The following is a 72,089-nucleotide window of genomic DNA, read 5'->3' on the forward strand; positions in this document are numbered from 1 at the left end:
CCAAAGGAGGCAAGAAAGCAACTGGAAAAACCCTAACATCTTGAGCCCTGCAAGAGGCCACAAAGAGGAAATCCAGCAAAAGAAACCCGAATGATACCAAAACTCATGGGTAGGAGCTTCTCAACAAGCTCTACAAGGCTACATGGGCCACATGGCCAAAAGGCGACCCAAAGTAGGCCTAAGCTTCAGAAACGGCATCGGAAACGCAAAGCGTCACTTGGCTCTCACAGCCAAGTGAGACGTCCGTTTGCCACCAAACTTCACGAGCGGCTTACCAAGGCCTTCAACAACCAAGTCCTATGGTGGTAAACCACTATAAATCATTGGAGGCATTAAACGCAATCATGGGCTCTTCCAAAGCGACAAGTCGCCAAACGAAGCTCAAGTGAAGCCAAAACCAACAACAATCACATGGCAAGGTTCCCCAAGGGTTAATGAAGTTATAATGGTCATCATCACGGAATTTCATTGCGAAAAAGCGCTCCAAGAGTCAAAAATCACCTATGAGGCTCCGAAAGCCAAGAAGGGAGTTTCTAACTAACCATTTGATTCTTTAAATTGAAATAAAGCACAAAGGGACTTAGGGAGGTCATATGCACATGGTAGTAGGACTTGTTCCAAAAAAATGTACAGGAGACATCCTACGCGTAGGATGTCTCAAGGCCACTTTTGGGCACCCAACTCATCATTCAGCCTCAACATGTCAATTATATCTTATCCCTCAAGTTTCACTCCATTTGGACACAGTTTAACCTCTTATGCATCAAATAACACAAAGTCAGAGAATAGAGGCAAGAAATGATCATAGACCCATTAAAAATGATCCAAATCTAGTGAAACTTGAACCACACACTCTTCACATCATGTCAAATCTAATTGTGAGGTCATATCTTCAAACTCACCAAAAAAAGACATACTACGCGTAGCATGTCTCTAAGCTTGGAATGGCCTCCAGAGGGATTTTTTGATCTTCAAACATACTTATCACATGCAAATTAGCCCACCCACCAAGTTTCCAGCCAAACAAATCACTTTCTGGCCTCATAGCTCCATAGATGGACTTTTCATAGTCCCAAACACCATAGATGGTCTTCCTACACTTAAAACTTTTCTAAATTCAAATCTAAGACCATGGTGATGATCCACAGGCTGTGCCCTCTTATACTGACAAGTTTCATGCAATTCTGAACAAAAAGACATCATACGCGTAGTATGTCTCCAGAGTCATATTGACCTACTGAGCAAAGTTTGACATCATAAATGGGGCCAACATGCTACAAGAAGCCTACATATCAATTTTTAAGTCATTTGGACAACATTTTCTCATCATCAACAAGACATCCTACTCATTTGTGCACCAAAAGCCTAAAATAGTCCAAAATTTCACTTTTTGGTGTCTAATTCAAAATCCAAGCACATAGCTGTGATGCACAGGTCATGGGATATCATCATGACAAGTTTCAAGCCATTCTAAGGAAAAAAGACATCCTACACGTAGGATGTCTCCAGGCTTATTTTGAAGCACAATTCCTATTGTTTTCCTTTGCAGGGAATCCTTAGTCCCTCTTGAGCTCATGTTTCAATTTTCAAGTCAATTGGATGGTTAAAACTCAGTTTATCAGCTAATCTGTAAAGAACGCTAATTTTATTGAGGTGGCAAGCTTTGCAGAAATTATACAAGAAAGCAAAGTTCTAATTTGGACGCTCGAGCACAAGCAACACTCGGAGGATTGGTCTAGGACTACTTGTGCCTTGTTGTCAGCAGAGGGTATGCCTAGGATCGGGGAAAATCTTGGCTATCGGTAGTGAAAAGTTCAAGAACATGATAATGGACCTTATGTATCAAGGATAAGGGGGTGAGTTGGTTTGGATGGTTGTAATTATGGTCCTTGGATGATGTCACAGCTCAACACGAGCATGACAAGACATTGTAATTCTATGGGTTGATTAATATAATTCACTCATAATAGTGAGTTTTGAAAAAAACAAAAACGCTAATTTTGGACTACTGAGTGTAATAGGATCCATGGCAGTCGCTAAGTCGCCAGGAAAGAAAAAAAGGATGACCAAGAAAGATTACCTAGATGAAGTGAAGCCATTTGTAATACCAGCAAGAACCATAAAGCCCACTACCACTTGGTTACAAAGCAACTTACTGGAAGCAAACGACCTCAGGATATACCAAGGCTTGTTCAAGGACCCAGAAGGCAATGCCATAGAGCTGACAATGGTACCACAGGAACTCAATGAGTTCACGAGAAAACCAGAGATAGTGTCTCTCTTGGAAAAGATGGACTTACACAATTATTTGGAGGCTTTGCCAGCAGGAATTGACATTCAGAGAGTCTGGGAGTTCGTCACCACAATCAAGGAGAATGGCATAGCCAAGGTGACAGATCTGCAAGGAAAGAATAGAGTGATTGTAATCACGCCAGAGGTGGTTGCAAAGGCCTTGAACCTCTCTAATGCAGGACACAAAGTCAACAAGAGGCGAGAAGAGGTGAAGGCATACAAGGAAATCAAGAAGAACTACACCTTCGAGGATATTGCGAAACCAATGGTGGCAACCATGTGCCAACTTTACAACAATTATTTCCATGTATGCACCAAAAGGCCTCAAAAGTACACTATGCCGGGACTATGCCACCTGCAGCAATTGGAACAACATTCACATGGGCAATGAAGACAAGCAGACCAAGCGAGATAGATTACGCGGCGTACCTACAGTACAACATTGTGAGGATGGGAACCCTGAATCCAACATACATTGCAGCAGGGGATATGCTGATAAGCTCTACATGCTAGGGGCTAGTGGCCTCTTCCTCCATCACAAATTGACTGGTTGAAGCTGACAGAGGACAAGGAAGAAGAGCAACCTATAGCTCCCAGGGTAACCACTAGACTGAAGAGAAGGCTGAAGACAGTGGAAAAAGAGCCGACTCAACCAAAGAAAGAAAAGAAAGCTACTATTTAGATGCCAACAAAAGAGACCAAATCCCAAAAGGCTGCTCAGCTAGAAAGGTTGATGGAGAGTTTCAGAGCCCAACGAATTCTTAAAGGAGATCTAAATGAATTATGGAAGCCCTCACTTGAGGCAATGTCTGGATCTTCTCAAAGGACGAATAGGGATCGCTTCGAAGATTACATAAATAATTTTGAGATCCTAGATGCAGTAGCTGAGAACATTCCAATCATACCTTTTATTGATGAAGAGGTTGATGATGTGAGGCAGCAGCTGCTAGAAGAGCAGGAAGGGGAAGAAAGAGAGAGGAAAACAAAATCTGACTGAGACTTCAAAAAGAAGCCATCAACCCCACCATCAAGCCGCGAGTCCAGTCTTCCACCATCACCACCTCCTCCTAGTCCTCCTCAACCGCGACAAATTGAGGAGTTGAGAAAATGTGAGATGCAACAAGACTCCAAGAAAGAGGAGAACAAAGAGAAAGAGTAGAAGGCAGAAATTGAACCAAAGGCTGAGAAGCAAGATCTTGAGGAAAAAAATTATGGAATATTCTTGGATCTGCTAGCTGCTGGATACACTCGAGAGGGGGCAGCTCAGACAGCATTCCAATTATCAACACCCAAACTAGAAAAATCCACATTGAGCCCTCGTTTGGTCGAGCTAAAGGAGAATGCAACAGACACCATGGATTTGCAACCACAAGCGGAAGACTGGAAAGAAGTTATTTAGAGACTGCAAGGATTGAGAGCTAGATCAATGGCTAAAGAAATGGAGTACGAAGGGCTGCCGTTGAGTGAAGAAAAGGTGAAATTTGAAGTGGAAACACTTTAGAAGCAAAACCAGGAGCAGATGCATGGCCAAGCACATATGCAAGTTATTTAATGGGTCTGCTATTAGCGAGAATTTTTTAATGAAGCATCTATAGTATGCACACATACCTATAAAGCTTCGTAGCTCCTGTAGATTCCTTGGATTAGGCCATCCTTTTATTACCTCTAACTTTGTTGGATCCATATGGGTGCCATCTTTAGAGATAATGTGACATAAATATTGAATCTCTTGTAGGAAAAATTCACTTTTCTTTTGATTAATGAAAATCTTATTCTCTCTCACAACTTGAAAGATTACGTGGAGGTGTCGCTTGTACTCCTCAAGAGAATTTGAGTGGCCTGAAGATTTTTGTCCATCATGAGTTTGAATGCGGCTGGAGCATTTGTCAGGCAAAAACTTGTAACTTATTAAATAGTCATTCTACCCACGGCATGGGAAATCTTTTTTAATATAGTGATCCTATTTAGTACTCTATAGGCGACACACATGTGATATGTGCCGTCTTTCTTTTGCACTAAGAGTACTGGTGAACATAATGGAGAGGAGCTAGGCCTCACCATCCCTTTTTCTAGAAATTCATGCAATTGCCTCATGATCTCCTCTTGTTGGGCTTGTGAAACTTGATAAGGAGGTTTATTAGGCGGTGATCTTCCTAGTAGAAGCTCTATTGTATAGTCATGATTCCCTCATTTTGGAGGTAGCCCACTAGGGATGACATCAATGAAAACATCTTGGAATCCATTTAGGAAATTAGACCACTCTAGTTCCTCTTGATTTCCTTTATTGCTACTTGTGAAAAACTTAGAATCATTTATAGATTCTCCAACAACAATCATATACACAGAAATAGAGCTTTTCATTGACTTATCAAAAGCAAGCGTATTTACCAGGGATATGGTGTTCTTTGACTCATTAGCATCTATGTACATAGATTTTCCCTCTAATTGAAATAAATTCTCCTTTTAGGGAACTTCATAGTGGTAGCCATGCAAGTGAACCATGGTGCCCCTAAGATAACATCCTCATGCTTGAGAGGGGAGATGAAAAAGTCTTCTTTGTCGACATAATCATGGACATGAAGCCTCAATTTCCCAATCAAGGGAGTAACTGTGGCTTCTTGTCCCTTGAAAGTTCCATCGGCCTTAACGGTGTCTCTCATCTCATGAGCTTGTATGCCTAACTTAATGGCCAACTCCATTGATATGAAGTTGCGAGTAGAGCCATGGTCAAAAAGGATAAAGGCATCATACTCCCTCACCTTTTCCCAAGCATAGGAAATGAATGATCCTTTGCATTGAGCATCCTCTTTTGGAGCTTCAACCATGGAAGCTCTAGGAGTCTCATTGTGTGAATTTCTTTTGGGGCAAGAAAGATAGCCATGTCCTTGCTCCCCACACTTGAAACATTTATGATCTTTGTGAAAATTCTCTAACTCTTTAGGAGAGAGTTTATTTTATCTTTGGTCTTTTCTCCTTGGTCTTGTTGTTGTTGTTGCTAGAATTGCCTTGGAAAGAATTTTGAGCATTTTTATTCCCTCTAGGTTCATTTTGGTCTCTAGTTTCCATGGGCTTAAAATTCCTTTTAGCCCCTTGTTGGAAATTGATTCGTGAAGCAACCATAGTATGGTGAATCAATTCATTGATAGTCCTAGGCCTTTGAGAGTTGAAATACTCGGCTATATCTTCATGTAGTCCCACACAAAATTATTACTTATATTCAACAAAGTCTATCTTTTGGTAGACTGTAGCTTTGAGATATAAATCCCAAAACTTGTCCACATACTTGTGGATATACTGGAGGTAGCTTCAAACTTTTCCATTCATCGATAAAAACTTTGTCTTTGGCATCCCTTTGCAAGAAACTGCTTCATTATGGAAACTCGTAGAGTTTTCCATGTCTTTGGAGCTTTGCCATTACCTCGTAGACTAGCCCACGATTGTCTAGCATACTTTTAGAAATGCATAGCTACATGGCATACTTAGAGGACTCCGTGAAGCCCTCATCTCCAAAGGCCGCATCAAATTGTTGGATAAAGGCCAAGACTTTGTCCGTGACACCAAAGGTGCCATCATAGCTGAAAAAGAGATGTTCTTTCCTCCCTTCTTGAACTTCTTGAGCTTATTGTACCTTTTACAAGCAGCATAGGATTTTCAATGGGCTCTCCTCTTGGGTTGTTTGGGGAAGAAAGAAACCGCTACTTTCATCGGAAGAGGAGGAAGGCGATAAAGATGGAGAAGAGGGTGACCTATTTAACTCCTTTTCCTTCCTTTGATTCCACTCTTGCCTTTTGAGTTTATGATGAGGAGAATGTGGCAATCTTTTCCTCTTGGAAAGAGTTGGAGATCTTCGTTATCACCGTCTTTGTGGAGCCACATCTTCCGAAGTGTTTGGTGATTCACTTCTTTCTCTTTCCTTTGGTGGGACTCTACATTTGAAGCATGCCCTCTCCTTCTGAATGGAGGTGCATCCTCAAGTGGATGTTAATGCCCTTTGTATGTACCCTCCTCTTTTCTCACCGAAGAAAGCCTTTTTTTGGAAGTCCCTACAAGAGACCTCACATGTACTCTCTCTTCTTGGGGAGTTTGGGGAATCCCATGGGTGCGAAGTTGTTGGTAAACTTCACCTTGTAGGGCAGGGTTTCCCATACCTTGTTGTTGCCTAGCGACAAGAGAACTCACAAGCATAAGGACATCATTAGTAGCACCTTTATGTGCAAAATAAAAGTTATCAATATTCATTCTATTCTCTTTATTATTGTTAGCCATGCTAACTGAATTTATATATATGCTACTTTGTGCTTTGGCAACCTCAAAAATTTAGTTGCTACTCTTCTTAACTTTTGAAATTTAGCTCTCAAGCATCCACACCCATGGTTTAGAAACTGTTGATTGCAAAGACTAGTGGAGAGGGTCTAATAGTGCTCGGTTGATTATGGTTCATGTTGAGCTTGCTAGTAGCTCAATAATGGTGTCAAAGACAAGCCCTGAAAGAATCCATTATTAAGTCTATAGTTCCCAATGATGTACCTTGAACCTAGTTCATTCCAACCGGGATAATAAATCCATGTCCCACTTACCGTCTTGCAATGAATAACTCCAACCTTTCATGGAAAACTTAAGGACCTCTCTTCTTAAGCAAGAAAAAACAAACCAACAGCTCTGATACCAATGTAATGAAATATGGCTAATAACATTGATTCGAATGGAATTAAAGTAACAATAGTGAGAGTTTCCTTAAGAGGACTCTTAATGAACATAAGGAGAGTACTTGGTTGACGGTAGCAAAATAAACATTATATCTAGTTAGCTTGGCATGAACAATGCTTGCAAAAGAGAGAGAGAATTAACACCATTTTAGATGAAATGGGAAAAGCCCACAACTTTGGGACTAATTTCAACGCCTATGGATTCCTATTTCCCATTAAATTTGAAAAAATTTCATTTAATTTGGGAATGTGACAAAGAGATAGATTCTCAAGAAAATGGTGGTGTTGAGAAACACCTTTTAAAATTTTTATTTTTATGTGGGTGTTTCAAAACACTTCATAAAAGAGATAGATTCTCAAGAAAATGGTGGTGTTGAGAAACACCTTTTAAAATTTTTATTTTTATGTGGGTGTTTCAAAACACTTCATAAAAGAGATAGATTCCCAAGAAAATGGTGGTGTTGAGAAACACCTTTTAGAATTTTTATTTTTATGTGGGTGTTTAAAAATACTTCATAAAATCATACATAAGCTGGGGAAATAAAACAATGAGCAAGATATGAAATGCTATTCAATTTCTCCTATTAAGCTAGCCTGTGCATTCTCCATGACATTTGATGGGATCTTGATTGTTTCCGCAATTCTTCCACCCCTTGGAGTCCATGACAATACAATTGTATCAACACACTCCCAGCGCTTTGGGTCAGCAAGATTGCAGCACCACCTCTTTTTCCAACAATCCTCATTGTCATAATAATCAATATCTAATTCTCCTAAATGATTTTCTCATATTAAACTGATCATTTAATGTGGGGAAGTGCCAGGGGAGAAAAGGCTAGAATATTGGTTAAGCTAGCGGACCGGCCACAATAGGGATCCAAAGGAGGGAAAATAGGGATCCAAACGGGGGGGCCATCTGCAAAAGAGCCATGTGCAACAATGGGCTAAAAAGACCCTAAGGTTCAGCCCATTAAGACTTCCAAAATGCTAAGGTTCCAAAATTCAAAGGTTGTGTCCAAAGGGTTAAAGCTTAGGGGGAATTGGATGCTTTGTGTGCTCTCCAAAGTCAATGCATATCCCTACATGGGAGCGGGTGAGCCCTTCTTCTAGGGGATGAGAGAGAAAGTCACACACACACACACACACACACACACACACACACACACACACACACACACACACACACACACAGAGGCTCCCTTTACAAAAAGGGAATGAGGGACACATGTCAGCTCCCTAGGCCACATGCCCACAAGGTGTGCCCAGTTTCTATTGGATGACCCTTGAAGTGGACCAATGAGAATTAAGCTAGAGTAAATCTAGTTTAATTAATTTAAAAACATTTAATAAAAGAAACCAATGAGAATTAAGTCTCCTACAAGACTATTGGGCAGTCTCCCAAGGGGTCCAATGAGCATTCAGGAGCCCAATGGCTTGCCTGATTCCTATTGGCCAGGAGGCAAAGGGGTCCAGTGAGAGTTTAGTTTAATTATTTAATTACCTAAAGCTCTCACAAAAGGGGAAAGGGGGACACATGTCAAAAGGCTATCACTTATGCTGCTTAATTGTGATTGGCTTGACTTGGGGAGGGCCAATGAGGCTGGAGCAAGAGCAAATAGCAAGGGGGATCACCCAAGAGAGAGAGGGGGCTGATTTTTTCAAGGCATTATCACACACACACTCACACAAGCTCATGTGTGAAGAAAGAGAAGACTATCTCTTCCCAAGCTTTAATGGAGAACTCATCACCTACTCCAAGCATGTGAGATAGAAGCCTACATCAACACTCTCTTGGCATGTGGATGCAAATCCAACCAAGAGCCAAGCTTCAATGCATGCTCATCTCCTCTACCAAGCTAATTACTAAGCTAAGCTATGCTAATATGAGTGATTATGTGAGGAGATGTACATCTTTCTCGTAAGATACTCCTTCTTCCTCTCAATCTACTCTCATACCCTGCTAGCTCTCACCATCTTCGAAGGTGTGTGAGGTCTTGGGTCTGAGAACGGGGATAATTCAAGTTGTGTTTTCTAAGTGTTTGCTTAGTGCATGAAGCTTTCATCTTCATTGCACTAGCTAGTCTTGAAGGAACACAAAGAATTGTATTGTACAATGTCTCTCTTGATGGGAGAAACCATAATACAAAGCCTTTTGGAGGGGGGACCGGCTCCATGCAAATCCGGTCCTCAACTGTTGTCATTAGCTTAATTTCTCTCTCTTTTGAAAGTATTGTCGATGCTATCTAACTAGGTGTTATGCTTTTTGTTTCTCTCTCCACCCAAGCACGTTTGTAATTCTCATTAGGAATCTATTCTAATGAAATGCCCACTATGTTCATGCTCATTTCCGCTACACACAAGTTATTAGGCCATTAAATGTTACATTGGTATCAGAGCTGAAGGTTTCTGTTTTCTTGCTCAAGAAGGGAGGTCCTCAAGCTAGCTACAAATGGTTGGTATTATTAATTGCCTGTGAGTAAGTAGAATAGGGATTTTTCAGCCTTGCAGTGCGCCTGCCTTTGTGCAGTTAATGGGGCATCACCATCGAGAGCTATGGTCTTAATAGTGGAGTCCTACGGGGCTTGCCTACGGCTTAAGCACTATTGAGCTATTAGAAGCTTGACAAGAGCCAGTGATGTTTTGATGTTGAAAGACCCTCTCTTCTATTCCTTGCAATTAATGGTATTCGAGCCGCAAGTACAGTAGCTTGAGTGCTTTTTCTAAAGGGGTAAAGAGGAGTAGCAACTAAGGCTTGAAGTGCTAAAGTACACCTAAAAAGTTTACACCTAAAAGTTGTTAGAATGGCTGACAATAGTAAAGAGAGTGAAATTAATGTTGATAAATTTGATTTTTCTCATGAGCAAGCTACTAATGATGCTTCAATGCTTGTTAACTATCTTGTTTCTAGGCTTCAACAAGCCATGGGCAATCCATCTCTCCAAAGTGAAGTGCTCACCGAATGGCGAAGCTTAAAGCTCTCTCCCAATGAATCCATCCACAAATATGTAGACAAGTTTTGGGACCTACAACTCAAAGCCACTGTCTTCAAAAAGTTGGATTTTGGAGAGCAAAAGCAACAATTTTGTGCGGGCTTAACCGAAGAAATGGCGGAGTATGTCAACTCCCAAAGGCCACGTACCATATCGGTGGTAATACACCACACTATGGTGGCCTCTCGAATCAATTTCCAAATGGGGACTAAAAGACATAATAAGCCCCCGGAAAACAAGGGTTCCAATGAGCCTAAGGGGAAGGACAATGTCCAAAAGTCTCCTAGGGCAACTCCAACAAAGCTAAAGAGAAGGGAGTTTACAAAGGTAAGAATAAACTCTCTCCTGAAGAGCTTGAGCGTTATCGTAAGGATAACCGGTGTTTCAAGTGCGGTGAACAAGGGCATGCGTACCGCGCTTGTCCCCAAAAGAACAACCGCCAAGATCCTCCTAGAGCTTCCTTAGTTGAAATCCAAGAGGAGGAGACTCACCAAACTCACCACAAAGGATCTCCTCTATGCCATGCTTGGGGAAAGGTAAGAGAACATGATGCTTTTATTCTCGTTGACCTTGGTTCTACTCACAATTTTATATCTATGGAGTTAGCCACCAAGCTAGGCATACAATCCTACGAGATGGGAGATGTCCTATCCGCAGACAGTTCCTTCAAGGGGCAAGAAGCTTCAGCCACTCCCTTGATTGGGAAATTGAGGCTTCATATCCAAGGCTATGTGGACAAAGAGGACTTCTTTATCTCTCCTCTCAAGCATGAGGATGTAATCCTAGGGGCACCATGGTTTGACCGCCTGGCTGCCGATGTTAAATTTCCTGAAAGGAGAATCTCCTTTGAGTTCAGGGAAAAAGACATGTATATAGATGCTAAGGAAATGGGTAACACCATCCCCATTGTACATACACCAGCTTTCAACAAGTCAATAAAGAGCTCTATTTCCGTGTACATGATTTTTGTTAAAGATTCTCAAAATGAACCTAATACTTTAACAAAAGAAAATAAAAGCAACCAAAAGGAATTAGAGTTATCCAATTTTCTCAAGGGGTTTCAAGATGTTTTTATTGACGACATCCCTTGTGAGCTACCTCCTAAACGAGGTAATGATGACCATGCAATTGAAATTCTTCCAGGAAGTTCACCGCCTAACAAACCTCCTTATAGAGTTTCTCAAGCTCAACAAGAGGAGATTATGCGGCAAGTGCATGAGCTAGTTGAGAAGGGTATGGTTAGGCCAAGCTCATCTCCATTTTGCTCACCTGTGCTATTAGTGCAAAAGAAAGACGGCACATATCGTATGTGTGTCGACTATAGAGCACTAAATAGGATCACTATCAAGAATAGGTTTCCCGTTCCACAGGTAGAAGACCTATTTGATAAGCTACAAGGATCGACCTACTTCAGTAGGATTGACCTAAAAAGTGGCTATCATCAAATAAGGATAGTTGATAAAGACATTGTAAAGACCGCATTTCGCACCACATTTGGTCTTTACGAATACATTGTCATGCCTTTTGGATTGACCAATGCACCAGCCACATTCAACCGCTTGATGGGGAAGCTGTTCAGGCCTCATCGAACCTTCACTGGAGTCTTCTTTGATGATATTATCATCTACTCTAATTCATTGGAGGAACACAAGCAACACCTCCAGGTAATATTTCAAGTTTTAAGAGAGAATAAACTTTATGTTAATCGAAAGAAAAGTGAATTTTTCTTGCAAGAGATTCAGTATTTAGGTCATATTATCTCTCAAGATGGCATCCAAATGGATCCATCTAAGCCAGAGGTAATAAAAGGATGGCCTAAACCAAGGAATCTTCATGAACTAAGAAGCTTTATAGGTATGTGTGCATACTATAGACGCTTCATAGAAAAGTTCTCACAAATTGCGGGACCATTACATGACCTAACAAAGAAAATCTTTAGGTATACATGGTCTGCTAAGGAGAACAATGCTTTCGAAAAGCTTAAAGAAAAGATTATCTCTCAACTTGTGCTTACACTACCGGACCTCTCAAAACCATTTGAGGTCCAATGTGATGCTTGTGGTGATTGCCTTGGAGCTGTTTTTCTCCAAGAAGGGCATATGAGAGTCGAAGGCTCGACCCTGTGGAGCAAGCTCTAGGCATATATGAAAAGGAAATCCTTGCAGTTCTACATGCCTTAGACTCATGGAAGCACTATTTATTGGGGACTCCTTTCATTCTACGAACGGATCACCAAAGTCTTAAGTACTTCATGACGCAGACCAAGCTCTCCGACAAACAAATGAGGTGGGAAAATTTCCTTTCGCAATTTCATTTTCATATTGCTCACATTGCTGGCAAGCATAATCAAGTAGCTGATGCACTCTCAAGACGGTTGAGAGTGAATGCGGTTTCCATAGCAACTCACAATGATCTATCTTCAATGATAGATGAGTATGCTATTGATCCCGATTTTAGAGATGTGATTTCAGCCCTTGCATTGGGGAAGAAAGAAGAACCATTTACCTTACAAGATGGTTATCTTCTCTATGGCAATAGACTATCGTTACTAACTCACTACGTGATAAAGTAATGTATGAATCTCATGCTCCACCTTATGCGGGGCATAGAGGGATTCCATCTACCTTAAAGGGAATTGAAACATATTTCTATTGGCCTACCATGAAAGTGAACATACAAGAGTATATGGCAATAGACTATCGTTACTAACTCACTACGTGATAAAGTAATGTATGAATCTCATGCTCCACCTTATGCGGGGCATAGAGGGATTCCATCTACCTTAAAGGGAATTGAAACATATTTCTATTGGCCTACCATGAAAGTGAACATACAAGAGTATGTTTCTAAATGTGTGGTATTCCAAAAGACAAAATTTGATAGAGGGAAGCAACTTGGATTGCTTCAACCCTTGCCAATCCCTAATTCACCATGGGAGAGAATATCCATGGATTTTATCTTTGGATTGCCTAAGTCTATCCATGGAAATACGGGAATATGGACGATAGTAGATAGGTTCAGTAAACAAGCTCATTTTATACCTGTCAAAAAGACTATCAAAGCCCATCAAATGGCAACCCTCTTCATTTCACAAATTTTCAAGTACCATGGCTTGCCAATGTCCATAGTGTCGGATAGAGATCCTAGAATGACCAGTAATTTTTGGAAGGGTCTCTTTGAGAATTTAGGGATAAGGCTAAACTTCTCTTCGGCCTATCATCCACAAACGGATGGCCAAATTGAAATAGCTAACCTAACCATTCTCGATCTACTAAAAGCCTATGTAACGGAAGTAGATCAAAGATCCCAATGGGAGAAGTACTTACCCTTAGTGGAGTATTCTTACAATAACATTGTACATACTTCCACGGGAAAAGCACCTTTCGAGGTAATTGAGGGAAGATGAAAAATTCCCTTGCTACTTAAAGTACATGGGAAGATCTTCGTTGCAGATGAGTATAGCCGAGACCTACAAGAATCTTCCCAAAAGATTAAGGATGCTATCTCTATCTCACAACAAAGGCAAAAGGCTGCTGCTGACAAGCACGAAGAGCCCAAGCCTTTAAAGAAAATGATTGGGTCTTGTTAAAGTTTCCCAAGGCTCGATTAAGGCACACGACGGGAAAGAATCCTACGGGCCACCAAAAGTACTATGCTAAACTAGCAAAAAGGTACTATGGTCCCTTTCAGATTCTTAGGAAAATCAATGAGATGGCCTATCAACTCAAGTTGCCCAATCATTGGATCATACACAATGCTTTCCATGTGAGCCTATTAAAGCCTTACAAAGGAGAGCCACCTCAAGAACCAACTATTGAAGACCCACCGGAGATCGAGGGCCAAGAGGAGGTGCTGCAGCCCGAGTCCATTCTCCTACATGAAGACAAGGTACTAAGAGGCGGTAAGACTATCCGACGATATCTTATTCAGTTTAAGAATTATCCTTTTGAAGATGCTAGATGGATGCAAGGCATACAATTAAAGGATAACCTAAACCTTGTCAATGCTTACAATGCTTCCCAAGAGTAAGAAAATGTACAAAATGTTAAAAATGAACAAAGTTTTTGTCTTATAAGACTCTCTTTTTCTTTATTGTGCACAAAAATGAAGTAGTATGCATGCTTAGATCAAGTTTGCGGAGACCACGTCTCCCAAACACCAAGTAGAGCTTGTCACTCTACTATGGAAGACTGATAGGACTAATGTGCAGACATGCTTGCGGTAGCCTCAGGCTCTCAAGCGCCAAATGGACTAGTCATCCATTTTGGAATGATCTCGTAGGGTAACATAGGGATCCTCTACCCGCTAATAAAAGGACTCATGAATATGCTTTATCTTCTCTACACCATAGTCGAGGACGACTACGATTTCAAGAGAGAGGTAATGTCATAATAATCAATATCTAATTCTCCTAAATGATTTTCTCATATTAAATTGATCATTTAATGTGGGAGGTGCCAGGGGAGAAAAGGCTAGAATATTGGTTAAGCTAGCAGACCGGCCACAGTAGGGATCCAAAGGAGGGAAAATAGGGATCCAAAGGGGGGGCCATCTGCAAAAGCTCCATGTGCAACAATGGGCTAAAAAGACCCTAAGGTTCAGCCCATTAAGACTTCCAAAATGCTAAGGTTTCAAAATTCAAAGGTTGTGTCCAAAGGGTTAACGCTTAGGGAGAATTGGATGCTTTGTGTGCTCTCCAAAGTCAATGCATATCCCTACATGGGAGGGGGCGAGCCCCTCTTCTAGGGGATGAGAGATAAAGTCACACACACACACACACACAGGCTCCCTTTACACAACGGGAATGAGGGACACATGTCAGCTCCCTAGGCCACATGCCCACAAGGTGTGCCCAGTTTCTATTGGATGACCCTTGAAGTGGACCAATGAGAATTAAGCTAGAGTAAATCTAGTTTAATTAATTTAAAAACATTTAATAACAGAAACCAATGAGAATTAAGTCTCCTAGAAGACTATTGGGCAGTCTCCCAAGGGGTCCAATGAGCATTCAGGAGCCCAATGGCTTGCCTGATTCCTATTGGCCAGGAGGCAAAGGGGTCCAATGAGAGTTTAGTTTAATTATTTAATTACCTAAAGCTCTCACTAAAGAGGAAAGTGGGACACATGTCAAAAGGCTATCACTTATGCTGCTTAATTGTGATTGGCTTGACTTGGGAAGGGCCAATGAAACTAGAGCAAGAGCAAATAGCAAGGGGGCTCACCCAAGAGAGAGAGGGGGCTGATTTTTGCAAGGCATTATCACACACACACACTCACACAAGCTCATGTGTGAAGAAAGAGAAGACTATCTCTTCCCAAGCTTTAACGGAGAACTCATCACCTACTCCAAGCTTGTGAGATAGAAGCCTACATCAACACTCTCTTGGCATGTGGATGCAAATCCAACCAAGAGCCAAGCTTCAATGTATGCTCATCCCCTCTACCAAGCTAATTACTAAGCTAAGCTATGATAATATGAGTGATTATGTGAGGAGATGTACATATTTCTCGTAAGATACTCCTTCTTCCTCTCAATCTACTCTCATACCCTGCTAGCTCTCACCATCTTCGAAGGTGTGTGAGGTCTTGGGTCTGAGAACGGGGATAATTCAAGTTGTGTTTTCTAAGTGTTTGCTTAGTACATGAAGCTTTCATCTTCGTTGCACTAGCTAGTGTTGAAGTAACACAAAGAATTGTATTGTACAATGTCTCTCTTGATGGGAGAAACCATAATACAAAGCCTTTTGGAGGGGGGACCGGCTCCATGCAAATCCGGTCCTCAACTGTTGTCATTAGCTTAATTTCTCTCTCTTTTGAAAGTATTGTCGATGCTATCTAACTAGGTGTTATGATTTTTGTTGCTCTCTCCACCCAAGCACTCTTGTAATTCTCATTAGGAATCTATTCTAATGAAATGCCCACTATGTTCATGCTCATTTCCGCTACACACAAGTTATTAGGCCATTAAATGTTACACTCATACTGTCCTTGGATTGTGGGAGTTCGTTTTCGATATTTTGGTGCCCAATACTGAATCAAAACTTTCTTGTAGTTAGGAGATGATTTGTCTACATCAACGTTTGACTCTGCCACTCCTAGCCATATCGGATATTCAAGATCTACGGGTCTCACAAGAACAAGATCCCCTTTTCTTACATCAATTTGAGGCCTAAAGGCCTCTTTGTGGCCTTGCACTTTGAGGACCAACATAGTGATCATTCAATTCTTCATATCCTTGACACGCATCTCTGTCTTCCTCTATCTCTTGCATTCTATAACTCCCTATAGTCTTTGGCCAAAATGTTATATATTCACCAATGTGTTTATCGGTTGGTTGTTCAAGCTCATTGATTATGTTTTGCCAATAAGTGATAATTGGCTCCATGTATTTTGTGGAGTCATGGTCCTTTCCCTTTAATAGAGAACATCTTTTCCAAAATTCAAGATATGACTTAATCCCTTGAATAACAAGCGGACTATCTCTCACATAGTCTGCTATAGGTACCACATCTGGACAGCGTGTTGGTAATTTTGGTTTTCGCTGGTCATCTTTTTTCCACAACTCAATTCCCGACTCCTTTGGCATCCAATCGGGTGATTTGGGATGAATTTTGTACTGCATTACTGGGACTTCACCTTGCATATAGAAACGAAATTGAAGTGTCTTAGAGTGTCCAACTAGAGCATCTTGTCCGTCACACATGTACCCTTGCACAAAGGATTTAAAGTCGGGAACTTGTGTCATCAAAAATGGTGCTGGAGCTCAGCTTTCACATTATTGAAAATGTTCCATCATATGTGGAAAAGTGAATGTCATTCCTGTTCGCAATCTTTCTGAGAACCTACTAAACATTGAATCTATGTCCTCATGTGTATGACCCACCATTAAGAATCCCAAATGCACGGTTTTGAAAACTCCTTTTGCTACTAACAAGTATAAGTATACAAACAAATATCTATTTTTATTCTCTCCTGCACAATTATCTAGCTGTAGCAAAAGATTCTCAGGAAATTTTTGAAATACAGGAGTGGATATGGTATCCACAACACATTGAGAGGAAGTTGATTGTATGTGTACAATCTTTTCATTACATCCCTGGATGGCCAACGGTCGTGTCATTGTTGATGCATTCCTCTCACGCTCTTGCTTCATTTTGTTTTGGAGGTCTAGAGCTCTCCTTGAGTTCAATGCATTGAATAACGTTACATTGTTGCGTGGAATACCGTTATGGCATAAATCTCCTTGTCCATGGTTTTTTGTTCTTTCCAGATTCTGTAAGCATAATGCAAGGGAACCAATTGTAGCATTGGGATCTGAAGGCCATAGACCATTAAGTGAGAAGTGAGGTCCATACATTCCATGACCATGTCCATGTGTTATCATACCTGTTAATGATACTTGCAATTGATATGCATTTGCATAATCTTTTGAGTTCACACGCAACCTAGGTATTGCTATCTTTTTTTAATCCATTTTATCATGTATAATGCATAAATACTTATCCTTTTGCAACTGGGAGAACTTACGCCAGGTGTAGTACACATTCCTACAACTTTGTTGTTGCAACATGTGAATTCGACGTTCATCCTTCAAACGTGAAATCATCTCGTCATCCTTTGTTGACTCTAGTTGAGACTTTATCCGACTACACACAACACATTTGGAGAACTCACTTGTTTTTGACAATGTCACATTAGCAAACTCTATATTCCAAATCCTATTGAATGTCCTGCTAGACATTGGCTTGAGACTCATACTGTCAAGTGTTTTATTGACATCATGTAAAATGTCTACTTGCTTGTATGTGTTTGGTATTGCAAGCAAAGTTTCCCTAGTACCATCTTCCATGGTTCTACTCTTATGTGGCATTCTCTCCGAGTTTTCATCAACAAAAGAGCGCATCAATGCCCTTCCCATTTCTGTATGGTCTCTTCCTTTTCTCATGACACCATCATTACCATGCATTGAGCTTCTAACCCCATTCTCAAAATGTTCACGGTAATGATAAAATGAAGTTTTTGGAATGCCCTTCCCATTTCTGTATGGTCTCTTCCTTTTCTCATGACACCATCATTACCATGCATTGAGCTTCTAACCCCATTCTCAAAATGTTCACGGTAGTGATAAAATGAAGTTTTTGGAATTCCATGAATTTCGTACCAAGCTCTACTGCAAACCTCACTGCCATTAAAAGAAAACACATAGCATGTCTTTGTAGTTGTTTTGTTCTCACGCCATGCTGTGAACATTGTATCATACACATAGTTGTTCTATTTTGCAAACTCTGTCCCCAAAATTCATTGCGCATAGCCATGACCTTATCTCGATTGGCATATTGACAACACCTTTTGGAACAACAATCTATGGTTGAAACAAGCTGGACAGATGCTAGAGATGCTTGATTGGATCTCTTAGAAGCTTTCACTGACATTTTTGGCTTCCTATTTACAAAGCAATATTTTTGCTTTTTTGAAATAGGCTCTACCAAATAAGCTGATTCAATGCATGTGTCTTGTAACGTATGCATAGCATGTAGATCCTCATAGCATAACAATTCTTTTCCATCCATAGTTGTCACTCTCTTGATAGGCCAACAAACTAGATTAATGCTACATACACTAGCTTCTGCAGAAATAGTAGCCTCATCTGCATAGGATGTTTCGATACCAATACCAATGTTATCTTCACCTAGCTCACCAAAGTTTATAGAGTCAAACGGACACACGTACATGACAACCCCTTCGGCTACTACATGTGTTTTGCTTTCATCCCAAAGTTGAACCCTCTTATCCTTCCAAACCTCTCTGTAGCTCATTCCATTACATTGTGCATCCAATGCTCCTTTTGCTTTGTCAGCCTCATGCATAGAAGCCCCTTTGTACTGCATCTCATTTATATGTTGCAACAACCCACTATTTCATTTCACAATACTATGAAAAGCATCTCCCACTGTCAATGCATCCATTGTTGGAAAAGGGATGAGTGCTTTCTTTTCAAAACACAAATCAACTGACACCGATACATTGCCTTCCCTAATAAGCATGCTAGAACAATATGCACTTGGATTTATGTCAAATACAGTCCCAATGGCAACCTTTTGTGTCGCTAAAAACATGCACACTCTATCACCATGATTGAAATTATCCATACCTGCAACAAGAAGATTGCAAGAATAATTGTTAAACAAACCGCTTGCAGAGTATATTGATTTACGTAGCATAAAGCATAACAAGTATGTATGTGGGTGTTTCATGAGAAGCACCCTGTGGCCTGAAGGTCATAGGGTTCCCTCTATGCTACTAAGAATCTCTTTGTGCACTATGCTCTATCGTCTATGCTCTATGATCTATATTGACTTCCTATGGCCCCTAGACCACAAGGCGCCCTCATTGTTTCCAAAAAACCCTCATTGTTTTGCTATGGCCCCAGGGACATAGCTCTCTTGCCGGTATAAATCATATTTGCTCTATATTAGCTCCCTAAGGCCTGAAGGCCATAGGGTTGTCCTCAAGATCACCTCACAGATTTTCATGTCAAGTATATATACATCCTATGGCCTTAGGGCCATAGGGAGTTTCATGTCAAGTATATATACATCCTATCGCACCCTATGACCCTAGGGCCATAAGATCTCCAAATGAAACATACGACAATGTATGGCCCTTGAGCTTATACATTGCAACCCCATGACCCTAGGGACATAGGATCGGCATATGAAACATACGACAATGTATGGCCCTTGAGCTTATACATTGCAACCCCATGACCCTAGGGCTATAGGATTTCAAAATGGAACATAGGGCAACGTATGGCCCTTCAGCTTATACATTGACACCCTATGGACCTAGGGCCACAAGACTTAAAAACATACAAAAAGACAACCTATGGCCCTAAGCCCAAGGGTGTGAGCATTGACACCCTATGGCTCTAGGGCCACAAGACTTCAAAACATACAAAAAGACAACCTATGGCCCTAAGACCAAGGGTGTGAGAATTGACACCCTATGGCCCTAGGGCCACAAAACTTCAAAACATACAAAAAGACAACCTATGGCCACGATTTCAAAGGTGGCCAAGATATCAATGCAGCCCCATGGCCCTAGGGCCATGGAGCCATAGGGCCATAGGATCTCTATATGAAACATGTGACACCCTATAGCCCTTGAGCTTATACATTGCCACCCCATGACCCTAGGGCCATAGGATTTCCAAATGGAACATAGGCAATGTATGGCCCTTGAGCTTATACATTGCCACCCTATGTCCCTAGGGCCACAAGATCTCACAACATACAATAAGAGAGCCTAAGGCCCCTAAGCTCAAGGGTGCGGGTTCAAGGGTGGCCAAGATATCAATGTAGCCCCATGGCCCTAGGGCCATAGGATCTCTATATGGGACATGTGGCACCCCATGACCCTAGGGCCATAGGATTTCCAAATGGAACATAGGCAATGTATGTCCCTTGAGCTTATACATTGCCACCCCATTACCCTAGGGCTATATGATTTCCGAATTGAACATAGGCAATGTATGGCCATTGAGCTTATACATTACCACCCCATGGCCCTAGGGCCATAGAATCTCCATATGGGACATGTGGCACCCTATGGCCCTTGAGCTTACATGTTGCCACCCCATGACCCTAGGGCCATAGGATCTCCAACTACAAAGTAGGGCAATGTATGGCTCTTGAGCTTATACATTGTCGTGGACCTAGGGCCATAGGATCTCCAATTGGAACATAGGGCTATGTATTGGAGCTTATCTATTGTTGCCCCTAAACCCTCGGGCCATAGGATTTCCAAATGGAATATAGGGCAACTTATGGCTCTTAAGCTTATACATTGCCACCCTATGGCCCTAGGTCCACAAGCTTTCACATTGCCACCATAGGGCCACAAGGATCTCACAAGATAGAAGAAGAAAACCCTAGGACATAGGATTTTCAAATGGAACTGAGTGCACGCTTTGATCCTTGACCTCCAACATTGCTATCCTATGGTGTGAGCCCAGGGGTGGCTGAGGTGTCTTCATAATATATTCGGCCATTCAAGGGATATCCGCAAGTGGCATAAATTTAAAATAAAATTAAAAAGTAATTAAAAAATAATTTTTACGCTACGACAAACTTTGTCATGATGGGTTTTCAAATACACTTATTGATATCGGACAAAAAAATAGCGCACAATTTTTGGGATAATTTTTTAAAAATTTAGCTATTTTTAGTGTATTTTTTACTATGTAGATTTTGATTCTGAAGTCAAATTTTGCTTCATGGGTGTCGTTCCACTCGTACTACAAAGATATGGACATTGACAAAGCCTTGCACCAACTTTTTTTTTTCCCATACTCCTTTTTTTTTTTTTTTTTTTTTTAAGCTCTTTCAATTTCGGAGCCGACGAGCTATGTCTCATTTTTGCACAAAGCTTAGAACTCTAGTAATCTCGACTGCAAAGCCGTGAGAACAACCCCTACATTCAAAATTCGAATTTTGAATTTCTAACTTAACCTAACTAACCTTATCTCTCTCTTTCTCTCTCTACCACAATTTTTTTCGTGCTGTCGCTCTCTTTCTCTTTCTCGTTTCTTGCTCGAAACCTACACAAAAACCTGCACAGAGCTTGTCTTTCTTTGTCTCTCTCTCTCCCTCTCTCCCTACGCATACAGTTCTATGCCATCATTGCGACGCGCACACAGATCTACGCGAAGCCATCGCCACAACCTTCAACAGAAGGACTGCTGTCGTGACCTCCCAAACACAGATCTGTTACCATCATCGTCGTGGCCTCAACACACCTAAGTTATTGCTTGCTACTGCTACAGCCTGTTTTCATCAAACACAGATTTACTCAGAGGTAACCTGTAGAAACCCTAATCTTTTTGCTTAATTCGGTTTTAACTGTTCTTAATCTAATTACGTTTTAGCTAAGTTGTGAATCACCTCTCTCTAGAACAATAAACAAAAATCATTAATTACATCTCTAAAACTGTAAAATTGTAGACTGTAGAACTATAAAACAGAAAAATCTCTAATTAGAGATCTAAAACTGTAATACAGAATACTCTAATTAGAGACCTGAAAATATAAAACAGAAGACACTAATTAAGGACCTAAATTTGTAAAATGAAAAACTCTTATTAGGGACCTAAATCTGTAAAACAGAAAACTCCTCATAAGTGACCTAATACTGTAAAATTGTAAAACTTTAACTGCAAAAATCTCTAATTACAACAAAAAATTATAAACCTGTAAATGCAAAAGACAATAACTACAAAAAATACTGAAACTATGGATACCTGTAATTGGGTTGTGGGGAGTTGGGCACACATTGTAAGAGGACGAGTAGAGCACGCTGTTGTATGAGGATGGATTAGAGTTCAGTTTGCAGGAGGATGGGAAAAAAAAGAGGCAAGAAGGTGGGAAAGAAAGTGTACACTATATGTGCTTCTAAGATATGGTGTAATATAGTTTCTTTAAATTCATTTGTAGTCACTAAAATAAATCTAGACATTGAATCTTTAGAAGGGCAGATAGGGTATGGCTACATAGGGTTTCACCTCATACTAAAGAGTAACATATGGCCCTAAGGCACCCTATGACCATAAGGCCATAGGGTGGTCTCACATCGTACTATAGGGTGACCAATGTCTCATGTGGCCATAGGGTGCCAATGTACAATCTCAAGGGTCATAGGGTTCCCTATGTTCCTATTGAAGATCCTATGGCCATAGGGCCATAGGATCTCCAAAACATATATATGGCACTATGGCCATAGGATCACATGGTGCTCTATGTCCGATCTAGAGACCTTGTGGCCCAAGGGCCTTAGGGTGGCATTGTACAATCTCAAGGGCCATAGGGTTCCCTATGTTCATTTTGGAGATAGGGTGGCACTAGGGCCATAGAATCTCCAAAAGCAACATAAAGAACCTAGGGCCATAGGATCAAAGGGTGACCTATTGGAGACATTGTGGCCCAAGGGCCATAGTGTGGGAATGTACAATCTCAAGGGACATAGGGTTCCCTACGTTCCTTTTGGAGATCCTATGGTCCTCGAGCCATAGGATCTCCAAAATGAACATATGGCCCTACGGACATAGAATCACAGGGTTTCCTATGTTCCTTTTGGAGATCCTATGGTCCTCGGGCCATAGGATATCCAAAAGGAACATAGGGCCCTACGGACATAGGATCACAGGGTGCGGTATGTCCCATCAAGAGACACTGTGGCCCTTGAAGGGCCATAGGATGGCAATGTAAAATCTCAAGGTCCATATGGTTCCCTATGTTCCTTATGAAGATCCTATGGCCCTAGCACCATAAAATCTCCAAAAGGAACATAAGGAACCTATGGCCATAGGATCAAAAGGTGCCCTATGTTCCATCTTGAGACCTTGTGGCCCAAGGGCCATAGGGTGTATTTGTACAATCTCAAGGGCCATAGGGTTCCATATGCTTTTTTTGGAGATCCTATGGCCCTATATCCACAGGATCACAGGGTGCCCTACGTCCCATCTAGAGACCTTGTGGCCCAAGGGCCATAGGGTGACAACCTACAATCTGAAGGGCCATAGGATTCCCTATGTTCTCTAGGGTCACAAGGTGCCCTATGTTCCATCTGAAGACCCTATGGCCCAAGTGCCATAGGGTGGCAATGTACAATCGCAAGGGCCGTATGATTCCCTATGTTCCTTTTGGAGATCCTATGTCCCTAGAGCCCTAGGTGCATGGGGCTGCCATGATTCCCGTTAATATGCACCATGGTGTACTCTATGTACGTAGGCCACCCTCGGGTCCTTGGATGCCCTCTGTCCAATCTAAAGACCTTGTGGTCCAAGGGCCATAGGGTGACAATCTACAATCTCAAGGGCCATAAAATTCCCTATGTTCCCTAGGGTCACAAGGTGCCCTACTTTCCATCTGAAACAATGAGGGCACCTTGTGGCCTTCGGGCCATAGGATCTCTATGTAGAGCATAGAGCAAAAAGCATAGAGAGCTTCTTACTACCATAGAGGGAACCCTATGGCCTTCAGGCCACAGGGTGTCAATATAAAGATAACAGAGCTTCTTACTAGCATAGAGGGGACCCTATGGCCTTCAGCCGACAAGGTCTCCTCAATATAGAGAAAATAGTGTTTTTAACTGTCATAGAGAGCACCCTATGGACCTGGGTCCATAGGTTGCCTAAAAGCTGTCATGATCGGTTCTTACTAGCATAGAGAGACCAAATAGTGCTTGGGGCCATAGGATGTCAATTTAGAGCATAGAGCATAGAGCAAAGAGCATAGAGAGCTTCTTACTACCATAGAGGGAACCCTATGGCCTTCAGGCCATAGGGTGTCAATATAGAGATAACATAGATTCTTACTATCATAGAGGGGACCCTATGGATTTCAGCCCACAAGGTCTCCTCAATATAGAGAAAATAGTGTTTTTTACTGGCATAGAGAGCACCCTATGGACCTAGGTCCATAGGTTGCCAAAAAACTGTCATGAATGGTTTCTTTTAGATGTGTAGAGCATAGAGAGGTTCTTACAAGAATAAATGGGACTCTATGGCTTGAAGGCCATAGGCTCCCAATATGGAACATAGATCGGTTCTTACTAGCATAGAGAGACCAAATAGTGCTTTATACATGGGGCCTTAAGGTGTCAAAACAATGAGGGTTTTTTCAAAACAATGAGGGCACCTTGTGGCCTTGGGGCCATAGGGTGTCAATTTAGAGCATAGAGCATAGAGAGCTTCTTACTACCATAGAGGGAACCCTATGGCCTTCAAGCCACAGGGTCTCAATATAGAGAAAATAGAGGTTCTAGCATAGAGGGGACCCTATGGCCTTCAGCCCACAAGGTCTCATCAATATAGAGCAATAGTGTTTTTTACTGGTATATAGAGCACCCTATGGCCCTAGGTCCGTAGGTTGCCAAAAAAACCCTCATAAAGGGTCTCTTTAAAACATACAAGGCACCTTGTGCCCTTAGGGTCATAAGATGTGTAGAGCATAGAGAGGTTCTTACTAGCATACATAGAACCCTATGGCCTGAACACCATAGGGTCCCAATATAGAGCATAGATCGGTTCTTGCTAGCATAGAGAGACCCAATAGTTCCTTATACTTGGGAGCATAATGTGCCAAAACAATGAGGGTTTTTACAAAACTATGAGGGCACCTTGTGGCCTTGGGGCCATAGGATGTCAATAGAGCATAGAGCATAGAGAGCTTCTTACTATCATAGAGGGAACCCTATGGCCTTCAGGCCACAGGGTGTCAACGTAGAGAAAACAGAGGTTCTTACTAGCATAGAGGGGATGCTATGGCCTTCAGCCCACAAGGTCTCCTCAATGGCATAGAGAGAATCCTATGGCCCTGGGTCCATAGGTTGCCAAAAACCCCTCATGAAGGGTTTCTTCAAAACATATAGGATGTGTAGAACATAGAGAGTTACTTACTAGAATAGGGGGGACCCTATGGCCTTGAGGCCATAGGGTGCCAATATAGAGCATAGATCGGTTCTTACTAACATAGAGAGACCAAACAATGCTTTATACATGGGGCCATATGATGTCAATATTGAGCATAGAGCATAGAGCATAGAGAGCTTCTTACTAGCATACAAGGAACCCTATGGACTTCAGGCCACAGGGTGTCAACGTAGAGAAAACAGAGGTTCTCACTAACATAGAGGGGAACCTATGGCCTTCAGCCCACAAAGTCTCCGGGATATAGAGAAAATAGTGTTTCTACTAGCATAGAGAGCACCCTATGGCCCTGGGTCCATAGGTTGCCAAAAAACCATCATGAAGGGTTTCTTCAAAACATAGAGGGCACCTTGTGCCCTTGGGGTCATAGTATGTGTAGAGCATAGAGAGGTTCTTACTAACATACAGGGGACCCTATGGCCTCAATATAGAGAATAGGCCGGTTCTTACTAGCACAGATCGGACCCTATGGTCTTCAGGCCAAAGGGTGCCAATATAGAACAAAGATCAGTTCTTACTAGCATAGAGAGACCAACTAGTGCTTTATACGTGGGGCCATAGGGTACCAAAACAATGAGGGTTGTTCAATGGCATAGAGAGCACCCTATGGCTCTGGGTCCATAGGTTGCCAAAAAACCCTCCTGAAGGGTTTCTTCAGAACATAGAGGGAAACTTGTGGCCTTGGGGTCATCGGATGTGTAGAGCATGGAGAGGTTCTTACTAGCATACAGGGGACCCTATGGCCTTCAGGCCATAGGGTGCCAATATAGAGCATAGATCGGTTCTTACTAGCAAAGATCGGACCCTATGGCCTTCAGGCCAAAGGGTGCTAATATAGAGCATGGAGAGGCTCTTACTAGAATATAGGGGACCATATGGCTTTCAAGTCACATGGTACCAATATAGAGCAAATAGTGTTTTTACTAGCATATAGAACATCCTGACCTAGCGGATTGGTTGTCAAAAATCCATCATAGAAGGGTTCCTATGGCCTTCAGCCCACAAGGTCTTCTCAATATAGAGCGAATAGTATTTTTCATTGGCATACAGATCACCCTTGGGGCCCTTGAGGCCAACCCTATGGCCTTCAGGCCTTAGGGATCTAATATAGAGCATGGTGCTTTATATCGGCATAGAGAGCTATGGCCCTAGGGCCATAGCAAAACAATGAGGTGTTTTTGGAAAATATGAGGGAACCTTGTGGTCTTGGGGCCATTGGAAGTCAATATAGATCATAGAGCATAGACGATAGAGCTTAGAGCACAAAGAGATTCTTAGTAGCATAGAGGGAACTCTATGACCTTCAGGCCACAGGGTGCTGTTATAGAGTAAACAGAGGTTCTTACTAGCATAGAGGGGACCCTATGGACTTCATCCCACAAGGTCTCTTCAATATAGAGCAAATAGTGGTTTTTACTTGCATGGAGGCCCTGGGGTCATAGGTTACCAGAAAACCCTCATGAAGTGTTTCTTTAAAACATTGTGGCCACCTTGTGGCCTTGGGGCCATAGGATGCCAATGTAAAGCATAGAGAGGTTCTTACTAGCATGCAGGGGACCCTATGGCCTTCAGGCCACAGATTGCCATATGGTGTTGGTGTAGAGGGGTATTTAGGCCATTCAAGGAATACTTCTTTGAGGGTCCTCTAATGTCATAAGGGAACATGTGATCACACTACCATAGAGTGGCCTAGGTACACTTGTAGAACCATTTTGTTGGCACCCTTTGGACCTAGGAACACATGGTTTAACATAGAGGTGACTCTATGGCCCTAGGTCCATATGGATGTAATAATATCTATCTTGTCTAAATATATGTCATTCTTTTTACAGAAAATGTCTTAGAAGAGAAAGTCAAAGTCAGTTGATGCAACAGGCTCAACACCAAGTTCTTGGTATCTATATTTTCACTTACCAAATGGTGGAAGTGATGAGAAAGTCCACTTGTTCTTTCAAGATAAAGAGCAATTGCCCTTCAAGGGCGGTATTGTCAAGGAGATAAAGAAAGATTGTTTAGATCTTGAAATGTCTCCATGCCTTGGAGTAAAACTACTCAATGGTGACTCCTACTTGTTGGATCCTGTGGCCTTTGCTCAAAAATTGGTGAAGGTTGATTATGAAGGAGTGACAATGACAAAAGCAGGGTGGGTGGAGCTTCAAGATGACACTCCAAGTGAGAACTTTATAGACTTATATATTGAGGGCTTTAAGAAAGTCAATCAATATCTAGGTAAATTGAGCAACACAAAGAAGAATAAGAAGCAAAACAATGAAGACACAGGTATAGCAAATCAATCTAAGACGCTCAAGGAGAGTTAGACTCCCTCACTTGGAGAAAATAGTGGAAATGTGGCCGAAGAAAATCTTTCAGTTATACCCTTACAGACTCAAGAAGCAGGAGATTCTAGTGGACTTGCAACCCTAACTGTTGGAACCCCCTCAGTGGTAGTGGTTGTGGACTCAGCATCCTTAGCTTTGTTGGACTCTATTATACAGCCCAAAGAAAAAGATCTTGATAAAGAAGTTGCCAAAACTTCTAAGAGTGGGCTAGATGGATATGTCGGAATTGACCACTATTTTAAATTTGGTGTACAATTTACCCAATTGATCCCAGCTAAGCAATGCAACCTTGCACCAGAAGGATATAGATGCAGACCATTGTCAGATGTATATGTGAAATATCTCTTGAAGCAATTTGCAGGGCACTCTAGGCCAGTCTCCAGTGCAGCAGACTTGATGCCGTATAACCCAATTACAAAAATGCCTTTACAAACAGTTGAAGTGCATGGAGACAAGCTATCAACATACCACTACCGGATTCTAGCTGGTCAGCATTCCATCATAGCGGCTAGAGCTTTTTTGCGTAACAAGAGCACTAAGTATGCTTTGAGAAAAGAGTTCTACAAGTTTAGAACTGCAAGGATAGTGGTAGACGCTCCGAAAGAGGTTGATGTTCGAATTTCCAAAATGGAGAACATGGAGAGAATAACAACAATGAAACACAAGACTTATGTGGAGGTCTTGAAGCATGGCCGTAGTCAATGTCTTGCATATTCTAAACCAACAAAACCCAAGGCAGGTGTTCCTGTCAGTCATCCAAGTCGAGCAGGTTGGGATGTAAGTTCCACTTCCCTATGCTTGTTTTTGTTACAAATATGTCTTGAAACAAAGTTAATTTTCTTTTCTTTATTTTGAAGGCCTTTGTAAATGTGGCGAACATCGTGTTCAACCATAAATCATTTGCCAACAAAGAAGCACACATGGTCATGTACAATGATGAAATCTATGATCAGTGGATACACATCTTGGAGAAGCATCAGACATCAACTTCTCGTGGGCGACAACCAAGCATAACAACCTTTAGATGCCTAGGTGGTTTAGAAGACAATGATATCAAGATACTAAAACAAGAGCTGGAAGATGAGAAGATCTGCTTAGTGAAGCAACCACGTCAACAAGCGGGCATGCTCGACCTCACTACACGTGCAATGGTCTTAAAGAAGACCAGGGTTTTTGAGCCTCAAATGTTGATGGCATTTAAAGAGATAGATTCATCAACAATAGCAGATACTTCATGGGATAAATGTAAGTCTCATTATAACATTACAGATCAGATTTACAAATCTCTCTTCACGAGTTGTACGCAATGGCTAAATCTCCTACTACAAAAAGGAAAGGAGAAAGAGCCAATTCCTGAGATCACTAGGGGATATGTGCAGTGGATCATTGCACAAAAGAATGGCACTTCTAGTTTGCAATTCATTTTACCATGGACAATCAAGTGTGTTGGAAAGAATTTGGAAGGCATTGAGTTTCTCTACACTGAGAATAGCTCTAAAATTCGTGTTGGTGTTTGCATCATAGACACAACACACAAAAGTATTACATCTAGTGGTTGGAGTGCTGCCCAATTTGGTAAAGTAATTGATGGAGTATGTGGGGTAGCACATCAACCATCAGAATTTTTATTAGTCAAGTATCAGCATGCTGCTTCCCTAGAGAAGGCAATTTCTGAAAAAGCTAAATGGTATGAAATGCACATTCTACCTTTGAGCTCCTTAATGGGATCAGAGACGATCCAAACATGTGCTCTTCGCGAAGTAGTTTTTGGGGTTTGGGCATTTTTCAGTCAAGGAGAGCAGTACACTAGCTACTCTAGTGTTAAAGAGTCATTGTTCAAGCCAATGCATACTCTTTGCATCAATGACTAAGAGTATGATGCTGTGACCACGGCCAAATCCTTTTTTGTACGTTGTGCAATCAAATGCATCTGTCTCAAAGAAGATGATCAAGTGATAGACATCTTCTCATTAGGCTATGGGATTAAAGAGACACTACAACAACAGAGAAACGGTGATATCAGTTGCATGTAGTAGTGATCAAATGACGCAATTGGAATCTCTTTGCCATTCCATAGTGGAAGAAGACCTTGATCTTAGAAGGTGGGCAAGTGTGGATAACACAGAGAAAGTCAATGCCAAGGATTCAGAGGAAGAAGAAATTGAAGAACCATTGGATGCAAGTGCTGAGGCCATTCTAGAAAGTCTACAGGAAACAGGTTAAGCTAGCCACCCATGATATTACATTACTGATATTTAGATTATTATTTTTGTCATTTTATTTTATTTGTCCCATCTCAAATCTGCCCATGATGTTAAAAACATTGATGTTTGGCTCGTTATTGTTCTCAATTTATTTTCTTTGAAAAAATGTGAACTTGTGAGTTTGAGTTTTTTCACAATAAATGAATTAAACTTAAGTGTATGATATTATATGGACATGTTTTGGTAAATAGAATTCTACATTTATATATGGTCATAAGATATATATTATGTAATACTTTAAAGTTAATTGATCATATGAGGTTTGGGAAGAATACACGATGACTTGAGGATCATAGAGTTCTTTGTAGACTTGAGGATTATAGAGTTCTTTGTAGACATGACACCCTATGGCCCTAGGGCCATAGAATCCCCCAAAAGAAAATGGGATACCCAACAACCTTACAGATGTAGGGTGATTACACCGAGTCTCTAAAAGGGCACATAAGCATCTAGGTTACTCTATAGCCTTAGGCCCATAGGGTGTCAACATAGAATCCCTTAAAAGAATTTGGCTACCCTACAATCTTACGGATATAGGATGATTACATAGAGTCTTTAAAAGGGCACATAAGCATTTGGGCTAGTCTACAGCCTTAAGGCCATAGGGTGTCAACACAGCTATCCTACAATCTTATGTATACAGAGCGATTACATAATGTCTCTAAATAGGCACATGAGTATTTGGGCTATTCTAGAAGGAAACATAAGTTATCTAAGAGCATTTGGGATACCCTAAGGCCTTAGGGCCATAGGGTGGTGACATAGAATCTGCACAGGGGCACTTAAATCACCCCATGGATGCAAATCACCTATCTCTTATGGACACATCTTATAAAACATCACATGACACCCTATGGCTTTTAGACCATAGGTTGGTTATTCTAGGTCACCTAAAGACCCTTTAAGTGTTTCAAGAACATTTTTCGTTGGCCTTATATCTTGTGTCCATATACATTAGGGACATATATTTCTTATCTTGTGATTAAGGTTTAATATTCTATTGAGAATGAAATAAGCTAAAAAAAACTAAAAAGTATTTAGTCCTCAAAATTCCAAAAGGAGAGTTTGAACAATTGATGTATGATCATTTTTTGTTGGGTGTAAGTTCTTCTATTGTGAATTGATGGTGTAACCGTTTGAAATAATTATCTTTGTATTGCAACTAACTAGATTAAACATATTTGCTTTGAAATAATTATCTTTGTATTGCAACTAACTAGATTAAACATATATTCAAAATTTGTTGTAAATGCCAATTATTTGCTTAGATAGTAAACATTGAGTATAAATGGTTATTGAAGCATTTGTCCTTTGGATTATGTGAAGATCTAGTTCTTTGATTGTAACAAGATTTTATTCAAAGATATAAAGTGCGCGTATTTTGTTCCAAACTATGATTTTGTTTCTCTTCTAGATGATGCAGAGAATTGGAATTTATATCTTGAATTTTTTTCAATAGAGAGAAGCTAGGACTAGTAGAATTTTTTAGCTTGTCATGTAGCAATCGGAACATTGTATCAAGGTTTATAGCAAAGAAATGATTGTATAATGTATAACCATTGTTTAAGTTTGTAAATTGGAAGTAGAAGGCAATGCAAGTTCCAAAACATGTGCAGAATCCAGCACAATTACTTTTGCCCCTCAGGATTTGTAAATCAAAGTGCATGGTGAGCCGGACCTTCCATCCACCAACAGATCAATGCATTTGTGAATTAAAATACTTGAAATTTTGATTTAAATTTTTGAATGTTATGATGATATTTGAAGGTAAATACCCCTTCAACTGTGTGGTAAAGCAAAAAATGTATGATGTATGATAATGATTCGATTTTTTATATTGTGTTGCATATTTATCGCATTTATAGCTTACACATTTTTCTAGCATAGAGGACACCCTATGGCCCTAGGACCAAAGGATGCCATCATATCCCATGTACAATTTCTCTTTTACCATAGAGGACATCTTATGGATCTAGGGTCATAAGTCGCCAACACAGTGCATAAATGGCTTCTTATAAGTATACACGTAAAAATAGTGCATAGAGGAAATTTTACTAGCATAAAGACCGCCCTATGGCCTTGGGACCATAGGGTGCCAACATAGAGCATAGAGGGATTTTTGTTAGCACCTTGTTGCCCTTGGGACGCCATAGTGCCATAAAGTGGTTTTTGTATATATAGTAGAGAATTCTCACACACATGATACCTTGGTCACTATCTAGCCCTTGGACCATATGATAGTAGCATAGAGGACACCCTATAGCCCTAGGATTTCCTTCTATCCCAAGGGCCATACACTGCCAACATATAGTATACATGGTTTCTTCATAGACCAAATCTTTTAGTCCTACACTATAGAGTGGAAACCTAAACCATATAATGTATCCTACTGGCATAGAAGGCACCCTATGACCCTGAGGCCAAAGAGTACAATTTTAGGGCATAACGGGTCTCTTCCTAAGTTGAAGGGACCTTGTGGCCCTAGGAAGCACCCTATGTCCCCAGGGCCAGAGGGTGTCAACATAGTCAAATGGGGTGTAAAATTAGAGCATAGAGGGTTTCTTACTATCATGGAGGACACCCTGTGTCCTTGGTGCCATAGGGTGCAAACATATAGCATGGAGGTTTTCTTGCTAGCATAGAGAGCACCCTATGGACTTGGGGCCATATGATTCCAACAAAGAGCATAAACGGTTTTGTGATAGCATAGAGGATAGCTTATTTCCCTGGGGCCATATAATACAAAAATAAAAGAGTCTTAAGAAGGGAACCTAGGCCACTAAATCACCATGGGGCCATAAGGTGGTCTTTGTGGGGAATGCTCCTAAAGGGTTCCTTGGCTATCATATGGCCTTTGGGCCATAGGCTACCAACATAGAGTTTAGATGGTTTCTTACTAACATAGAGCTCACCTTGTGGCCTACGGTCTTTAGATTCTAATATAGAGTTTCAATGGTTTTATACTAGGCATAAGGAGCACCCTATGGCCTTGGGGCCATAGAGTGTCAATGTAGAGCGCAGAGGTTTCCTTTCTAGCATAGAGGGCACCATGTGGCCTAGGAGCCATTTGATGCACCCTATGACCCGAGGGCTATAGGTTGCCAATGCAGACAAGGTTTCTTGGTAGGATTATAAAGGGTACCTTGTGGCCCTCAAATCTCCATAAGGTTCCAACATAGAGCGTAGAGGGTTTTTCTTACTAGCATAGAGGATATCCTATGGCCGTGGGGCCATAGGGTTTCAATATTGAGCATAGAGGATTTCTTACTAGCATAGAGGCTACCTTGTGGCCCTAGGTCCATAGGGTGCAAACATAGAGAATAGAGGATTTCTTACTATCATATAGGGTACCTTGTGGCCCTAGGTCCATAGGGTGCAAACATAGAGCATAGAGGATTTGTTACTAGAACCGAGGGCACCCTATGGCCCAAAAGCCATAGAGTGACAACATGTAGCATAAAGGGTTTCTTAATAGCATAAGAGGCAGACCTTGTGGCCCTCGGGTCATAGGGTGCCAACATAAAGCATATATGGCTTCTTACTAGTGCTCATAGAGGGCATCTTGTGGCCCTATGACAACCCTTGGCCTTAGGGCCATAAGGTGACACATAAATAAAGTACCATATGGCTTTGAATTCATATATATTTATATGTTGAGACCTCCCAAAAATCCTAACCCTATGGCCTTCAGGCCATAAACAGACATATTTTGGATTATCTTAAAGTCATAGAGATATCTACAAAGAGAATTGTATGGCCTGACGGCCATAAGAAACTTAGTCAAGGAAATCATCCAATGCAAGAAGATCATGGCAATAGAAAATGAGACTTTTGCTCTAGAGCTTAAAGGCATAAATGTTTCTCCAAGTATACTTCTAGACGCCACCATCGTGGACAAAGAACTAATGTAGCTAGATAAAGATTAGGAATCTCTAGACAATAAGGAGCATAAAAATAAATTCATTGTAGATGTGTTGTCAGTTAGTAAATTTTCTATTTGCGATTAGTTTTATCTAAGAGTGTGAAAAAAAGAGTTATCAAAATGTAGATACTTTGGAATCTAAAATTAGGTGTTCTTTAAACTTGTAGTCCTTCAGCAAGATATTGCAGCTGACAAAGTTTTACTCGAGATTGTTGGTATAGAGGATGCTAATGCCATTGACCCTACTGAGAAAGATTCTATCAATCTCCATGTCAACCAAAGAGTTTCTGACGAAGATGACAAGAATCTACAAGTCTTTGAAGGTGAACTCCTACAACGACTGGAGATAAATTTAAAGAGTAATCCAATGGAAGAAGACAGTGAAAGTTCGAGAACATGTGCAAGGGAAGAAGAAGAATCTAATGAAAATATTCTAGTAGCCCAAGAGCTGGGAGTTGGATTGCATGACACCACAATGGAAGTAGAAGGTATTTTTTTCTTTTTTTTCTGAAAAGATCTTTCAATTTCGGAGTATTAACTTACACATTTTGCTAGCATAGAGGACACCCTATGGCCCTAGGACCATAGGATGCCATCATATCCCATGTACAATTTCTCTTTTACCATAGACGACATCTTATGGATCTAGGGTCATAAGATGTCAACATAGTGCATAAATGGCTTCTTATAAGTATACACATAAACATAGTGCATAGAGGGAATTTTACTAGCATAAAGATCACCCTATGGCCTTGGGGCCATAGGGTGCCAACATAAAGCATAGAGGGCTTTTTATTAGCACCATGTTACCCTTGGGACACACATGATACCTTGGTCACTATCTGGCCCTTGGACCATATGATAGTAGCATTGAGGACACCCTATAGCCCGAGGGTTTCCTTCTATCCCTAGGGCCATACTCTGCCAACATATAGTATACATGGTTTCTTCATAGAGCAAACCTTTTAGCCCAACGCAATAGAGTAGAAACCTAGACCATATAATGTATCCTACTAGCATAAAGGGCACCCTATGACCCTGAGGCCAAAGAGTACCAATTTAGGGCATAAAGGGTCTCTTCCTAGGTTGAAGGGCATCTTGTGGCCCTAGGGAGCACCCTACGGCCCTAGGGCCATAGGGTGTCAACAGAGTCAAATGGGGTGTAAACGTAGAGCATAGAGGGTTTCTTACTATCATGGAGGACACCCTGTGTCCTTGGTGCCATAGGGTGCAAACATATAGCATGGAGGGTTTCTTGCTAGCATAGAGAGCACCCTATGGGCTCCCTATGGACTTGGGGCCATATGATTCCAACAAAGAGCATAAACGGTTTTTTGATAGCATAGATGATAGTGTATTTCCCTGGGGCCATATGATACAAAAATAAAAGAGTCTTAAGAAGGGCACCTAGGCTACTAAATCACCATGGGGCCATAAGGTGGTCTTTGTGGGGAATGCTCCTAAAGGGTTCCTTAGCTATCCTATGGCCTTTGGCTACCAACATAGAGTTAGATGGTTTCTTACTAACATAGAGCTCACCTTGCGGCCTACGGTCTTTAGATGCTAATATAGAGTTTCAATGGTTTCATACTAGGCGTAAGGGGCACCCTATGGCCTTGGGGCCATAGAGTGTCAATGTAGAGCGCAGAGGTTTCCTTTCTAGTAAATGGTAGCCATCTTTTTGCAACATTTGTCAGCCTACTCAACGTCTTCTTCCTCATATGTGTATATATTTTTCTACGCTATTAAGTTATCTAGAGTAAATTCCCCCTCTTCGTTTAACCTTTGTGGCGACACATACATTATACTCTTCCCAAAAATGTCACCTTAGTCATATATTTATATTACCACTCTTTTCTTTTTTGCTTTGTAAATAGAATAAGCATACAATAACCAACTATACACCCCCAAACTTTCTTACCTCTTGTGAATTAGTAGTAGAAAAATAATATATCCATCTTCCACCCCATATAGATAAATTCCCATGGAAATCAACTCTCCACTTGTTTTTACCAAAGATTATGGTCCCTCTCTACAAGTCTTCTATGCCCCCTACATAGGTGGCCCAATATCTCTTAAGAATATACATATAGTTTATCTCCTTTCAAAAAGACTCCAATTGTATATTCTTTTCACAAGAAAATAATATTGGGCCCTCCTCTATTTGTTTAAGCATCATAGCCTTTTGAAAAAGCATGATTCCCCTTGGATGCATACAAGCAAAGGGCCCATACAAGAAGACTTGGAAACAAAAGGTTCCCTAGCCTAGTGTGGACCTTCCAAACCAAATTCCTTGGTGCATGGGCATGAAGAATATTCCAAATTCATATCAAACATGTTGAGAAGGTCAATTTTTCCTTTTGAAGCATGTCATTCCGAGCTACAGGTAAAAAGTTATGGTCAAAATAGTGTAAATCTGTCAGATTCGTAGCAAAAGGGAACTGTAAATCAAGTAAATCAAGAGGGTGAGATCTTATTTTTCCCCTACTCATCTTCTAGAAGAGCAATGAGTGTTCAAGGTCACTTGCATGTGATGGGACCAACCTAAAGATGCTTTCTAAATGCCAAGACAGACAAGTTGAGATACCTCGTAGGAGCCACCCGTAGGGCCTCATGGTGGGGCCCACCTACATTATACACCCCTATGGATCCTTCATGGTCTAAAATGATATTTTTGGTAAATAAATAGTCCCTTTTATGTCCAATATTCAATGAGTGGTCAAAGGACACTTAATTTGGTCTAATCACTTACTCTAATTAAGTGTAGCATAATCCCACTCCTACACAACTATAGATAGCCCCCCTTGGAGAGACTCAACAACACACACCTATATTTTCAACTTCATGTTGTTTCTTGATCAATAGTAGAGAAAACCCCAACTCTCCCTCTTTCACATCCTCCCTCCTAACCCTCCTCTATGGAGGAAGTGCAACTCTATTCTCCACTCTTTCCATTCTACAATCTCTTACTCCATCAACCCAATAAATCATTTGTAGCACCTCAATAACTTGTAAATACATCATTATCTCTCTCATGGTTATGTTAATGATCATGAAATCATCTTCAAAACTTTCAAGTGTCACAATTCGTGATGGTTAGCCAGCGTCTGTCCTCCCCTTAAAAGGTGTGCGAGAAATCAAGTAAGTGTTCTATTCTCAATTTACCATTGGTTTGTTTCTCCACACTTATTCAATTGGTCTAAAGAAATTTCTCACTCCAAATATCTTTTGCTTCATTACATATGCATGTGGCTACCTCTCATGGTGATTTTATTTGTGTCACAGCATTGCATAGATGGAGATGAGCTCTCTATGCAAAGTGTGTTAGTTTGATGTAAGTGATTCTCTTGTGTGTTTGAGAGGCAAGTCTTGTGCGCAAGATTTTTTGATGAGTGCTTGAGAGAGGAAGATTTTGGATGTATTATGGGTATTCTTATGGGGAGAAGGTGAATGCTATTCCACAAATTGCATATTTCATTTTTGATGCACGGCATTGGGTTGCATAATCGTTGATGGTGTTCAAGTGTCCAAAGTGTATATAGAGTAAGGGGGTTTTCAAAGTGTGTTGCTTGAGTGGGTGAGTGCAAGTGTTATTTTGATTGGTTTCCTTCTCCACTCCCAAAAGAAGGTGGTGCCCCAAGTAGTGTGCGTACCTCTTTACAAACATTTTGTGAGGGTAGGCCCATTGGTTTGGGTTTAGAGGCCCCATTTCAAAAAGCTCGCCCTCACTAGCATAGAGGGCACTATGTGGCCTAGGAGCCAATTGATGAACCCTATGGCCCAAGGGCTGTAGGTTGCCAATGTAGACCGTAGAGGTTTTCTTTCTAGCATAGAGGGAACCTTGTGGCCTAGGGGCTATTTGGTGCTCCCCTAGAGCATACAAGGTTTCCTAGTAGCATTATAAAGGGTACCTTGTGGCCCTCAAGTCTCCATAGGGTTCCAACATAGAGCGTAGAGGGTTTTTCTTACTAGCATAGAGGACATCCTATGGCCTTGGGGCCATAGGGTTTCAATATTGAGCATAGAGGATTTCTTACTAGCATAGAGGCTACCTTGTGGCCCTAGGTCCATAGGGTGCAAACATAGATAATAGAGGATTTCTTACTATCATAGAGGGTACCTTGTGGCCCTAGGTCCATAGGGTGTAAACATAGAGCATAGAGGATTTGTTACTAGCACATAGGGCACCCTATGGCCCAAAAGCCATAGAGTGACAACATGTAGCATAAAGGGTTTCTTACTAGCATAAGAGGCAGACCTTGTGGCCCTCGGGTCATAGGGTGCCAACATAAAGCATATATGGCTTCTTACTAGTGCTCATAGAGGGCATCTTGTGGCCCTATGACAACCCATGGCCTTAGGGCCATAGGGTGACACATAAATAAAGTACCATATGGCTTTGAATTCATATATCTATTTATATGTTGAGACCTCCCAAAAATCCTAACCCTATGGCCTTGAGGCCATAAACAGACATATTTTGGATTATCTTAAAGTCATAGAGATATCTACAAAGAGAATTGTATGGCCTGACGGCCATAAGAAACTTAGTCAAGGAAATCATCCAATGCAAGAAGATCATGGCAATAGAAAATGAGACTTTTGCTCTAGAGCTTAAAGGCATAAATGTTTCTCCAAGTATACTTCTAGGCGCCACCATCATGGACAAAGAACTAATGTAGCTAGATAAAGATTAGGAATCTCTAGACAATAAGGAGCATAAAAATAAATTCATTGTAGATGTGTTGTCAGTTAGTAAATTTTCTATTTGCGATTAGTTTTTTCTAAGAGTGTGACAAAAAAGAGTTATCAAAATGTAGATACTTTAAAATCTAAAATTAGGTGTTCTTTAAACTTGCAGTTGTTCAACAAGATATTGCGGCTGACAAAGTTTTACTCGAGATTGTTGGTATAGAGGATGCTAATGCCATTGACCCTACTGAGAAAGATTATATTAATCTCCATGCCAACCAAAGAGTTTATGAGGAAGATGACAAGAATCTACATGTCTTTGAAGGTCAACTGCTACAACGACTAGAGATAAATTTAAAGAGTAATCCAATGGAAGAAGACAGTGAAAGTTCCAGAACATGTGCAAGGGAAGAGTTGGGAATTGGATTGCATGACACCACAATGGAAGTAGAAGGCAATGGAAGTTCCAGAACATGTGCAACGCTAAAAGGAGAATCCAACACAAATATTTTAGCACCCCAGGATTTGGAAATCGAAGTGCATGGTGAGTCAGAGTTTCCATCCACCAACAAACCAATGCTGACTATGATAGTGATCTTGTGTGGATTGTTCCTGAGGAGATGCTGGCAAAAGTCCAAGAAAAGGAAGAGCTTAAAGTTTGAACATGAGCATATTGTTCTTCGTCCAGGATGCATTGAGTTTTTAAAGGATCTATTTAGCAATTTCAATGTAGGGATATGGTCAGCTGCTAATGACATACATGTTGTGGACATCATCAAGATTTTAGAAAAGGAAGATAAAGAAAAATTTCCATTCTTTATGATCTAGGGGCAAAGCCAATGTCAACCATGCGTAGAAGCAAGGATCACTCGCTTAGATAATCCAGGAGTAGAAGCACTTTTCAAACCGCTTGCTATTGCATAATCAAAATTTGGGCTTGATGCAAGAAGATTGCTTCTTGTAGATGATGAACCATTAAAGGGATGTGTGAATCCTGCATTGAATTGTATTTTTCCACCATCATTTAATGTTGATGATGAGGAGGATAATATCCTCCTTGGGGAGCTGCTACCATATATCAAAGCTCTCAATCATGTTAATGACATTCGCACAGTTACAGGGTCTCATTTATATGGACAAGCACCCATTGCTCAAGTTCATGAGCTTAATAACCGTATACACAAGGTTGTTGCAGAGTGGGAGGAGAGAAATCTAATTTTTCAAGGAAAAACCTACTCCACGGGAAGGCTACCAGAAGTTTCTCGTCCTCTTCACGATGAGAAAGTTACAACATCTAGCACTAGTGGAATGTCCACTCGAAGTCAAGACAAGAAACTTTCAGCACGTGATCGAGAAAAAGTAAGGGTCTTAAAGAATATCAAATCATTATCATCCTTGAAAGGTACAGAAGCAATCATGCTTGCCCAAAAATTGGGATACAAGGAGCCTGTGATCAAAGTACATGAAGCCAGGAATTATATAAAGCATCTAAAAATTTAGTATGATCTCAAATAGCCCTATATCAAGAAATGATGGAGCAATGTTTTGTAACATTTTGTCATTTACAAAGATCTTTATGTACTCAGAGACTTTGTTAGAGTGCTTAGGGTTTCAAGATATATAAAGATGTAAATGATTAATAGTTTTTTAAATTATGTTTCAATACTATAAGTAACTTCTGAGTTTCATGTGCCAAATGCTCTTTTTTTTAAAAGCTTTTATAGTTGTTTGCTTTGAAATTTGAGTTCACTGTGCCATCAAGGACAATCTACATGCTCATAAGGTCAAATCTCACCCTATATGTCCTTGGGGGAATTTCACTTTATGGTTTCAACACCCTATGAATCTAAGGCCATAGGGTCATAGTTTGGCATGTGTTCTTGCATAGGACTTACTAAGTGTAACCACAAATTAGCACCCTATGTCCCTAAGGTCTTCGACACACTTAAGATCTCTATATTAACTTTTTTTAAAAAATCATTTCAGGGCTTCTAAGAAAAAATGTTTTGCTATTAGATTATCACAAAATAGAGGAGCTCCCTTTCATATTACATCAAATATCACATTCAAACCAAGAGAAATGGTTTCATTATCTACCAATATCTTTCAAACAGGAAAAAAGAATGCTTATCTTGGATTTAGAGGGTGTGCTTCTTGCAACATTTGAGCTTCAATCAAGGACAACTTGGACCAAGTACATGTGCATTGTAGAAGATAACAATGAGGTGTATGCGGTGCGTCCAGATGCATAGTATTTCTTAAGATTTTGCTTTGAGTTCTTTGAGGTTTGGATTTGGAGCTTCCATCGTTTACAAAAACCTCAACACATAATCAAGACCTGTTTTCCTACACAAAGTCACAAATTCAAGATGATTATGGATAACCGGTGCTGCCAAAATTCAAATTTCATGATCGGTTACAAAAGAGCTTATCACAAAAATCTTTCGACCATATATTATGGAAGCTATTTGATTATTTAGATAGGGGAAACACTATAATATTTGATGATAGTCCATATCGAGTGATGTGGAATATGCAAGGAACTTATATGTTTTTCCAAAGTTTTGGAACCAACCTACTCAATTGCTTCAAAGTTTTTTAAAAGATGAAATTGTTCCATGGTTATGTGGATGGTTGTATGCTAAAGACAAGAGAGACTATACCATAAGAAATTTTGTAATGTTCCATCCTGATCATCCTGAGACTCACTATGTAATGCAATGTTATATGTCTCAAAGGACTCAAAATCTCAAGAGAAGGAGGCCATTTTAAGTGTACTAGTTAAGTATTCTAAATAGCATCTACCAAGTATTTGGCAATGTGTACTTTTCAAAATTTAAACTTGATGGAATGTTGTGGGATATCTTGAAACATCTTTAAGCTGTTTTTTTAATGAAGTGCATCCTATTGTCAGGAGACTTCTCTCATTCAAGTTCTTTGGTTTCATTGTTTGATGCTTCTATGGTATTGTTAACTTTTTCTTCTTATTAATTGTCTTTATTAAGTGATCCAAACAATCAAAATTTCTTGACATTTGGTAGTGTTACAAAACGGTGTTTTTTGAACACCCTCAATCTTGGAGATATCATACTCTTTCTAGTTAGTCTTTTATTGTACATGCGATGAAGACCATCATTTTTATGAAACTGTCAAGTTGGTGGTAATCTTTATGTTTATACTTTATACTATTTTGACATAATCAATGTATACAATCCGTATTATTCACATCAAATGGTGTTTTTAAACACCTCCTTTTTTTGAGACACCATCTCTAAAACCTTTGAGTGAAGTTTTAAAGCATGTACTTGATGTAAAAAATCTTCATCTTAACATTGATTCTTTGGCACAAACTTATATTAGGATTTTTTATATTGTAGTTTTATGTTAAGAAACAATTTCAAAGTTAGAATTATGATAGTTTATCTAAGTAAGTGCCTCATCTAACTTTGTATAGTTAAATAAAATACCAAATGGAATTATAGGTGCAATAGATGACATCTTATGGTCTTAGGGCCATAGGATACTCTATAGTATTGTTTAGATTTTTTAATTGTTTGTGAACATAGATCATAGAGGGTTTTTCTCACTACCATAGAGGATATCCTATGTCTTTGGGGCCACATGGTCTCAATATTGAGCATAGAGGATTTCTTACTAGCATAGAGGGTACCTTGTGGCCCTAGGTCCATAGGGTGCAAACACAGAGTATAGAGGATTTCTTACTAGCACAAAGGGAACCCTATGGTCTGAGGCCATATGGTGAAAATATATAGAATAAAGGGTTTCTAACTAGTATACGAGGCACACCTTGTGCGCCTGGGGACATAGTGTGCCAACATAGAGCATAGAAGGGTTTCTTATTGGCATAAACAACATCTTGTGGCCCTAAGACAACCTACAGCCTTAGGGACATAGGGTGGCACATAAATAAAGTCCCATATGGATTTGAAGGACTGGACCTCTTTATACGTTGGGACCAGCTAACAATCCTAACCCTATGTCCTTGATGTCATAAAGAGACATATTAAAGTCATAGACATGTCTACAAAGAGCAACATATGGCCTTAAGGCCATAGGTGCAATAGATGGCATCTCATGGTCTTATAGCCATAGGATACTATATAGTATTGTTTTGACTTTTTAAGTGTGAAATATTAGTTTGAATGTTGTTTAAATTATCGTGTATTTAAACTTGATAGCATGCTACAAAACCATGACCAAGTATTTTGTTATACATGGATTAAGGTCACCAAATTATGACAAGAGTGATTAATAGTATTTGCCTTTACATATTATCTTTTTTAATTGCTCTAATCAATCTATATGCTGCTTTAAAATCATATCAATTGGTTTTTTTGACACCTCATTTTTTGAGAAGCTACTTCTAGAAGCATTTGTTGAATTTTTAAAAGCATTGATGTCATACAAATCCTCTTTCCAAAAACTATGAGGTTTATTCTTAAATTTTATAGTAGAGAAATTAAAATAGACTCATACAATCATGATAATTTATCTAAATTAAAGGCAACTAGAGCTTAGAAATCAGTAAATAACACAATCCTAGCATACACATTTAGAATTTGGGAAACGGGATTTTCCCAAATTATGTAAAATGGTGTTAATTAGAGAAATTGACAACACTTGAGGACCCGATTTACTTGGAGTTGATCCCCCCTCCAAAATGCTTTTGTATTATAGGTTCTCCCTTGAAGAGAGACTTGGTACAATACATGCTATGTGTTCCTTGAGACCTTGTTTATGCCATGAATATGGTAAGCTTCATGCACCAATTATTCCTGTAAATAACTTGCAAAAACATTAACTTGTCCCCGACCTCAATCCCAAGACCTCAAACACCTTCAAAGGTGGAGAAAGCAGCTTGTGGCGCATTCGATCAAAGTCGGCGAGGTTTGTGTCGCCGTTGGTCACAGTCAACAAGGTGATGATGATGATTTGGCATCCATGCTTGGGCACGTTTACACGGCACCCGCAAAGGGCCAAAATCTTTTTGATTGAGGGGGCTGCTCACGCGTTTGATTGAGGGGGCTGCTCACGCGTTTGATGTCACAGCGCGTGACATCCCTTGAGGGGGTGTTCACGTGCCTTGGAGACAAAGATTTCCAGAAATAGCAAAGCGTGCTATCACACATGCAAAGGAGAGCTAAAAAAAGGAAGGGATTGATCAAAAATAGCAAGGGAGCTACCCATGCCCATATAGGGCCAATTTTTTGGCAGTTTTGAGGAAGTTCTCAGGTAGAGTTTCTGGGGAAGACGAAGCTTGGGCCAATGAGGGCACCAACAATAGGGTTTTTTCTTGTGATCTCAATGAGGAGAGCTCCACAAAGGTGCAGCCGAGGGCTACCAAAGTGTTCTTTTGCGCTCGTCATGGTCATGCCGACGGAACCGGATAATAGCAGGTTTTCATGGTTGTTGTAGATGGTGATTTTGTCATAATTGGAGCAAACCATAGCTAAATCTTGTGTCGTTTCTTCCCCCTTTCCCCCCCGTCTTGTCTTTGCTCTGATCCAAGTGCTTGGTGCCAGTGTGTGAGATGCGTGTGCCTCCCTAGGCCTCAATGTGTGTGAGAGAGAAAGAGAGTCTGGTGTGCTGTGATATTGTTGTAAACGGGAAAAATTGGTGTGGTGTGCTATGAGTTGATGATACAAAGTGTGCGTGTATTGGTATGCATGCAGACGTTGGTCTGTTTGCGGGGGTGTGCAGTTTTGTGAGTCTTTTTTAGTGGATGGGGGTGTTATGGAAACCCTGAGCTATAGAGAGGCAATTGTTTGTGTGCTGGGTGTGTTCCCCTTTCCCCTCTCCAACGCTCGCCAATGGAGTCATTTAGTAATTGATCTCTTGTAGTGGTTGAGAGAGTCTCTCAACCATTTTCTTGTACATACTAGTAGTTTCTCTAGTAGGACCCATTTATTGGCATATTTGTCTCTAAGTGGGAGATTGTTGGGGTAAGGACCTCTGTGCCTTGCCCATCCACCCAAGCTATGGGTGCCCACCCATTGACCATGCCCTTATTCTTGTACATATACCAAGAATAAGGAGCTTCTCACTTTGAGGCTAACTCCACCCATACAACATTGCTCTCACCTTCTCCTTCTCACCTTCTGCACCACACCACATGCATTCCGCACTACGCACTCATCATAATGTGTACGAAACCAGACTTGAAATTTATGACAATTGATTATGGAACTATGAGTGTGACCAATGATATCCTGATACACCAGGGCATGACATATACTTGCCTATGTGAATGATGATAGGCATAAGCAGATTTTGTTTAACTTTATGAAAAAAAAATTATACATAATATTTCGAACACATAATTCAAAACATTGTTTTTGACAAGTATGATTTGTAGATTTGTAATTTAGCTCAGTTGCTTTTCTAACCAAGTGGTATGTAATAGAAATGACAAAATATTTATTTATTGCTGACAGGAGGCAAAAGTATAAGTGAACTATGGACTATGCAAAATGATAGCATATTTATGGATATTTCATTATTTAAGTGCTCTTTATGAGCTACGAGCTCACGCAATCCGCCTCCGGCGGGTCTCGCTTGCTCTTACCAATGGGCCAGGTCTATTGGCTAAAGGCATATGAGGCTATTCAAGGTGATTGGGTGGGGTGGTCCAAACTATTGGTGGGACCCACTATTGGTGTTGGGCAACCAAAAATAACAATGATTGTCATTGCGAGCCTAGCTAGAGAACGCTCGCGAGTAGCAGTTGTAGAGACCAATGCTTTATGAGGTATGGAGAGCGTAGAGACATTGACCGCATAGTAGAGCAAGGTCCATTCTAGGGCGATGCTTCCCTAAATTGTTTGAAATTTGAAGGTGAGATAACTTACAAACTTTAAAAATTTTCATTCTAAATTCTTCTAAAAGCCTTAAAATGCAGATAATTAGTCTTGACAATTTTTTATTTGTAGGTTTTTGTTTATTCAAGCACCGATGTGGATGCTCTCTCTCTCTCTCTCTCTCTCTCTCTCTCTCTCTCTCTCTCTCTTCCATTATTTATTTTGAGCACAGATACATGCGCTTTTCTCTCTCAATCTGATGTTCCTATGACCATGGCTTGCAAAAGTCACTTTCCAGACCAAAGCCACACTTAAAACTTATCAGATGTTTAAGTGAAGAGTGGAAGCATTTGGCGCTAATTACACTAAAACTTATCAAATTAGGCTAATTTTCATGATACTTTTTGCATGTGCAATAGTTCAATGTCTCTCTTTTTCCCTCTTACTTGTCAGTGCAGGCGCACTCTCTCTCTCTCTCTCTCTCTCTCTCTCTCTCTCTCTCTCTCTCTCTCTCTCTCTCTCTCTCTCTCTCTCTCTCTCTCTCTCTCTCTCTCTCTCTCACACACACACACACACACACACACACACACACACACACACACACACACACACTAAAAAGCTATCGCTTCAACTCTTGGCTTCTAAGCCCTTGCATTCATGCCCACTCCGACAGGTTCCCTCCTCTTCTTGCTAGCACCTTTCAGCTTCAGTACCACCATGCAACTTCCCAGGCTTCCGCTCCTTCTTATGATTGCTTTGGATCCCACTTCTTGCCGACACCTTTTCTAGGAGATTTAGCACCATATGGGAGAGATGATGGGCTGCCACCTTGATGCAATTAACCGTACTAATTCTTCCATGGATACGCAAAAGGTCTTGGTCAGAGAGAGAGAGAGAGAGAGAGAGAGAGACGATTCTTTATTGTTCTAGCTCAAGACGCCTCCCGTTAATGTGTGGGTCCTCTCTTCTGTCTCATGTCACCTCGACTTCCCCAACTCAACATCCCGCTACCCGCTTTTCTCTTTGATTAGCCACATGCCTTGCATGAATATGGGTTGCCTAAATAGAGTAAAAAGTTAAACAGATTATTTTAAAAAAATTGTACAATCCTGACCGTTGGTTGAGTTGCAAAAGCATATAAGACTACATTGGAGCACTTGCTTTGCCTCCTCTAGGCAGAACCTCGATCTTCCTTGCTCGATTTGTATTGGATATCTTGCAATAAATGCGTTCCCAAAGACAACATCCTTATAATGAAGATCATCATGGTGCTTTTGTGAATGCACCATAGATCGACATGTCAACATAAGAATTTTTTAGGTGTTGCTAACCTGACCAATGTACTTTAGTACCTCTTAGTGCAAAAGAATTTGTAGCCACAAGCTGAGAGAGTTTAGGGTTGAGCCGGATGCAGCTCCTTTGCGTGATGGCAATGGGCTACTCCTCTCCGCTGCTTCAAGCTACACCCCTCCGACCCTCTTAGGTGGTCATGGCAAGCAACAACTTTCATTCACTCCCCCCTCCTCTCTCTCTCTCTGTAATGAGGACAATGTCTGTAGGTCTGATATATCTTAGCTCCTTTGATTGCAGTAGGTCTTCACTAAGCAAAGCAACAGGTGTTGAGCTTCTTGGCTATGGTGATTCCAGCTCCCATGAACTACTAATTGATAGAAAAGAGGAAATCTTCTTCAACTCTTTATGAGCTTTGCGGCAACCCCAAGCCAAATCAAAGATTCTTCAGAGAGACCAAGAAGCGGGGACTTTGGATGCAAGTTACTGTACTAATTCCTCATGGCTACAAAAAAGGTCTCGATTAGAAGGAGAGAGAGAGAGAGAGAGAGAGAGAGAGAGAGAGAGAGAGAGAGAGAGAGAGAGAGAGAGAGAGAGAGAGAGAGAGAGAGAGAGAGAGAGATGATTCTCAACTGTTCTGGCTCAAGACGGCGGTTCCCGATTGTCAGTGGCCCTTGGCCACTTGTGCACCTGCCCCTTCGCCTCCTGTCGATGTGCGGGTCCGGCCTCCTGTCTGACGTCCCACCTCGACTTCCCCAAATCAACATCCCACTTCCCGCTTTTCTCTATGATTAGCCACGTGGCCTTACATGAATATGGGTTGCCTTGATAGAGTAAAAAGTTAAAAAGATAATTTTAAAAAAATCGTACAATCTTGACCATTGGTTGAGTTGCAAAAGCATATGAAGATAACGTTGGAGCATTTGTTGCCTCCTCTAGGAAAAACCTCGAGCTTCCTTGTGCTCGGCTTGTATTGGACATATCTTGCAATAAATGCGAGACAACATCCTAATAATGAAGATTATCATGGTGCTTTTGTGAATGCACCATAGATCGACATGCCAACATAAGCATTTTTGAGGTATTGCTAAGCAAATTTTTTCCTTGCAATGAGCATGCTCTCCAATACCAATGGGATAGGTGGGCAACATGGCCAACTGGAGGCAACAGAGCCGTGAAGGACACTTGTGATGGGGGATGGGAAGCATAGGGTATGATGCTACCAAGGATATACGACATCAGTAATAGTGTTGCAGGCTATGATCAAGAGTAAAAAAGGACGTATGGCATGAACAGCCAAGCTAGGGCCACATAAATTTTGTTGGACAACATAGAACAACAATGCCTAATCCATGGAAATGGCAGGGTTGAATGTGCAGAGGAGTGTAATCTGTTGGCAAATATGGGAATGCAAGGGGCAAGCAAAGCGAGCCTTGTGTATTGCAACAACATGACCCAGACCAACCCTAACCGCATAGAGAGAGAGAGAGAGAGAGAGAGAGAGAGAGAGAGAGAGAGACCTTGGTGCAAGCTATCGGCTCCTACTCTTCGCCTCAACTTTGTGCCTCCTCAATAGAGCCCATAGAGGCATGCTTTTTTAGGAAGGACACACACACACACACACATAAATATCTATATCTTATATACATACACACACACTCACACAAATATATATATAGAGAGAAGAGAGAGAGAGAGAGAGAGAGAGAGAGAGAGAGAGAGTTTGGTGTTTGGCTCCCCCCTCGATCGTGGTGTGCCACTGTGTGTGTGTGTGTGTGTGTGTGTGTGAGAGAGAGAGAGAGAGTCGTTCATCGATTTTTCTTCACCCTAGGCCCGGGAAATTCAAATCTTAGCTACCTAGTCAATTCCCAGTTCTCGCTTTTTGTCAGTTCATTTTTTGGCCTTCACTTCACCGTTCCAGCTCTCGCTTGTAGTAGGTAATGCCACGTAGGCAACTTGAATCTCATCCCCCTCTATAAGATACATAGATATAGATAAATTGAGCACCTTCATTTTTTAAGCTTCAAAATTCCAACTCTCTTCTAGTAAACTAAGTCTCTCATTAGTATTTGTAATTTTGTCTTCTAGTAAAATACGTCTCTCATTTGTATTTAAAAAAGTGTCGTTTGGGAACATATAAACATGGAACAACGTTGGGTGATGCAAAAAGGTGGCAAATGATTTGTTGGTAAAAGCTTCAACGCTCATGCCTCAAAGCGATGTGTGTGTATGTGTGTAGCACTGGTATGGAGGCCCGAGGGAGAGCGGCCTGTCTCAAACGTTTATAGAGAACGATTATTAAAGAATAGCCTTGTTTTTTTTCCACTAGAGGTTTTTTTCATCATTTGAAGATGGTTCGCGTGTCGAACCTCAATAAAGTCAAGCAGAATGACTACCATCTCAACTCCCACCTCATGGTGGCTATTGGCTTTCTCTATTTGCATCCACGTGGCATTAACTAATAGAAGCTTTCCATATTATATATATATATATATATATATATATATAGAGAGAGAGAGAGAGAGAGAGAGAGATATGCGTGTGACACATGGCAGAGTGGGTATGCAAAGATGAGAGAGAGAGAGAGAGAGAGAGAGAGAGAGAGTTTATAATGAACCTTAAGCTTGCCTCTTTGGGTCCCCCTTAGGATCTTTTGTCCTAGAAACTTGTAGAAGTTGTTGATGATAGGCACACATGCATACACATGTAGGGAGAGGGATGAGGGAGGTTGGGGGGGTCCTAGATCTCATTAATTGTTGCATGCCTTGAGCCTGCATGCATCTAGAGAATCATTGTCACCCTACACCACATGCAATTCAAGAACCCTTGTTCAGTGCTATTTTGAGCTCTATGGGCGATCACATGCGTAGTGAACCACATACATATATGTAATATGCCTTGCTACATTGTAACATGTACTTAGACCTTCAATGATGCTAGGCAAGAGCAGAAGAAAGATGTGTTTTCTACACCTAAATGTCACTTGACTCGTCGTTCAGTAAGACTCCAAAACAATATGAGCAGAACCACAAAAAGAGTGTAAACCTCTAAGATTTAAATTTCTCTTTGAAAGACCATAGTCATGCCAACGACGTTTAAAGACAGTATTTGCTTATTGGCCCATTTCTGCAGTACACTTGGAGGAATGCAAAAAGCTCATTGGCTAGGGCCCAAGGGTAGTCTAAAAGATTCAACATCAAAATTTTAGTGTAAAAATATTCTTGACATGATTTATGTATCAAATGTCTCTAAAAATGTAATCAATGTAACCGAGCAGCCGAAAGTTTCTTTGTGGCATAGCCGGTTAGGACATATGTCCAAGAAGGGAATGGAAATCTTTTCTCATTCTGGTTATTTGCCTGGCTTTTCATTTAATGATTTTGAATTCTGTGAACATTGTCTGTATGGTAAGCAAACACAGCAGCCACATAAGCATAGAAGCAGTAGAAGAGATACACAGTTGGCACTTGTTCATAGTGATTTGTGTGGACCTATGCCTAACCTATCTCTAGGGGGAGATTCTTACTTTATGACATTTATAGATGATTACTCGAGGAAAGTATGGGTTTACTTTCTCAAGCAAAAGGATGAAGCGTTTAGTGTTTTCAAAACGTTTGTGACACTTGTGGAGAATTAGAGTGGCAAGAAGCTTAAATGCTTACGCACTGACAATGGTGGAGAGTATGTTTCAAAGGCCTTTCAGGACTTTTGTGAGTCAAAAGGTATAAAACGTGAACTTACTTCTCCTTACAATCCTCCTCAAAATGGTGTTGCTGAGAGGATGAATAGGACCATACAAGAGAAGGTCAGAAGTATGTTGTCTAATGCACAACTGCCAAATGGGTTTTGGGATGAAGCTGTATCAACAGCTGTTCATCTTGTAAATAGATCTCCTAGCAAGGTTTTGCAGAAGGATTCAGTGCCAGAGATGGTATGGTCAGGCAAAATGCCCTCATACAAGAATCTCAGAGTCTTTGGCTATGAGGCATATACTCATATTCCAAAGGAATTTAGGAACAAACTTGAGCCAAAGAGTAGAAAGTGCATCTTTCTAGGCTATGGTAATTCTGGCGAGATGGGGTACAGACTTTGGGATCCCGAATCCAGAAAGGTTGTCCGCAGCAATGATGTTCACTTTAATGAATCCAAATATCATTCTAAACCAGAGAGGGTTGAGGAGATTAGAAGAGTTGTCTTCCAAGAAGATGGACCTGCACGTGCAAGACAAAATGTCAGGGCTCAAGAGGAGCAAGGACAGGATAGAGTGGAACCACAGGTTGTGGTTGAGCCTGAGCCACCTATTGTGCATAGATCTGGACGTGTCACGTGACCTCCTGATAGGTTTGTTCCATCTATGAATTATGTCATGTTGACTGATTGCAATGAGCCTTCATGTTACAAGGAAGCAGTGCAAATGAAGGACTCCGGGAATTGGCAATTGGCCATGCAGTCAGAGATGACAGCTCTGCATAAAAACCAGACATGGAAGCTAGTTAAATTACCACGGGGCAAAAAGGCTCTACCTTGTAAATGGGTTTACATGTATAAGATCACCGCTCATGATAGTCAGCCAAAGTACAAAGCAAGGCTTGTTGCCAAGGGCTTTAAGCAAGAACAAGGCATTGAATTTGATGAAGTCTTCTCTCCGGTGGTCAAGATGACTACATTGAGATGCTTTCTTGCATTGGTTGCCATATTAGATTTGGTGTTGCACCAAATGGATGTCAAGACATCGTTCTTGCATGGTGATTTAGATGTGGAAATTTACATGCAGCAGCTAGAAGGGTTTGTTGAGAAAGGCAAGGAAGATTGGGTATGCCAGTTGTTAAAGAGTCTTTATGGCTTAAAACAATCACCGAGGGCATGGTACCATAAATTCCACAAGTTTATGCTTTCTCAAGGCTACAAACGTAGTGAGTTCGATCACTGTCTATATACAAAGAAGGCTAAGGATGGAAGTTGGTTGATCCTTATTTTGTATGTGGATGACATGATGATTGCTCGCAAGCACTTGGAAGAAATTTCAGCTTTGAAGTCAAAGATGGAAAAATCGTTTGACATGAAAGACATGGGTGAGGCAAGTCATATACTTGGTATGCGCATTGAGAGAGACAGATCAAAGAAGTTGATTTGTTTATCTCAAACATAGTATATTGACAAGGTTTTGCAACGTTTCAATATGGAGAAGGGAAAGGCATTGAGTGTTCCATTGCCACCATATGTGAAACTTAGCAAACAAGATTGTTCTGTGTCTGAGGAAGAACAGGCTGAAATGGATAAGATTCCATATGAGTCTGCAGTGGGTAGTTTGATGTATTCAATGATTGCTACTCGCCCAGACATTGCATTTGCAGTGGGAGTAGTAAGTCGATACATGTCAAACCCAGGCAAGAAACATTGGGAGGCAGTGAAAGGAATATTGAGATACCTGAAAGCTACAAAGAGTATGCGTATATTCTATGGGAGTCAGGAGCTAAGTGTAAAGAGTTTTACAGACTCAGATTATGCAGGTGACTTAGACAACCGAAGGTCTACGTCAGGGTATGTCTTTACATTGGCTAGTGGAGCACTATCATGGCGTTCTAGATTACAAGATTGTGTTACTCAGTCTACTACAGAGGTTGAATACGTTGCAGCATCAGAGGCATGCGAAGAATAAATTTGGCTTAATCGACTAGTAACCGATTTGGGAATCAAAGAAGAGATGCCTGTGTTATATTGTGATAGTCAAAGTGCTATACAATTGGCTCGCAATCCAGTTTATCACTCAAAGACAAAGCATGTGGATGTGAAGTATCATTTCATCATGGAAATGCTCGGGGATAAGCAACTTCAGCTTGTCAAAGTTCACACCACAGAAAATCTTGCTGATCTACTTACAAAAGGACTTCCCTCAGAGAGCTTTGCGCATTTTCGCAAGCAGTTAGGTGTAGGGTAGTACATCACTTCTCTACATCTCTTGTATATTAGCTTGTATAGTAGCTTCTCTCACACTTAAAGTACCACATTGGACTTTAAGTGGGAGGTTGTTGGGGTATAAAGCCCAATGTGGTCGCCCAGGTAAGTGGGCGGGCCTCCAGGTATGTACACATATTCTTTTGTAAAAACCTAATAAGAACTCACTATGCTCTACACATTACAGTAGAGCGAGTTCACCATATCGTCGTGCTCTTCTTCTCGCACTCTCTCTCGTGTCGCACTTCCGCTCGTACTCCTTCATAGGTTTTTTTTTCTGAGAAGTTTATCCATTTTTACATGGTGAAAATGCCAACTACCCTTCCAAAAGAACACTTAAATACTTCAAATATCATAAAATCATGTAGTTTTTTCAAAAATCAAACCTCGTATTGTCTACTGTTGATGGGTTCTTGGAATCCAATGAATGTGTGTGTGTGTGCGCGCGCGCAGAGAGGGAGAGAGAGAGAGAGAGAGAGAGAGAGAGAGAGAGAGAGAGAGAGAGAGAGAGAGAGAGAGAGAGAGAGAGAGAGAGAGAGAGAGAGAGAGAGAGAGAGAGAGAGAGAGAGACAGAGAGAGAGAGAGAGAGACGTTGTTAGCAGACGTGGGTTTTGTCATGCATGAGCTCATTCCACTCTTTCTCAACGTGATTGTGTCTATCCTCGGGCTACTGCAATACGAGCCGCATGAATAGACTACTGCAATCATGGGCTCCTATAATTTATTGGGCCGCTGGTTATGGGGTGCTGTAACGCAAGCATCAACATTGTGTTTCTTCTTAATGCAGCCCCATCACAACGTTAACAACAACTTCACAAAGCTAACAAAAACTTAATTTCGATGCTGAGAGAGAGATCCACTTCATGTGTACGCCATAGAATGATGGCGAGAGCAAGTTGCACCGTAGCTAGCCTGTATAGGTTTGAGTCCCTCTCAGACTCTCAGCCTCTTGGGTGTAACATCAATGAGGATGTTTTAAGAAAGATTCTAAAACGTCTTAAGGCTTCAAGGTTTTATAGTATCATGATAGATGAGTCCACAGATATTAGTTGAGAGCACTACATGATTGTGTATGCATCATTTATTTAGAACTCAGAACCTGTGACTGTCTTTTTGGGATTGTTACAGGTCGAGGAGGGCACTTCTCACCACTTGCATGAGCGTGCAACTTTCTTTTTGGCACAGATGCAATTAGAAAGGTCAAATATGATTTGCATTGGCACAGATGGTGCCTCGGCGATGGTTGGCCGATTGAATGGGGTCACTACTCGTTTTAAACGAGAGAATCCATTCATGACCTCTATCCATTGCATTGCTCATCGTGATAGCTTATGTTTAGTAGATGCTGTGAAAGTAAATGCTTATGTGCAATTGATTGACCAAATTGTTAACGAAATTGCCCCTACCTTTAGTAAGAGTTCCAATAAAAGTGCTAAATTGGCTGAGCTAGAGAGAGATTTTGGATGTGTTGTTCTTCAAATGAGTCGCATTCATAAAGTTCGGTGGTTAAGTAGAGCGCTATGGATTCATAAAGTTTGTGAGTCTCTTGAGCCATTGCTGATATTTTTGAAAGAGCATAACTCTACTTTGTTTGACAAGGTTCATGATTTTCAATTTATGTACAGTTTGCATTTTATGGCTGACATCTTACAAAGACTTGCTACTTTGTCAAAGATATTCCAGAGTACATTTGTTGATGTTACCGTTGTGATTGGACTTATTGAAGCTGAAATGCGACTAATCACAACGCAATTTGTTGATGTTCCTTTTGTGGATGTAAACGCATCTATTCTTGATCGTTTGGAGTATCCTATTATTCCAGATTATGGACCTCGCAGTGGTCAGCTTGCGGCGCTTCATGCATCAAATCGAGGCAACATGTACAGGTCTGTGGAGATTAGAAGAGAAAAATATGGTAAGGATTTGGAGCTTGCTATAGCTTTTCAAATGCAATTTTCACAATTTATAATTGCAAATTTGCGTGAGCGGTTTCCGGATATTGGACTTCTTGAATGCTTCAAGGCTCTCTCACCTTGTTGTTTTCCTTCGGGTATTGCATACAAACATTTTGGTTATGATATGATTGAGAAACTTTTGGCTTTCTATGGTGAGTCAAAAAAATTGCATGGAGAGGATGTTGGTCCTCTCATTGATAAGATATGTGCGAAGAGAGAATATGATGTTTTTAGAGAGCAAGCACCCTATGAGTGGAAGGGTCGGGGTTTGAGAGAGACATGGCTTTCTATTGGTAGAAATCCCACTACTAGAGAGAAGTATCCTATGCTTCTTAGACTTGCTGAGATTGCTATGTTGCAATGTTCGAGTACTGCCGCTTGTGAGCGAGGTTTTAGTGCTCAAAATTTGATAAAGACTAAACTACGTAGTCATTTGAGTACTCGGAATTTAGATGCACTAATGCACATATCTATTGAAGGCCCACCTTTAATTGCCTATAATTTTGAAGATGCCATTATGTTATGGAAGAGTGGTGCAAAGACGAGTCGTCACATTTTCAGCGAAGCAAAGAGGTATACCATCACTTAATAGCAAATTAATTACGTTCTCTTCTTATGAATGTGGAATTTAATGATGTCTCTTTTGTTGTGCAGAGTTAATGGTGTGCTAATGGATGATTGATGTAGATGGTTGATTGAGAAGGCATGTGGATATAAGTTCTTAGAATTTTTTTTGATTATGGTAAGTCGTGACTATTGACACGATGCTTTTGTTGAAAATGCATGTTGCTCTCTCTTTTTTTTGTGAAAGGAGAAGAAAGTAATATGGCTGGTTTTGTGGCTTGGCGTATGGTTGGTTTCGATAAAGACGAATGCACACTATTTTGGCTGGTTATGGATGTGCATGGAATGCGGATATGCATAACTGGTTGTATGCAAAATCATGTATGACTTGTCGATTACAGCTGGATATCAGTTTTTGAGGTACATTTGCTTGGTTGGTCTGTGGCTGGTTGGATGCGATGTATGGCTTGCCGTTTTGAGGCTGGATAATGTGAGGTTGGTGGATTTGTATAGTGGATGACTTTCTAATCAGATTTGGTTTATGGCTTTCTGATTACAGATGTTGATAGTGGTCGGCTTTCTAGCTGATTTGCTATATTGATTCATGGCTGGTTGGATTTGGTTTATGGCTTAAGTTTTGCTTCACGGATATGGTTTATGGTTGGTCTTTTGGTTCGATATGGATTATGGCCTCTTATTTAAGAGTTGCATACAGTGTATGGGTGTCTTTAGATCTGGATACAAGCAAGCCCGATCCTATGTAAATGTTGGTCTCTTAGATTGTTCATAATGATTATTTAGCAGTGTTGAAGCGCACAAGTTTTTGTGACACTTAACCCCCAAGATATAAGACATCGTTGCCATCAAGATTGAGTTGGCAGCTTTAAGGTAGGTATGTGGTAAGTTGTGCTCATCTCTTTTTCTTTTTTGTACATTTTAATTATGTTTTCTTTATTTTCTTACTGATAATCGGTCATGTTTTAGTGGGGAGGAAGTTATCTGGCTCACTCTTTTGAGAGTGAGCTAGTTAACCTCCTCCCACGGAGAGCTTGGTAAAGCCATTGGGTCTTTGATCCACGGCCATGGGATTCAAGTCTGCTACTCTCCTCTCACTATATTTTGGTGCAGGACCCAGGTTCAAGTTCCGTACTTTCCTCTCACTTCCTTTTGGTGCTAGTAAGTCCACTACTCTTCTCTAACTCCTGTGAAATGTCGCATGCTAAGCTTTCTTTTGCATGGGGTGTGTTAAAGAGTAAATAGGGTTTTGGTTACGCTTAAGCGTTATAAAAAGGGGAAAATTTTTAAAATTCCTTGTAAAACTGGTTAGAATTGATCTTTGCCCTTGGAAACCGACTATACATAAAAAATACCGTCTAAATTTTGGGGATGCAGGTATTTTTATTGGTTTCCATAGGGGATTTGTTCTCACCCTGGTAAAAAGGAAAGAACCCTAAAGTCATTTGTTTTCACTAACTGAAACCAGGCAGGCACGTAACTCAAGAGATGAAAGGGTGGCTATCCTTGGCACTAAGTAACACCCATATTAAATGCGGGGCAGAGTAATGAGATCGACGGTCCCGACTTGAGGGGTGGGATATCTAGGCACACTAACATAGCCGCACAAAAAGCGAGGTGAAGTAAACTTGACCAACGGGAAAAAACGAGACGCGCTACTGGGTTTTGAACCGGTGTCCTTGCACTCCAGGTTGAGACTCACATAGGCTAACCACCTTACCCATGTGTGCATCATGTATGCTTAGTCGTTTTTATGGCCTTATATTGTGAGGTGATATACATTTCCCAAGCTATCCAAGTTTAGTGCCCGTCCAAGTTTAGTTTTTGATTTGACTGCTATAGTTGCGATCTCCTCTGCTTTTGTGTGTGAGCTTCTTCGCCTTTGATCCCATTGCCTCCCCCTCTTAAATATGGGTGTTACTTAGTCATAAGGGGGTAAGGGGGTGGCTATTGAATTTCAAAATTAGACAACATATAAGGCAAAGACCCATCATGTAAGTTCTCATTATCCTTTCATTTGAGCTCAAAACACCATCATATTTACAAGCCAAATCCAATGCAAACCATGCAATTCCCATGCATCTTACGAAAACATATCATAAAAACCGCTAGGCCAAATAAGATATCAAGCTTAGTGTTTTTCTCTTTCAACCATATTAGAGCAGACCATTCCCAAATCAAATTAGTAATACAAGGTCAAGAGCATAATAGAGCACACCATAGCCCTTCTTTAACAATAAATCCAAAAGACAATGAATGAAACCCGAGAGGAACAAATCTCCAACGTTTTCCATGTTGCAAGGATGAAATAACAACAAGATAATTTGAGCACCCTCTTGAGATCGACAAGGCTAAAACCACCAGATTCTATGCCACACACTCTCTCCCTTGCTTGCAAAAAAACATTTCTATTGAAAAAATATAATGGCTGAGTAAGGTTGACAAACCCTCACCTTAAATAGAAAGGGTAGGCAAAGGGAAAGGGAAGCCACCTCTTCTTCATGCCATTCTTCAGCATGCCAATCCAATCATAGTGAACTTGAAGGGACAATGTATTGGCGACGATCATGCCATGCAATAGTGATGCCAAGGAATAAACCAAGGAAAAGAATCAGAAACTGCAACAATTCCAAAGAGATTACCCATACTCATGATGACAAAACTCCGCTTCATGCCATCAGTTCAACAACCAAGGTCCCCCCATGGATCTCATGAGACCCAAAGCATAGCAGTAAGGGAAGGGAGAGATAAGAAACTATATTCTCTTATCAAATCATAATGGAAACACATAGGAAGAACATACCATGGCTCTATAAGAGGACTAAAACACTAGCGCTATAGTATTCCCAGCTTTATGAAGGATAGTACTCCCATGGCAAAGTAGCAGACTACAATTTTGTCATGGCATGCAAAATCACTTAGAGGAAAAGCTACATGGAATGGTGAGTTTGTGGTGTAGAGAAGGAGAGAGTCAGATTGTGGGGGGGGGGAGGTGCTAGAGCCAAGGCAATGAATGCACCTCTTACAAGCCCAAGGTGAAATCCAACTACTAGCTTTGCTAAGGTAAGATCCCACAAGAGGGGAAATTTTATAAAGCAAGGGGCTAGTCCCACCCAGGGTGGAACTCAATCCATTATGGTAGAGAAAAGGACCTTAGAACAACCCATCATGGCTTGTGGGGCCTTGTTTTCCATAAGGTCAACCATAATTATAAAAGAACCATATTTTCAAGTCAATAATAGGTTTTGTTATTAAACATTGCCAAGGAAACTTAAGGGTAAAGTTCCCAAGAGGTCAAGCATCCGTTGTGAGGGGTAGGGTCCCTTTACATATTTTATCTTCCACAAAATAACCAGAGTAGGAGGATATACTACCATTATAGAGCAACTTTGTTTTGTCACCAAATCTAGTAAGTAAAAAATTTATCAAATTGTCTACTCTATTGTCAAACATTCATAATGCTACCATCACTCCTGGGACAAACACTTTTCAAAACATGTATCATATCATGTGAATTAACTAGAAAGTATTATTAACACTCCAAAATGTATAATTTTATGTCTCATCTAGAGGGGCCTTCTGGTTACTAGAATAGGCCCACAATGTAAATATAACATGTATACTAGGGTATTAATAATAATCTCTTGAATACACATGATATAGACTGATAGATTTTGATGAGTGACTATCCCGGGCCATTAGTCCCTTATGTACAAAGCCATAGTTTGACAGATTCTAAATAGAGCACTAATCCAAGCAAGAAGACCATAAAGGCCTTGACAGGCTAAGTTGAGGTTAAGCTTCTGTGAGAGGGAGTCAACTTTCGTATCTAGTGATTTAGACCAAGTCTCCCAAGTGAGGGTAGAGTAGACTAATATATTTGTCCAATGAAATATTAGAGTAATAGGAAATTTTCCCAAAACACTACAAGAGGTTATGTGCACTTGTGATTCTTTTAGCGATGAAATATGTAGGGAGACGTTGTAGCACGACCTAATCGCAACCCACACAAAATTATCAAATCCGTGGATCCGGCAACCTGGCTAGGGCATGGAACCACGAGCATCGGATGAATGGAATAGAGGATTCAAGAGATCACCTCTCCATTTCAAGTAGAGATTAACCATGGCAAGACTAACTCTAAAACCTACTCTAATCACTAATCAATTAATCTCCTACACACATCAAGCCCACCAAAGTCCGACTTGCCATAGACTAGAAACCCCAAGCACACTAATGACAAGCACACACTAATTACCACATGTCAATTAAGGCACTTCATCAATAGATTACACACACAAGGTGAATGGTGCTAGAGCTTCATAATACCTATCTACACACACAAGCAAAGAATAGGGCACACACACAAATTACAAGATTAAGACCCAACTTAATCAACCTAATTTGTGATGCTAAATATCGGAAATCAATTTCTCGCAGAGAGATAAGAGTGGTTACTAGCAAGAAGTACATACATCTCTCAAATCTAGAATAATGAAAGTGTAATACTACTTCATGACAAGTGAAATGTAGAGAAGAAGAGACTAATGAGAAAATAAGAATTAGATTAATCAAGAAGAGCTTACTCTAATTACAATGGTTAGCACTAGCCTCTCAAGCATAGACATTAAGCTCAAGGCTAGGCCAAAGAGTGAACACTCTAGAGAGAGGGAGCTCTCAAAAGTGGATCCTCAAGAGTGGATACTCAAGAATGAAGCCTCCTTGCCTCAAGGCTTCCTTTTAAGGCTTTCACCACAATCCCTTCTACTATGGGTTTAAGCTTGAACCCTCAAACTACCAAATACAACTTTGGAACTCCAAGTGAACCCAAGACTAATACAAAGTGAGTGGAAATATTGTGACATCCATAGATATCTCTGGCTTGATGCATATTCTGTGCAGCCTGTGTTAGCCACTGCTAACCAAATACATTGGGTTTTTATACTCCCCAACGTTGCTAAGACCGTCGCTAACAGCATCGCTATGGGAACGTTGCTATAACCATCGCTACATGCGTCACTATATAGCGACGCGTATAGCGATGGTTATAGCAACGGTTACAGTCCTTTTGTAGCGACGCTTATAGCGACGTAACAGAACCTTATATAGAGACGCTTATAGCGACCCCCGAGAGTAAATTTTTTTGAGTGACCCAGATTCACCTTCGAAAGAAAGTACAAGGTATAGACCCAAAGTAGTCACCCCCAAGACAATATAACCATTAACTCCATCAAGCATAGTATTGTTTGCAAAATAAAAATACAAAACTGACAAAATAATTGGATAAAAGTAAATTGACAAAAGTAAATCAATGACAATTATACACATGATAGGAAAAATCACTTGATCGTTAAGCTTTGCAAATGTAATAGTTACAACACAATTGTCATTATTGAGAAAATACATGGTTTTCCAATAGTTACAAAAAGACGTATACATGTCATCTCATTATACATGCTATGAAAAAAGGAAACTAATGCTATCTGACTACGGCTAGACTGACATCGTCTAATCATACATCTCATCATGTCCAAGCGACGTATCTGTCCGATTTTGCAATAAAAAACAATAAGACTTTCTGTAAGTATAAACATATAGTTACAAAACAATCTAATTTCTTATCTTATCATTGAAATACAACAAATGTAAAAGAGTAAAGTGAAATACTAACCATGCTACCGACGAGAACTCAGAATGTCCATCAGGGCGTTTAAGCCCTTTCTGCCCGTGTACTCGTGATCGTACGGTGTGGGGTCACATCCTGTCATCGACCACTGTTCAAAACATACAAAGAATCCATTATGTTAGAATTTAAAAGAAATAGACGTAACTACCAAACCTAAAGAGCAATGCAAAAACACTTACGAAATTGGCCTCAAATGATGCCTGCCTACCGCTCCCCAAGTGGTGCGAGTTCCCTGCCTCTACTCGTGCTTTGGCTGCCTCCTTTTGTTGCTTCCACTTGTCAGGATTCTTGCGCGCTGCTCGCTTTGCATTCTTCCAATCTTCTTTGGCTAGCCAATCTGGTCTGTTCCACCAATGCTTTATTGTTTTTTGTACTTCAAGACGCTTGTGCTTGCAGTATTCGCGCATTCAAACCTTCATTAGGTCTTCATTAAAGCACTCATCTCGACTTGACACGGGAAACTCGTCATGCAGCATGCTGATGATTCTGTCTTTTAATTCATTTGGCACTTCACTCCAGGTGTTTTGTATGTAGTGTCTAAACACCTGAGAGCCGGGCATGCGTGAGATCACCTTCTTGCCTTTGTCATCAGGGATGATGCCGCCGCTGATGTTGATCGAGTATGGCAAGCCCTCTTGCCTGTGAACGGTGAACCTAGGTGTCTTGATAGGAGTCTCTAGTTGTGTTTCGATGGGGATACGGACGTCAGGTTTCTCCACTAGATTCTGGGCCCGGAAGCGAGGAGTGTCGACTGGGGTGACTCCCGGAGGAGTAGCTAGTGGTGTGTAGCCAGGAACAACCGATAGCCATGCAAAACCTGGCATAGATGGCGATGCCGTGGCTGGTGTGGGGGCGGGCAAAGAAGGGGAAGGTAAGGAGCCTTGTCAAGCACGAGGCGGTGTCGAGGCATCAGCGGCGGCATCTCCACAGAAACTGCCGCCGCCACCACTAAAGCGTTGGTGCCTAGACGAGTCTGAAGATATTCTGGTTGACACCGAAGCTTTGGAGCGCGCTGAATGCTTCAAATCAGAGGAAGACGCTGAAGGAGTGGAACGACGTGATGGTGCTCCAAAGCAATGACGCTCCTTGTACCACCTCCTCTGCTGTGTTGACAAAGAAGAAAGAAACTCATCATCATCCATACTTGCATTAAACAACGAACATTTAATCTTAATATTGAATGGAGAAGAAAACATGGACAAGTTATAATCTATACTATAGATAATAGGGAGAGGGATTCCTATGTAGAGAGAGAGAGAGAGAGAGAGAGAGAGAGAGGACTCATAAAGGGGAAGGGATTCCTGTGTAGAGAGATTCATGAGAAGTTCTTGTGAATTTGCCTCCCGAGTGCATTCTACATATCTTGTAAAAGCTATGTCTTGGACAACATGCCTTTTATATGTAGCTGTGACAAGACACTCTAGTCATAAATTGAATTTCCTTTCTATTTGCCATAGTTTTCTTGATTACTTGCGATAGATCTTTATCTATCACGAGCGAGAGAGAGAGAGAGAGAGAGAGAGAGAGAGAGAGAGAGAGAGAGAGAGAGCGGTATGTCTAATCTATTTTGTATATGCGGGTGAAAGCATGTATAGGTGGCCTGAAAAGTAATGTCAAGGACATTGCTTTTTTGCGCTTAAAAGTGGGTGTTTTAAAAGTGCTTCAAATCTCAAAAAGAATATCAATCTCCTAAGGTACGTCAATTAAGTCTCCTAACGTACCACAATTAATGAGACTAAATGTAATTTACTGCTGAACGCTGGATTATTTTCCGCCTCTTCTTTCCCGCTACAACCTGTCTGAGCTTTCTCTCTGCTTTGAGTTTTCTTTGTCTCTCTCTGTCTGAACCATATTAGTGGAGTTTGAACACTTACAAGTGCTGTCACACCACAATGAAGCGGTGCGCACAACACTTACACGTATAAAAACCACTTTCATGTGGTGTCTAGCCGCATTCAAGTGGTGAGAAGCCACTTTCATGTGCTAAGTCACTACGTCAGTCCATCACTCCATGAAAGTGGTGAGGCACCACTCCCAAGTGGTGTGACACCACTTTCAAGTAGTAACTAAAACCTTGTCTCACTGCAATCAGGCGGAAAGTTCCCGCTTTCAAGTGGCCAGAATCTGCATTCAAGTGACAAGAAAACGCGTTAAAGTGGTGACTGCCCACTTTGAACTAGTTTCTCACCACTCTCAAGTGGTCATCAAGTGGTGAGACACCCTTTTCATGTGCAAAGTACTACGTTAGTCATCACTCCATGCAAGTGGTGAGACACCACTTTCAAGTGGCCAAACACCGCATTCCAATGAATTGAATCCGCGTTCAAGTGGTGACTGCCCACTTTGAACTAGTTGCTCACCATTCTCAAGTGGTCATCAAGTGGTGAGATAGCACTTTCAAGTGATAGCTTAAACCTTGTCACTGCAATCAAGCGACAAGCTCCCGCTTTCAAGTGGCCAGACACCGCATTCAAGTGACCAAAATCAGCGTTCAAGTGGTGACTGCCCACTTTGAAGTAGTTGCTCACTAATTTCAAGTGGTCGTCAAGTGGTGAGACACCAGTCACTACGTCAGTCATCACTCCATGCAAGTGATGAGGCACCACTCCCAAGTGGTAAGACACCACTTTCAAGTGGTAGCTAAAACCTTGTCACTGCAATCAAGCAACAAGTTCCCGCTTTCAAGTGGCCAGAAACCACCTTCAAGTGACCACAACCTCTTAATATTCTACTTTCTGTATGGTTACTAGTTTCTACACTGATTTGTATTTGTGGTGCATTATTTTCACAGGTAAAACAATACTAGTGAATGTATCATTACTAGTTTTTAGTGGTGCACACCAGTTTTTAGTGATATAGAATCACTTTTTAATGTTTTGAAACAATTTAACCAGTTTTGTATGCGAAGTTTATTTTCAATATTTGTATACATGTATATTGTAGGTGGAGCTTTATTTAAGATTCAAGACAAAGTATGCAGATATTCAGATTTCGCAACGTTGCTTCGAGTCTACGAAACCATTCTTTGTGCGAAAATTGAGGGATCGCTACATGTGCTGTTGTATTGTGGATGTACAAATGAGTTTCCTTAAAGAGGAAGTAAATCACATGCGGAGTCAAAGTTTTGATCTTCATGGTTCTTGTTGCATGTGCAGCTGCCCCATATGCCTTCATCATGATGAAGTTGTCAACCATGGATGTCTTGCATACAAAAATGAAAGTATGAGTACCACTTCAGTGTTGCAGTCTATACTCTGCCCTATACTTGCAGAACATAGTTTCCATAGCTACCAATGCTTAATGGGAAAATGCAATGCATGAGGTGTAGGTAATATTCAGAACTATTGAAGAGAAGAAGTTGAGCAGAGTAAGCAAGTATCTGTGAAGGTTTTTGACAAAATAGTGGGTTCTACTGGATTAAACAATGAAGCTAGAAAGAGCACTATAAAAGACATTGTCCACAAGAAAATGCTACCTAGAGAACTTTTGCGAGTGTACCAAGACCACTTGAAGAAGTATGTCACTCACAATTTTATATTTAGGTGGCAAGCACAACAGTTCAAGGACTGCATTTCTTTGTTTCCAGATGATGTGGTTGTCTCCGTCGTTGACTTTGCAGAGAACTACTCCTTCAAGGAGAAAAATGAGATGCAGTCAATCCATTGGTACACTAAGCAGGTCACTATCTTTGTCCTGATTACTTATTTCCGCATCGCATCAGGTGCAATAAAGAAGACCATGCACTTTTTTGTCTCAGATCATAAACAACATGACACCTTATTTGTGCAGCATGCTTTTCTCTTACATGCTCAATGGTTGAGAGATTGAGGGCTAAGCTTTAAAAAACATTGGGTTTGGTCAGATCGCGCAGCTTCACAATTTAAAGCAAAGCGACCGTTTTACTTTGTTGCTAGACATTGGAGTCTTACTGGCATGGAAATGAATTGGAATTTTTTTCACTTAGGACATGGAAAGGGGGAACATGATGGGGTTGGGGATGTCATTAAAAGGGCTCTAACTCATGAGTGATTGAAGCAAAATAGCGTGCGATTGACTTGTGCAGTTGAAATTGTCTGTTTTTTGAGAATGCATCTCAGTACTGGAGAAACTGCTATGTATGACAAGCAAAAGAGGGAGGTCAGTAGGGTGTTCTGGAAGGTGAAGATAGGCGATGTTCAGCGATCCCATCAATGGGACCGCAAACCATTGAATGGCTCAAGATCAATGCACTCTCTGAATGGGTATTCCGAGAACAACACTTGTGCATTGCGATCGAAACGGTTGTCATGCTTTTTTTTTCCTTGCAGGCTTGGCCATTGGAGAAAGTGTATGAACAGATCACATGTGGAGACGTGGCAATATCACACTTTGGAGCCACTTGCTAATGATTCCCAGTCATATGGAGACTCAGACGATGAGGAGTTCCATGGTGCCACTTATGCAGGTCATTATGACTCCTTAAGCGATGCGCTCACACATGGAGACAATTTTGCTGTCACTTCTGAAGATAATAATGAGGAGGCTGTTGACTTCTACATTTTGAAGTGTGTAGTAGCTAAGGGCCTAACAACTAACGAGCAAATTGATGCATGCGGCAACAAGATAGAGAAGCATACTTATATGGTCACGGGCCATTGGTATAAATCCCTACAAGCAAACTTGTATGAGCTGTGGGAAAACAAGCCATTAGTTTTCATATATTCCCACTTGATAAGGGCAATAGAGTTCCCTATGGAGCCTGTAGTGCTCGATGGCATAGGAGAAGTGTTCGAACTTTCCAATGAAAACCATGAGGCAATATACAATAGCATGCCCTTTGAATTGTAAATCAAATCTGATTTTAAATCATTTAGTGAAAGATTGAACAAGATGGAATTGGTGTAAACGTACGATGGAATTGACATGTTGGTTTTTGAGAATGCTTCACCACTTCCCCCTCCCCCCCCAAACATCACCACTAAAACGTGTTGCAGTTCCATAAAAACTCAATACAAATTTACCACTTTTTAGTGGTGCTAAAGTGGTTTAGCTCCACTAAAATGTGGTTTAGAATGCTTCACCACTCCCCCCGAACATCACCATTAAATGGTGTTGTAGTTCCCGAAAAACTGTTGCAATAACACAATAAAAATTTAACCACATTTTAGGGGTTTAGCACCAGTAAAAAGTGTTGTTGAGACATTCAGAAGTGTAGAGACATGTAAAGTGCCAGAACTTCTGTATATTACAAAAAGTATATTACAACAATTATCCAGAAACGTCTACATATCCACCAAGAATGTACAATATATAACGTTTCTTAAATTACAGATGTACAATCTCATTCATCTCCATTTACAACAAAGTGCTCAAAGACTAGACTCCAAAGTTCATCTTTGGGATTGCTGATGGGGTTTGCCTTTGTATACTCCAGGGTATTGGGGGTTAGTGCCCATTAGTCTTCATGAAGAGGATCAAAGGTGGGTGGACATATACAGTTGTCCCAGACATTGCGGAGATTTTTATATCTGGAGTCATCTACCAGCACTGTCCGAGAGGATTCATATTCTGAAAACTTGTTCTAGACATGGTAAAGGGGCTTGAAAGACAGAGGTTCACGTGCAAGGTCTCTTGGAGCTCTAGCAATCTCTTCAAAATACGACCACTTCTCACATTGCCAGTTTGAGAAGAGATCCCTAAAGGAATAAGTCCTATGTTCCCATATGTCTGGCAAACATGTACTGAGGATTAGCTCAATGTTAGCAGCAGTACAAGTGCTCCAAATCATTGCATCTGCTATTTTCCTCAAATTCCAAACAAATTGCTCAACATCTCTACCGTAGTAGATCCACAACTTCTCGTCCACTCTTTTTCGTTTAACTCTGTCGGAAGCTGGACGTGGAGGGTGTTTAAGTTTTCTAGTCTTTGGATCACGTTTAGTTACATCTCGTTTCACGAATTGTCCATCGAGATAAAAGATGATGAGCTTTTTGATCTTGCAGAAATTCGAAACAAGATATCCCCATCCAGGGCAGTTTGGCGAAATCTCCTCAATTTCGGGGCAAACCATTAGGAGAAACTTGGACTCAATTTTGGACCCTATAAGAAATGCTAACTCAGCATAGAGAGAGGTAATTATGAAAAATGCAAAAGTTTTTTTTGGAATTCTATTTCTCATAGTACATACATAAAAGTCTTCTCAATCACTTAAATGCATGTTCGTAAAAAATTAAGTGTACACAAAATTCAATGTCTGTGAATCTTAATGAGTGATGTGATGTACGATGAGAGAAAACACGTAAGAGTTGTTTTCAAAATACAAAAATAATGCCACGGATGCATCTGAAACGTCCAAAAACCATAGGATAGCTCTTTAAAACGCTGAAATCTGACGTCTCTAGCTCTAGATATTGCATTTTTAAGCCTAGGGCCTCATGAGATCAGTACCAAGCGAATAGAGGCCCTTGAGGGGTACATTAAGATATAGCACTTTTTAAGCCCACAGATGCATCCGAAACGTCCAAAAACCATAGGATAGCTCTTTAAAACACTGAAATCTGACGTTTCTAGCTCAAGATATTGTATTTTTAAGCCTAGGGCCTTATGAGGTCAGTACCAAGCGAATAGAGGTCCTTGAGACCCCTCAAGCGCCTCTATGTGCTTGGTTCTGACTCCTTCATAGTCTTAAATAGTACCTATCAATCACTATGAAGTATAATCTGTTCGAATTTAAATTGCGAGTACTTCATAAAAAGGTGATTGATACTTGTGCGAGATGCACAAGTACAAGTACTTCACTTTATAGGATAGCAACAATGGGTCATAAAAAGGCGTTCAGCGCTTGTGCCAGATGTCATTACCAAGCGCTTTATATTTTTTATGATAGTGACAATTTCACCAAAATGGTAAGTTTCATGGACGTTTTCAAAATGAGAAAAAAGGTTTTTTCAACGTAACGTTAGCCTTCTTCCTATTGGCTAAGGAGCATTCTCTCACTAGAGTTGAAAGGCCCGAAAATGAGTCCATTTCTTTCCTAATGTGTTGGTGCGTGGTCTTCCTCTACTTTATCTGGTGTTACATCTGCATCATGCTCTGCATCTTGCTTAGCTGCTATGTCTTCAACTTTCTCATCTGGTTCTTGAACATCTCCAATCCAGCTAAGTTCTGCCATAGACAAGTACCATGCCTTAAAAACCTCAATCAGACCGACATATTAACCTTTTCAAAATACACTTGAAAAGTATACCTTCCAGGCTATTGATTTCCATTTCATTAATTTCCTGGACTTCTATGGCAACAGTCTACTTGGCGGGAGATACTGGAGAAAAAATAAGCTCTACTTGAAGATGCTCATGATGATGTCAGAAAGAACAATACAAGTACATTAAATAAACAGTCAATGAACAATATGAGTACAATAAATAGATAATCAATGAGCAAGAAACAACTAGTGAACGAAAAATAAAGCCGTCATTTCATTATCATCAAAATGAGGGTACAAAGACAAAATTACAAAGAGGCTACAAAGCACAAAAGGTTAATAGGGGCTACAAAAGTTTCTTGTGGGACTTTGGTTTGGGAGGTTTAAGGTTGGGTGCTTGGAGGTTAGTCTTTTTCCGAGTAGATGAAGACTCCTTGGATTTTTTCGCTCCTGGAGTAGGCTCTGGAGGCTCGGATGCAACCTTAGCTTTTTTCTTTGGTGTGGCGCGCTCTTCAGTGTTGCTCCTTTTTTTCCTACGCCCCAAAATATGTGCACAAACATCTGAAATAAGAAGATCCGAGTCCTCATCAGACAAGTTCACTATTGTATCCTTTTCAATTGGCTTCTAAGATGATTTTTCAGCGTCCTCTACGTCCTTGTTCATTGCAGGTTCTCGCTTCAAAGGCACCTCGGCTGACTCCTTGGATGTGTCACCTTGAGCTCCCACTACATCTGTTCTTTTTTCAGCCCTTTTTTCTATCTTTTGTTGGTCCGGAGTGTCTTCACCTGCTTGTTTCTGGGATGCATTCTTATCCCCGCACCCACCACACATGCTATCAATATTGGGCTTGTGTGATGACGCAGCTTGGGAGTGTGCTACATAAAATACAATCACTACAACATAACATGAAGATATCGACGCATCATATATCGAAGTCCATGCCTTTCCACGCATATATCGACGGAATTAGAGCACTTCGATATAGGTGTGGATATATGCATCGCAATGAGCGTCGCTATATGCGTGGAAAGGCTTTATTTTCCACGCTTATATCGACATAGACACCAATGGTTATATCGACGCTCATTTCGACGCTAAGAAATTTGGGGGAAAAAACAAAAACCCGCGCGTGGAGGGGCCATTTTCGCCTGCTCAAATGGTGGCCGAAACGTGCTGCGCAGGTATTATGTCACTCTCCCCCCCCCCCCCCCCCCAACCGCTCTCTCTCTCTCTCCCTCTCTCTCTCTCTCTCTCTCTACATCGTGTGTGTGTGTGTGTGTAGGAAAGAGAGAGAGAGAGAGAGAGGGAGAGAGAGAGAGAGCGGTGTGTGTGTGTAGGAAAGAGAGAGAGCGGTGTGTGTGTGTGTAGAAAAGAGAGAGAGAGAGAGAGCGTTGTGTGTGTGTGTAGGAAAGAGAGAGAGAGAGAGAGAGAGAGAGAGAGAGAGAGAGAGAGAGAGAGTGGTGTGTGTGTGTGTGTAGGAAATAGAGAGAGAGAGAGCGGTGTGTGTGTAGGAAAGAAAGGGAGAGAGAGAGAGAGAGAGAGAGAGAGAGAGAGAGAGAGAGAGAGAGAGAGAATTCATGTATGCGCGTAGGAAATTAAAATTAAAAAGAGAAATGAAATGAAATGTTATAACGTCTTCGAAAGGCCAAAGTGACCTATGAGACAAGAAAGTTACAATGTGGTGGATCTGATACAAAGTCAGAGTAAAAAAATGACAAAATGAAAAAATAAAATATTATGGAATCCTAAACTACTGGGTGTGGACTAAACGTCTAAAACAACTAGCTGGGATAGGTAGATCATAGGAGATCCATCTGTCGTTGGTGGATCTCATCAATCTCCTCCATGGTCAGTAGTCTGACGGGGCGTTGTGCATGTCAAAGCAAAGTGACCTCGATCGTCTGTTGAAAGCGATGACTTCATTTGACCAGCTCAAAATACATTCGAAGCTCAACTCTCACCTTTACACATGAAAGTCCTCTAGGGAGCAACAACAGCGCCGTCGTTGCTCTTAGAGACAAGCTTCCTCCTCAAAAAAGGTTGGGCGGGGGCATATAACAAGCCGTAGGTCAAACGGATAGAAGAAACGCCCAAAATAAAAGCCATTTTTGAAGTCCGGTTGGGTTTTTCTACGGAAAAACGCAAACGGACTTCATAAACGGCTTCTACGTCGTAGGTCAAATCCGGTGGCGTTTTTCTATGGAAAAACGCAAACGGACTTCGGAAATGGCTTCTATGCCTACCAAAACCATCCGTAGTCCATTAGGTAGTCTTAAGGAAATTTCAAGAGTGTGTATGGCAAGTTGTAGGTCAAACGGACAGAAGAAACGTCAAATACACAAGCCGTAGGTCAAATCCGGTTGCGTTTTTCTACGGAAAAAGGCAAATGGTCTTCGAAAATTGATTCTATGCCTACCGAAACCATCCGCAGTCCACTAGGTAGTCTTTAGGAAATGTCAAGAACGCGTATGGCAAGCCGTAGGTCAAAAGGATAGAAAAAACGCCAAATACACAAGCCATAAGTCAAATCCAATTGCGTTTTTCTACGAAAAAACGCAAACAGACTTCGGAAATGGCTTCTACGTCTACCAAAACCATCCGTAGTCCATTAAGTAGTCTTAAGTCAATGTCAAGATCGTGTACGGAAAGCCGTAGGTTAAAGAGACAGAAGAAACGTCAAATACACAAGCCGTAGGTCAAATCCGGTTGCGTTTTTCTACGAAAAAACGCAAACGGACTTCGGAAATGGCTTCTATGCCTATTGAAACCATCCATAGATGAGTACGTAGTCTTTAGGCAATGTCAAGAGCGTGTATGGCAAGCCATAGGTCAAACGGATAGAAGAAACGCCAAATACACAACCCGTAGGTCAAATCGGATTGCGTTTTTCTACGGAAAAACGCAAACGGACTTCGGAAATGGCTTCTATGCCTACCGAAACCATCCGTAGTTCATTAAGTAGTCTTCAAGCAATGTCCAGAGCGCGTATGGCAAGCCGTAGGGCAAACGGATAGAAGAAACGCCAAATACACAAGCCGTAGGTCAAATCCGATTGCGTTTCTCTACGGAAAAACGCAAACGGACTTCGGAAATGGCTTTTATGCCTACCAAAACCATCCGTAATTCATTTAGTAGTCTTAAAGCAATGTCAAGTGCGCGTATGGCAAGCCGTAGGTCAAACGGATAGAAGAAACGCCAAATACACAAGCCGTAGGTCAAATCCGTTTGCATTTTTCTACGGAAAAACGCAAACCGACTTCGGAAATGGATTCTATGCCTACCGAAACCATCCGTATCCCATTAGGTAGTCTTAAAGCAATGTCAAGAGTGCGTATGGAAAGCCGTAGGTCAAATGGATAGAAGAAATGGATAGCCGTTGGATGTTGAAGAAACTATGGAACTAAAAGAGGCAAAGGGGTGTTGCCCACTACGTACATGCATTGCCATGTACACCTGGGAGTGCACGTATGTGGCTACCCATATAGGATTTGACCAATAAAGACGAGATTTTGACCTGGTGGTCTTGATCTCCGTACACCTCTGGACGGAGGTGTACGGAGATTGGGCAAGACTAGATAATGCGAGGTAGTTTACATTGTGAGGAGAATATATATTAAAACAACATTCATAATCATTGTAGATGTCAACGTTATCAACTAACATGGAGGAAAAGATTGCATGCTCGTGCACGATCTGCAAGTATCAAATCCTGCGCAAGCATAGGATATGTAATGAGCATGTGCACAAGTACGGAGAGTTTGCTAAAGAAACCGTACAGAATCTACAATACGACTCCTACGGAATGGGCATTGATTTTAGCGACATAGCACCTACATCTGAGAGAGAGAGAGAAAAAGGATTATGCGTGAAGATCCGACCAATATAGAGCCAAGGATGGAAGCAGAAAAGGTCTTACAGACAGAAGACGATGGCATG

At 40.9% G+C, this 72,089-nt stretch overlaps 1 protein-coding gene across 1 annotated transcript; it reads left to right on the forward strand.

Moving 5' to 3' along the window:
• The first annotated feature begins 2,974 nt into the window (after positions 1 to 2,974).
• Positions 2,975 to 55,389, forward strand: LOC147426111 (uncharacterized). The gene is made up of 3 exons (XM_086498175.1): positions 2,975 to 3,223; positions 53,881 to 55,280; positions 55,362 to 55,389. The coding sequence occupies exons 1-3, from the start codon at positions 2,975 to 2,977 to the stop codon at positions 55,387 to 55,389; spliced, it is 1,677 nt and encodes a 558-aa protein (XP_086354301.1).
• The last annotated feature ends 16,700 nt before the right edge of the window (positions 55,390 to 72,089 follow it).

The sequence above is a fragment of the Adiantum capillus-veneris genome, chromosome 24, assembly GCF_014529385.1.
Source record: "Adiantum capillus-veneris isolate H3 chromosome 24, ASM1452938v2, whole genome shotgun sequence".
Taxonomy (NCBI): domain Eukaryota; kingdom Viridiplantae; phylum Streptophyta; class Polypodiopsida; order Polypodiales; family Pteridaceae; genus Adiantum; species Adiantum capillus-veneris.

Excerpts from the sequence above, each read along its gene's own strand:
- LOC147426111 (XM_086498175.1), top strand. The coding sequence starts at position 2,975 with ATGCCAACAAAAGAGACCAAATCCCAAAAGGCTGCTCAGCTAGAAAGG. Across the intron at positions 3,224-53,880 it reads TTGATGAAGAGGTTGATGAT|GTCGAGGAGGGCACTTCTCA; the intron begins GTGAGGCAGCAG and ends GGATTGTTACAG. Across the intron at positions 55,281-55,361 it reads ATTTTCAGCGAAGCAAAGAG|AGTTAATGGTGTGCTAATGG; the intron begins GTATACCATCAC and ends TTTGTTGTGCAG.